General features: G+C 50.1%; 1 protein-coding gene and 1 pseudogene across 2 annotated transcripts; both read right to left on the bottom strand.

Annotated features, from left to right (window-relative positions):
- Nucleotides 1–40,662: 40,662 nt before the first annotated feature.
- On the bottom strand, nucleotides 40,663–42,198 carry LOC146756045 (hydroxysteroid dehydrogenase-like protein 2 pseudogene; annotated as a pseudogene). The gene is made up of 3 exons (XR_014937675.1): nucleotides 42,036–42,198; nucleotides 41,350–41,478; nucleotides 40,663–40,973 (listed from the first exon to the last, which is right to left on the bottom strand). The product of XR_014937675.1 is annotated as a hydroxysteroid dehydrogenase-like protein 2 pseudogene (transcript).
- A 1,319-nt stretch (nucleotides 42,199–43,517) lies between these two features.
- On the bottom strand, nucleotides 43,518–47,875 carry LOC146756044 (hydroxysteroid dehydrogenase-like protein 2). Its single transcript, XM_085524990.1, has 4 exons — nucleotides 47,785–47,875; nucleotides 46,174–46,292; nucleotides 45,512–45,610; nucleotides 43,518–43,836 (listed from the first exon to the last, which is right to left on the bottom strand). Exons 1-4 carry the CDS (start codon nucleotides 47,799–47,801, stop codon nucleotides 43,625–43,627), a joined length of 447 nt encoding a protein of 148 aa, XP_085381116.1. The 5' UTR covers nucleotides 47,802–47,875; the 3' UTR covers nucleotides 43,518–43,624.
- Nucleotides 47,876–72,089: the final 24,214 nt, after the last annotated feature.

Raw genomic sequence — 72,089 nt, 5'->3', positions numbered from 1 at the left:
GGAGCTGCTCTGGTGCACATGTGAGTCAGATCTATGGGGCATGAGCAGCTGTGGGGCAGATGTGAGTCAGATCTATGGGGCAGGAGTTGCTGTGGAGCTGCTGTGGGTAAGATATATGGGGTAGGAGCTGCTGTAGGGCTGATTGGGGTCAGATCTATTGTGCAGGACCAGCTCTGGGGTATATGTGTGTCAGATCTATGGGGCAGGAGCTGCTGTGGGGCACATGTGGGTCAGATCTATGGGGCCAGAGTTGCTGTGGGGTAGATGTGGGTCAGATCTATGGGGCAGGAGCTGCTGTGGGGCACATGTGGGTCAGATCTATGGGGCCAGAGTTGCTGTGGGGCACATATGGGTCAGATCTATGGGGCAGGAAATGCTGTGGGGCTGATTGCAGTAAGATCTATAGGGCAGGAGCTGCTGTGAGGCAGATGTGGGTCAGATATATTGGGAAGGATCTGCTGTGGGGTAGAGTTGGGACTGATCTATTGGGCAGGAGCTGCTGTGGGGCTGATGAGGGTCAGATCTATGGAGCAGGAGCAGCTGTGGGGCACATGTGGGTCAGGTCTATGGGACAGGTTCTGCTGTGGGGCTAATTGGGGTATGATCTATTGAGGCAGGAGCTGCTGTGGGTCAGATCTACGGGGCAGGAGCTGCTGTGGGGTTGCTGTGGGTCAGATCTATGGGGCAGGAGCTGCTATGGGGCACATGTGTATCAGATCTATGGGGCAGGAGCTGTTGTGGGGCACATGTGGGTCAGATCGATGAGGCAGGAGCTGCTGTGGTGCACATGTGGGTCAGATCTATGGGGCAGGAGCTGCTGTGGGGCAGATATGGTTCATATCTATGGGGCGGGAGCTGCTGTGGCTCAGATCTATGTGGCAGGAGCTGCTGTGGGGCTGATGTGGATCAGATCTGTGGGGCAGGAGCTGCTGTGGGGCAGATCTATGGGACAGGAGATGCTCTGGGGCACATGTGGGTCAGATTAATGGGGAGACGCTGCTGTGGGGATGATGATGCTCAGATCTATGGGGCAGGAGCTGCTCTGGGTCAGATGTGGGTCAGATATATGGGGCAGGAGCTGCTGTGGGGCTCATGTATGGGACAGGAGCTGCTCTGGGGCACATGTGGGACAGATCTGTAGGGCAGGAGCTGCTGTGAAGCAGATGTGGGTCTGATCTATAGGGCAGGAGCTGCAGTTGGGCAGATGTGGTTCAGATCTATGGGGCAGGAGCTGCTGTAGGGCTGAATGGGTTCAGATCTATTGGGCAGAAGGTGCTCTGGGGATGATGTGGTTCAGATCTATGGGGCAGGATCTGCTATGGGGCAGATGTTGGTCATATATAAGGGGCAGGAGATGCTGTGTGTCTGATGAGGGTCATATCAATGGGGCAGGAGATGCTGTGGGTTAGATCTTTGGGTCAGGATCAGCTGTAAGGCTGTGGGGGGTCAGATCTATGGGGCAGTAGCTTCTCTGGGGCTGATGTGGGTCAGATCTAAGAGGCAAATCAGCTGTGGGGCAGGCGTGAGTCAGATCTATGGGGCAGGAGCTTCTTTGGGGCTCTTGTGGGTCAGATCTATGGGGCAGGAGTTGCTGTGGGGCAGATGTGGGTCTGATCTATGGGGCAGGAGCTGCTGTGGGTCAGATCTATGGGGCAGGAGTTGCTGTGGGGCACATGTGGGTCAGATCTATGGGGCATAACCTGCTGAGGGGTATATGTGGGTCATATCTATTGGGCTGGAGCAGCTGTGGGTCTGATGAGGGTCATATCAATGGGGAAGGAGATGCTGTGGGTTAGATCTATGGGGAAGAAGCTGCTGTCGGGCATATGTGAGTCAGATCTATGGGGCAGGAGCTGCTGTGGGTCAGATGTGGTTCAGATCTATGGGGCAGGAGCTGCTGTGGGGCTGATGTTGGTCAGATCTATGGGGCAGGAGCTGCTGTGAGGCTGATGAGGGTCACATCTATGGGCCAGGTATTGCTATACATCTGACTCACATATGCCCAAAAGGAGCTTCTGCCCCATAGATCTAACCCACAGCAACAGCTACCCCATTGATATGACCCACATCTGCCCCACAGCAGCTCCTTCCCAATAGATATGAACCACATGTGCCCCACAGCAGCTCCTGCCCCATAGATCTGACCCACAGCTTCTCCTGCCCCATATATCTGACACACAGCAGCTCCTGCCCCATAGATCAGACCCACATCTGCCCCACAGCAGCTCCTGCCCCATAGATCTGACCCACATCAGCCCGACAGCAGTTCCTGCCCCATAGATCTTACCCACGTCTACCCCACAGCAGCTCCTGCCCTACAGATCTGACCCACATCAGCCCCACAGCAGCTCCTGCCCCATAGATCTGACCCTCATCTGCAACACAACAGCTTCTGCCCGATAGATCTGACCCACATCAGCTCCTGACACATAGATCTGACCCAGATCAGCTCCAGCCTTAGAGGTCTGACCCTCATCAGTCCCACAAGAGCTCCTGCCCCATAGATCTGTCCTACATCTGCCCCACAGCAGCTCCTGCCCCATAGATCTGACCCACATCTACCCCACAGCAGCTGCTGCCCCATAGATCTTACCCAGATGTGCCCCAGAGCAGAGCCTGTCCCATAGATCTGCCCCACAGCAGCTCCTGCCCCATAGATCTGACCCAAATCAGCCCCACACCAGCTCCTGCCCCATAGATCTGACCCACATCAGCCCCACACCAGCTCCTGCCCCATTGATCTGAACCATATCAGCCACACAGCAGCTCCTGCCCCATAGATCTGACCCACATGAGCCCCACAGCTACACCTACCCATAAATCTGAACCACATGTGTCCCACAGCAGCTCCTGCCCCATAGATCTGACCCACAGCAGCTCGTGACCCATAGATCTGACCCACCTCTGCCTCACAGCAGCTCCTGCCCCATAGTTCTGACCGACAGCAGCTCCTGCTCAATTGATCTAAACACCATCAGTCCCACAGCTGCTCCCTCCCCATAGATCTGACCCACATGTGCCACAGAGAAGCTCCTGACAAATAGATCTGACCCACATCAGTCCCACAGCAGCTCCTGCCCCATAGATCTTACACCAATGAGACCAACAGCACCACCTGCCCCATAGATCTGACCCTCATCAGCCTCAAAGCAGCACCTTTCCCAAAAAACTGACCCAAATCAGCCCCAGAGCAGCTTCTGCCCCATAGATCTGACCCACAACATCTCCTGCCCCATAGATCAGACCCACATCTGCCCCACAGCAGCTCCTGCCCCATATATCTGACACACATCTACCCCACAGCAGATCCTTCCCAATAGATCTGACCCACAACTGCCCCACTGCATCTCCTGCCCCATATATCTGACCCACAGCAGCTCCTACCGAAATGATCTAATCCTCATAAGCCCCAAAGCAGCTCCTGCCCCATAGATCTGACCCACATCTACCCCACAGCAGCTCCTGCCCCATAGATGTGACCCACATCAGCCCCAGAGACTCTCCTGTCCCATAGATCTGTCCCACAGCAACTCCTTCCCCATAGATCTGACACACAGCAGCACCTGCCCCATAGATCTGACCCACATCAGCCACACAGCAGCTCCTGTCCCATAGATCTGCCCCGCAGCAGCTCCTGTCCCATAGATCTGACTCATATTTGCCTGACAGCAGCATCTGCCCCATAGATCTTACCCACATAATCTCCACAGTAGCTCCTGCCCCATTGTTCAGACCCACATCTGCCCCACATCAGCTACTGCCCCATATATCTGACCCACGTCAGCCCCACAGCATCTCCTGCCCCATAGATCTGACCCACATCAGCCCCACAGCATCTCCTGCCCCATAGATCTGACCCACATCAGACCCACAGCAGCTCCTGCCACATAGATCTGAATCACATCTGCCCCACAGCAGCTCCTGCCCAATAGATCTTACCCACATCAGCCCCACAGCAGCTCCTGCCCCATAGATCTGATCCACAGCATCTCCTGCCCCAAATATCTGACCCACATCATCTCCACAGCATCTCCTGCCCCATAGATTTGAACCACAGCAACTCCTGCCCCATAGATCTGACCCACATCATCTCCACAGCAGATCCTTCCCCATTGATCAGACCCACATCTTCCCCTCAGCAACTCCTGCCCCAGAGATCTGACTCACATGTGCCCCACAGCAGCTCCTGCCCATAGATCTGACCCACATTGTCTCACATAATCTCCTACCACATAGTTATGACCCACATCATATCCACAGTAGCTCCTGCCCCATAGATCTGACCCACAGCAGCTACTGCCCCATAGATCAGACCCACATCTGGCCCACATCAGCTCCTGCCCCATAGACCTGAACCACATCAGCCACACAGCAGCTCCTGCTCCATAGATCAGATCCACATGAGCCGCACTGCATCTCTTGCCCCATAGATCTGAGCCACAGCAGCTCCTGCTCCATAGATCTTACCCACATCAACTTCACAGCACCTCCTGACCCATAGATCTGACCCACATGTGCCCCACAACAGCTTCTGCCCCATAGATCTGATACATATGTGCCCCATAGCAGCACATGGCCCATAGATCCGACCCACATCAGCCCCACAGCAGTACCTGCCCCATAGACCCGACCCACATGTGCCTCACAGCAGCTCCTGCTCCATAGATGTGACCCACATCAGCCCCACAGCAGCACATTCCCTATAGATCTGACCCACATTAGCCCCACAGCAGCTCCTGCCCAATAGATCAGTCCCACCTCTGACCCACCTCAGCTCCTGCCCCAAAGATGTGACCCACATCTGACCCACAGCAGCTCCTGCCCGATACATCTGGCTCACATATGCCCGACAGCAGCTTCTGCCCCATAGACCTACACACACAGCATCTCCTGCCCCATAGATCCGACCCCCCTCAGCCCCACAGCAGCTCCTTCCCCATAATTCTGACCCTCATCTGCCCCACAGCTACTCCTGCCCCATAGATCAGACCCACATCTTTCCAAAAGCAGCTCCTGCCTTATAGATCTGACCCACATCAGCCCCACAGCAGCTCAACCCCCATAGATCTGACCCAGATGTGCCCCACAGCAGCTCCTGCCCCATAGATCTGAACAACATGAGACCCACTGCAGCTCCTGCCCAATAGATCTGCCCCATGGCAGCTCCTGCCCCATATATCTGACCCATATCAGACACACAGCAGTGCCTGCCCCATAGATCTGATCCACATCTACCCCACTGCATATCCTGCCCCATAGATCTGACCCACAGCAGCTCCTGCCCTAAAGATACGACCCACATCAGCCCCACAGCAGCTCCTGCCGCATAGTTGAGACCCCCATCAGCCCGAAACCATCTTCTCCCACATAGATGTGACGAAAATCTGCCCCACAGAAGATCCTGCCCCATTGTTCTGACCCACATCTGCCCCACAGCAGCTCCTGCCCCATAGATCTGACCCACATATGCCCCAGAGCAGCTCCTGCCACATAGATCTGACCAACATCAGCCCCACAGCAGCTCCTGTCCCATAGATCTGACCCACATCAGCCCCACAGCAGCTCCTGCCCTATACATCGTACCCACATGTGCCCCACAGCAGCTCCTGCCCCATAGATCTGACCCACAGCATCACCTGCCCCATAGATCTGACCCACAGCATCTCGAGCCCCATAGATCTGACCCACATCTGCCCCGCAGCAGCTACTGCCCCATAGATCTGACCCACATCTGCACCACAGCAGCTCCTGGCCCATCAAGATGACCCATATCTGCCCCACAGCAGCTCCTGCCCCATAGATCTGACCAACATCAGCCCCACAGCAGCTACTGCCCCATAGATCTGACCCAAATCATCAGCCACACAGCAGCTCCTGCCCCATAGATTTGACCCTCATCAGCCACACAGCAGCTCCTGCCCCATAGAACTGACCCACATTAGCCCCACAGCAACTCCTGCCCCATTGTTCAGACCCACATCTGCCCCACAGCAGCTCCTGCCCCATAGATCTGACCCACATCTGCCCCATAGCAGCTCCTGCCCCATAGATCTGACCCAAATCATCCCCACAGCAGCTCCTGCCCCATATATCTGACCCACATGTGATCCAGAGCAGCTCCTGCCCCATAGATCAGACCCACATCTTCCCCACAGCAGCTACTGCCCATAGATCTGACCCACATGTGCCCCACAGCAGCTCCTGCCCCATTGACCTGACACACATGTGCCCCATAGCAGCACCTGCACCATAGATCTGACCCACCTCTACCCCACAGCAGCTCCTGCCCGTTAAATCTGACCCACTTCTGCCCCACAGCAGCGCCTGCCCCATAGATCTGACCCACCTCTACCCCACAGCAGATCCTTCCCAATAGATCTGACCCACATCTGCCTCACAGCAGCTCCTGCCCTATAGATCTTACCGCAATCAGCCCCACAGCAGCTCCTGCCCCATATACCTGACCCAAATCTGCCCCATAGCAGCAACTACCCCATACATCTGAGCCACATCTGCCCCACAGCAGCTCCTGCCCCATAGATCTGACCAACATATACCCCACAGCAGCGCCTCCCCCTTGGATCTGACCCACATGTGCCCCACAGCAACTCCTGCCCCATAGATCTGACACAAATGTGCCCCACATCATCTCCTGCCCCATAGATCTGACCCCAATCAGCCCTACAGCAGCTCCTGCCCCATAGATCTGAGCCACATCATCCCCACAGCAGCTCCTGCCCCATAGATCTGACCCACATATACCCCACAGCAGCGCCTCCCCCTTGGATCTGACCCACATGTGCCCCACAGCAACTCCTGCCCCATAGATCTGACACAAATGTGCCCCACATCATCTCCTGCCCCATAGATCTGACCCCAATCAGCCCTACAGCAGCTCCTGCCCAATAGATCTGACCCACATCAGCTCCACAGCAGCTTCTGCCCCATAGATCTGACCCACATCAGCTCCACAGCAGCTCCTGCCACATAGATCTGACCCACATCAGCCCCACAGCAGCTCCTGCCACATAGATCTGACCCACCTCTACCCCACAGCAGATCCTTCCCAATACATCTGACCCACATCTGCCTCACAGCAGCTCCTGCCCTATAGATCTTACCGCAATCAGCCCCACAGCAGCTCCTGCCCCATATACCTGACCCAAATCTGCCCCATAGCAGCAACTACCCCATACATCTGAGCCACATCTGCCCCACAGCAGCTCCTGCCCCATAGATCTGAGCCACATCATCCCCACAGCAGCGCCTACCCCTTGGATCTGACCCACATGTGCCCCACAGCAACTCCTGCCCCATAGATCTGACACAAATCCCACAGCAGCTCCTGCCCCATAGATCTGACCCACATATACCCCACAGCAGCGCCTCCCCCTTGGATCTGACCCACATGTGCCCCACAGCAACTCCTGCCCCATAGATCTGACACAAATGTGCCCCACATCATCTCCTGCCCCATAGATCTGAACCCAATCAGCCCTACAGCAGCTCCTGCCCCATAGATCTGACCGACATCAGCTCCACAGCAGCTCCTGCCCCATAGATCTGACCCACATGTGCACCACAACAGCTCCTGCCCCATAAATCTGACCAACATCAGCCCCAAAGCAGCTCCTCCTCCGTAGATCTGACCCACAAGAGCTCCTGCCCCATAGATCTTACCCCAATTAGCCCCACAGCAGCAACTGCCCCATAGATCTGACCCACATTGTCCCACATCATCTCCTACCACATAGTTCTGACCCTCATCATCTCCACAGCTGCTCCTGCTCCATAGATCTGACCCATATCATCCCCACTGCATCTCCTGCCCCATAGATCTGATGCACATCTGCCCCACAATAGCTCCGGCCCCATAGATCTGACAGGTCTCCCTGGCCATTACACACATGCAAAACACGTATGGCGTGTAGTATTCAGTAAAAGTTCATGTTTGTCTCTGATAGATGGACGTGATGATCTTAGTGGTGATTTAACACGTCATGGACTTTGAGTGTCCTCTGTTTTCACGCACGTCAAGTTCTTTTGTGATTAGTAATTTCTGTCTTTTGTCGCATCCATTTCATTTGTCAAAAGAGTTATTAATCCCATCGGTTCTTCCAGTGGTTATCTTTGATGTCTATGGCGCTCCTTGTGTCATTAGCCCCGTTCTCTCATGAAATTCTTTCATTCCTACGAGCCAACTTCTAATGTCTTGCATGCCATCTGACACTCCAGTTCTTCAGGCATTGTTGCCTGTAGGTAATATGAGAAGTAGTGGTTGATGGTTGTTGAATTGTTTCATTTTTGAATGAATTCTGATGGCAAACAAGCAGCGTTCCCTTTGATGAGACTGTACACTAGGCTGTGACAGCTTGTGCTGTGATGTGAGGTGGAATTAGATGGAAGAACATTAGCAGGGGGAAGATTGAGTGAGGGACTGAGTGAGTGTTGGAGCTCAGGATGCTTCATAGGGAGCATGGGAATGACGGTGGAGTTCTTTGTTCCGTAGTGAGGCTGGAGAACTTTCTGTTCACCAGATGTGCAGTAAACCAAGGGTACGTACTACCGTGTTTAAGAACCAGCTGTGTTGTCTTAGGAACGTGGTGTGGATAGGCACGGAAAGATTTTTGTCTGGTTTTGTCTTCTGTAGAGACATTTCAAATGCCTGCAAAGAAGGAAGTGTATAGGTCCCTACTTAAGAGCGGTTGTACAGGGATGGGCTGCGGATCTGGAGTGGTAGAAGCGAACGGTCCACTCGTAATGGGAAGAAGTGTGTTGTTATCCCCTGTGCTGGGTAGCCCAGCTGCGGTCCCAGCGCTCCAGCTGTGACCTCCTCAGGGCTGAGCAGAGGGCGGGATAACCGCCCTTCACCCACGGGTGGCACCTGGCCTCACGCAGCCCAGGACAGCGTTCGGCAAGGCAGCCCGGGTGGGTTCCTTGCAGGTTCAGCCTGGTGTCCAGCAGGACTGGTGGTTCTGCTCCAGCTGGCTGACCCCAGCTGTAGCACGGCCTGTGGATGTTGGTCCCCAGGAGCAGAGATTTGCCATTGCCCTCTCTGAAGCCCGTGGGGTTCGTGTCTGGAATGCAACAGTGGCAGCAGTTGCACGGCAGTAGGAAAAAGGGGAGAGAGCGTCAAGGATGGGGAAGCGTCAACAGCTGTGCTGTTATCAATACCAACACTCAATACCAACACTTTGTTTTTCAGTTTTTTTCAATGTTAATTTATTGTTTGCAGTCTTTCTGTTTTCTATTTGAGGTTGAATTGGACGGTGATGACAAGGGTCCGTTGGGGCCAGTGTGTGTCCCAGGTGCTGCCTGGCCCCAGCCTCCTCAGCTGCCCCATGGGCTCTTCTATTGCTGCCGGCGGGGTGGCCTCTTCTTTGATGGTGCTGAGGCCTGTGAGTCGCCGGCCTTCCTCTTCAGGGCTCGCCGGGTCCCCTCAGGTGGGCTGGTGCCAGAGGGCCCTGCCACAGGCTCTCCTGGCTCCTCCTGAGGCGCTGCCTGCTCTGTGGTGACAGTTGCAGGGTTGCCGTGTGGGCGGCTGGGATGCCCACGAACCTCTTGTGTTGCCCTGCCCAGCATTTCGTCCCTGTTGGAGCTGGCAGGGCTGCTGGAGGGTGCTGAGCCAGGGACAGGTGGCTCCTCTGGTGTGGCAGCTCTGGGCTCTGCTGCTGTGGCCTCCTGTGCCCCAGGAGCAGGGGGGATGTTGAGGCCCAGGAAGCGGCCTGCCACCCGGCTGCACCTCCGCACCGCAAAGGCGATGAAGTGCCTCACAAAGGTCACCGTGTGGCCGTGCAGGTCAGGATCCAGCATTTCTATCAGGATCCCCTCTGCCAAGCCTACGAGGAGCAGGGCCCAGATGACACTGTCAAGCAGGATATTTGCCTGTGGCCCCTCGGTGCCCAGGATGCGGTGCAGGTTCTGGCGCAGCCAGGACCGCAGGGGCCGCAGCAGGGCCGGCTGCTCCCTGAAGAGGGAAGCCCAGGTGGCAGGGGAGAGGCCGCCCAGAGGATGCGTGGGCACTGCAGGCCATGGCCGGGCTGCGTGGTGGAGTGCGGGTCTCCGTGTAGCAACGGATGCCTGTGCAGCTGGTCTGACCTCCACCTCCTTGTAGTTGTCGTCCGCTTGCACGGAGTGAATGATGGTCTTCACATCCCGTTTGCACAGCGGACACTGGGGCCTGGTGCTTGTCCACCGCTGGATGCAGCGGAAGCAGAACTGGTGGCAGCAAGGCATGGCGTATGCTGCGCTGTCCCAGTTCTCCAGGCACACGGGGCAGCAGGTCTCAAACTCTGCCTCCATCCTTCCACCAGTTGCGGTGGGCCAGTGGGAGCGGGAGATGGTAACGTGCTCCCCAGCACTAACGCTGCAGCAGCAGCAGCAGGTGACACGCTGGAAGAGGACAAGAGACATTAGTCAGACTCCGGCCTGGGAAGGGTCCCTCAAGTTGTGCCCCCCCGCTGCCAGTCTCTGTGCCGCCTACGTGTGCTGCTGCACACGCTTTTTTCTCTAGGATGTCCCGTCTGCCTGCTCCCGGCAGGCTCGGGGAAAGAACAAATGGCTCTGAGAAGGCCGCTGGGAGCTGTGCTAACAGCACCCAGAGCACTTTCCAGCACCAAAGCTCGCCCTGTCCACACTCCAGTCCTCGCACACACGCTCGGTCGGAGGCCAGGCACGAACTGCTGGGCTGAGCTGCTGCGCCCGCGTCAAAGCCAGCGTGGCCTATGGGGTCACAATCCGTTGCCTGGTGATGTCTCCAACCATGGCTTGGCCAAACTGCTGGGCGTCACCTTCGCTTGACCTTCGCTTGGGTACATCACTGCCTGTCTCACAGCGATGCCGCAGTCCACTGCTGGCTCATCACAGTGAGCCGTCCTCACCCGCAGCACGTGCTCCAGCCCCAGCTCAAGTTTCTGGGCTTTTCCCAGTGCCGCTGCCCTCTCCCTTCCCCACATCTCATGTGCTTGGCATGGGTGTTTCCTACGAGAGTGGGGCCTCAGCCATGTGATCCCATGATCCCCCTCAGGTCTCCCTGGCCATTACACACATGCAAAACACGTATGGCGTGTAGTATTCAATAAAAGTTCATGTTTGTCTCTGATAGATGGACGTGATGATCTTAGTGGCGATTTAACACGTCATGGACTTCGAGTGTCCTCTGTTTTCACGCACGTAATGTTCTTGTGTGATCAGTACTTTCTGTCTTTTGTCGCATCCATTTCATTTGTCAAAAGAGTTATTAATCCCTCTGAGCAATCTAAGTGATGCATGGATATGCTATTTGAATTTTTTGGGTGCAATCATTATATTCCTTGTAGAAGGACCATGTATTGAAAAAATTTAACTTGAAAGCCGTTTTTACAATTACTTTTAATATACACTGTACCAAGTTCTGATTAGATTTAAATGGAACCAATAGTATATGTGGATATTATTTATGAATACTTTAGATATCACATCAATTGACGCTGTGAAGTAGAGCTCATGTATTTGTTGCCCAAGGCATGCATTTGCTGGGTAGTGTTAATATCCATCTTGTACTCCTGAAGAGCTCACTGTTTACAAATGGCACCTGTTCTACTGCTCTTCTGATGGTCTAGAAATGGAATTCAGCTAACTGTAAAGACTGCAAGTACTGCAGTGTTGCAAGGATCGAGTTGCAATGCTTTAATGTAGTAGGTGCCTTCTCTCTGACAGCCTTAAAGTATTTTCTTGTATGTATGTGTCATCTTCTTTCCTGAGAGTTTAAGCTCTAGGGTACAATGTTTTGGAGGTCTTGATGCTCTTTGATACAGATTTGAGAGGGTTTTTGACATTTATTGTTTCTGAAATGGTTTGATCTTGTCTTAGAGAGTCGAATGCCACAAATAGGTAAATACTATCTCCTGTTGCTGAATCAGTGCAACATTTATGGCATCCTGCTGGTTTTTTATTTGTTTTTTAATTTCCTGATTGATCTATACATTATTGCTGCATATGAGCTCGCAGATGAGTTAACAGGTGATGAGAACTCTAATGCCGGGCAGGGCATGACTGCTCTTCATCTTGTGTAACAAAACAGGGGCTGCTACTGTGACCTGATTTTTAAAGGATATGTTGAGTGAATAAAAAGATGCCTGAAGTTGAACCCAATAATTGTGAGGAAATAGAATGTATTTTTTTTGTTAATCATCTCTTCCTCTTTTTATGAAGGGTATTGGTTTGCCAGATATTTTCAGATTCATTTCAGATAAATGATTTTGTGCTTCTGTCATTTGGTGGGTTGATCGCACAATTTGTTTTGGGGCAGTGCCTTTGCTGAGGGATGGTGAGAGAAAGCACCTCTGGTACTATGTGTTCGTGCCACCTGGTGGCTTTGCTGGGCAGCCTGGGCTTCAGATACACAGTTAAAAACACAGGTGTAAAGTGTCTGTAAAATCCTCTACATTCCAGTACTGTAGTTTTTTTCTACTAACCCAGTGAGAGTTAAACTTTTAGTATATGCAGATCGACTTAAGCTGGTTGTTATCTTTGTTAGCAGTTTTTAGCTTGTGGTTCTTTTGATCTGATATCAATGACATAAGTCAGAGCATTTGTAAATACAGATTCTGAGTGGAATGCACAGATGGTTTGTCTCCAGAACAAAACAAGCCTTCAGTAAAAGGATTTTGTAGGTATTTATAGATAACTATTATCCTGTTGCTAATTACATACTGTGAATTTAAAGTGGAAAATATTCTTTCTTGTCTCACTGAGAATACAAAGAGGTGCCTAATGTTGTGCTGTTTCCCAGCTTCATTAATTGACTTTTTTTTTTTTTTTTTCCCCAGGCGTCAGTATAGGGGTAGGTTCTGTTTAATATCTTTATTGATGATCTGGATGGGGGGATTGAGTGTATCCTCAGTGAGTTTGCAGATGACTCCTCGCTGGAAGGAAGTGTTGATTTGCCTGAGAGTAGGAAGGCCTTACAGAGGGATCTGAATTGGCTGGATCAATGGGCTGAAGGCAATTGTATAAGCTTCAACAAAGTCAAGTGCCAGCTACTGCACTTTGATCACAATATCATGCCACTCCATTTTGCAGGCTTGTGGCTAGAATCTAGATTCTGGTGGTGTTCGTTGACAGCCAGATGAATGTGAGCCAGCAGTGTGCCTGGTAGCCTAGAAGGCCTGGCTTGTATCAGAAATAGTGTTGCCAGCAGGACCAGGGAGGTGATAATCTCTCAGTACTTGGCACTGGTGAAGCTGTGACTTGAGTACTGTGTTCATTTTTGGGCCCCCTCACTACAAGAAAGACCCTGGCACATGTTCATAGAATGCTAATGTGGCTGATGTGGGGTCTGGAGCATAAGTCTTGTGAGGAGCAGCTGAGAAAGATGGGGGTATTTAGTCCGGCGAAGAGGAGGCTTGGGGGGAGACCTCATTGCTCTCTACAACTTCCTGAAGGGGGGTTGTGGTGAGGTGAGGTTCAACCTCTTTTTGTGTGTAACTAGTGACAGGACAAGAGGGAGTGGCTTAGAGTTGTGCCAGGAGAGGTTCTACTGGATGTTCGGAGAAACAACTTCTCAAAAATAGTCATTAGGTATTGGAAAGGTTTGCCCAGGGTGATGGTGGAATCACCATCCCTGCAGACGTCCAAGAAACGTGTAGATGTGGCTCTGAGGGACATAGTGGGCATGCTGGGAGTGGGTTGATGGTTGAACTAGATGACCTTCAGTGGTCTTTTCCAACCTTAAGTCACAGAATCATAGAACCATAGAGTCATTCGTTCTTCTAAGAACCAGCTACACTCTGAAATGCTATACAGCTTGGTTGGTCCTTCTGATCCTTCTCATTTATGGCTCTGTATTATCTTATCCTCAGTGATCCTGCCGTCCTTCAAGAAAGGTGCTTTAGATATACTTCTGTTATACTTCAGCTTGATTGCTTTAAGTGTATCTCTCAATACCACAGTCCAAGGAAATGTGTGTGTACATTCTTCCGGCTAGATAAATAAATAAAAACACAAAGCATCTCTGAAGCTCGGACTCACTGTGTTTATTAAATGTTTTATTAACTTCATAATGACTCACAAAGAAACATTTTAATTTTGATTGTGTGTTTCTGTCTATGCTCTGATTTCTGTTAAAATCAGCTTTTGGATATGTAGAGGGAGAATTTTTTCGGTGAATAACTGTGTGTTTAGGGCAGGAATGGATGATCCTTGATTTCACATGGTAGATGTTCTTTACCTGCTCTGTACTCATTTTACAAATCATTTCATGCTGTAACAGTAAACAAATGGTGAATTCTTCATCAGATACGTCTGCTACTGTAAGGTCTTTGTCTGATTTCAAAGTTAAAGTCAGGAGTCAAACTAAAAGAAGAAAAAACTAGTTTGATAAGGACGTATAGAAATTCTGCCTTTCTGTAACACAGCTTTGTTGGAAGTAACCGCGGGAGACAAGTCTCATGCTATCATGGTCAACAAGTCTCGTTTATTAGGTGTTACAGCATCTCATTTATACAATCAGTAATAAGTTCATGCATATTGCAAAAGTAAAGCTCAGGATTGGTGGGTTACACATTACTTCATCTGAGCTTTGTGGTTAGTCTTATGGATACTTTTTCTTTGCAGCTCTGTCTACACCTTGCTACACATCTTGCTTTTCCCTCAGGCCGTCCTTGCCTCTAGATACATATTTCGTCTTTAGCTACATACCCTGTCTTTTCACATCCTGATTTCTTCTCAGCTGCCTAGCCCGTGATAGGCCCTAGGATAGACCGTCGTTGTCTTCAGTCACGTTCATCCTTTTACAATTTAACTAGTGGAATCTCTTCATGTCCTTTCTCATGAAGCCATTCTGCATAATCATTCTCCACACATAGAGACCCATAGGGAGACACAGGGACCCATTGGGGGACATTGGGACACATAGGGACCCCATGGATTACAGTGAAGGACAGTGAGACCCATAGAGACACATAGGGACCCTGCTGAGACGCATAAGAGACCCCATAGAGGCACATAGGGACCACATTGAAACCCATAGATAACCATAGGAAGAAATTTGGGCCCAGAGATACCCATAAGAGACCCAATAGAGACCCCATAGAGGCACATAGCAACCCACAGGGGGGACATTGGGACACTTAAGGACACATAGTGACCCATCAGGGAGACACAGGGAATAATAAGGGGACACTGGGACACATAGGGTCCACATCGATTACAGTTAGGGACATTGAGACCCATAGAGACACATAGGGACCCCACTGAGACCCATAAGAGACCCCATAGTGGCACATAGGGACCACATTGTAACCCATAGATTCCCATAGGAAGACATTTGGGCCCAGAGATACCCATAAGAGACCACATAGAGACTCCATAGAGGCACTTAGCAACCCATAGGTGGGACATTGGGACACATAGGGAAAAATAGTGACCCATAGGGAGATACTGGGACCCAAAGGGGGACATTGGGACACATAGGGACTGCATGGATTAGAGTGGGGGACAGTGAGACTTATGGAGACACATACGGACCACGATGAGCCCCAAAAGAGAACCAATAGAAACACATGGGGACCACATTGGAACCCATAGATACCCATAGGAAGACATTTGGGCCCATAGATACCAATAAGAGACCCCATAGAAACCCCACAGAGGCACATAGCAACCCGTAGGAAAGACTTCGTGACACATAGGGACACATAGTGACCCATAGGGAGATATTGGGACCCATAGGGGGACATTGGGACACTTAAGGACCCCATGGATTAAAGTGGGGGACAGTGAGACCCATAGAGACACATACGGATGGACCCCACTGAGACCCATAAGTGACCACATAGAAGGACATAGCAACCCACAGGGTGGACATTGGGACATATATGGACACATAGTGACCCATAGGGAGACACTGGGACACATAGGGGGACATTGGGACACATAGGGACACAAAGTGACCAATAGGGAGACACTGGGACCCATAGGGGGACATAGAGATCCATAGGGGGGCAGTGGGACACGTTGAGACCCCATAGAGAGACATAGAGACACATAGGGACCAACTGGGAGGCATATAAAACCCCACTGAGTCCTATAGGGACACCCAGAGACCCATAGGGAAGCATTGGGACCCATAGGGTCTGTGTGGGAGATTGGTAATCACATCCTGAACCTCTGATTAATCAGCTGAGGCAAGTGTGGGGTCAGCTGCGGGAGCACAGGTGAGAGTAATGGAGCTGTGCTCCCGGGAGGGCTGGAGCTCGACTCCACCTCCTCTGAGACCTCATTTAAGGGCTGACCCTCACTCGAGCCGCTTTCCATTATCTTTCCAAGCTCCCTGTTACCGGGTGAGGTCCCAGAAGACTGGAGGCTTGCCAACGTGACTCCCATTTCCAAGCAAGGTTGTCAGGAGGATCCGGGCAACTCCAGGCCTGTTAGCCTGACCTCGGTGCCAGGGAAGGGAATGGAACGAATTGTCTTGAGGGAGATGACAGATGCGGCAGGTGTGGGATGAGCAGGAGATCAGACCTAGCCAGCATGGGTTCGTGAACGGCAGCTCCTGCTTGACCAATCTGATCTCCTTCTACGATCCTGTGACCCATCTGATGGATGAAGGAAAGAAAGAAAGGCTGTTGATGTGCTCTACTTGGACTTCAGCAAAGCCTTCACAACTGTCTCCCATGCTATTCTCCTACAAAAGCTGGCAGCCCTTTTCCAACCTTGAGAATTCTGTGATTCTGTGAGGCAGCATCTCTTGGACATCGCTCTGCAGTGAAGACCGCCCCAGCTTCCTCAGCGAAGGCATCACCACTGGTGAGTTTCTCTCTCGCTTAGAACCTCTGTACATTTGTTACCATCTTTGTTACCATCTGTATAGTTACCACCTAGACAGGGGGACATAGAGAGACACTGGGACCCATAGGGACCCCTAGAGATCCAGAGGAAGACATTGGGACCCATAGAGAGACACTGGGACCCATAGGGACACATAGAGACCAATAGACAGTCATTGGGAGCAAAAGGATAAATTGAGACACGTAGAGACCCCATTGAGACCCATAGTGCCTCAAAGAAACCCATAGCGACCCCATAGTCACCCATAGCGCCCCATAGGAACACAAAGATACCCCATAGAGCCCCATAGACACCCCATAGTGACCCATAGGGGCCCAAAGAGACCCCATAGCACCCCATAGCTACTCCATAGTGCCCCATAGCAGCCCATGGAGCCTCATAGACACTCCATTGTGCCCCACGGCACCCCATTGCACCCCATAGGGACCCATAGACACAGCATACTGCTCCATAGAGCCCCATAGACACCCCATAGTTCCCCACAGCACCCCATAGCAGCCCACAGTGCCCCATAGACACCACATAAGGCCCTACAGCCACACCATAGAGCCCAATTGAACCACATAGACACCCCATATCGCCCCATAGTGCCTGTAGACACCCCATAGAGCCCCATAGAGACCCACTGAACCCCATACAGACCCCAAGCAGACCACATAGAGCCCCAAAGACACCCCATAGACTCCCCATAGAGCCCCATAGGGACCTCATAGCGCCCCATAGAGACCCCATTCTTCCGCATAGAGCCCCATAGCAAACCATAGCGCCCCATAGTCACCCATAGCGCCCCATAGGAACCCAAGTATACCCCAAAGCACCCCATAGCCACCCTACAGCACCGCATAGCCACCCCATAGAGCCCCATAGACACCACATAGTGACCCATAGCGCCCCATAGGGGCACAAAGAGACCCCAAATCATCCCATAGCTACTCCACAGTGCCCCATAGCAGCCCTTGGAGCCTCATAGACACTCCCTTGTGCCCCACAGCGCCCCATTGCACCCCATAGGGACCCATAGACACCCTATACTGCTCCATAGAGCCCCATAGCACCCCATAGTGCCTCACAGCACCCCATAGCACAACATAGTGCCACATAGACACCACATAAGGACATATAGCCGCGCCATAGAGCCCCATAGACATCCCATAGAGCCCCGTAGGCAACCCATTGTGCCCCATAGAGCTCCCATAGCCACCCATAGAAACACATTTTGCCACATAGACACAACATAGCGTTCCATAGACACCCCATAGAAACCTCAGAACGCTCCATAGAACACCATAGAGCTCCATAGGCACCCCATAGAGCCCCATAGAGAACCCATAGAGGCACATAGCAACCCATAGGGGGGATATTGGGACACATAGGGACACATAGTGACCCATAGGGAGACACTGGTAACCATAGGGGGACATTGGGACACATAGAGACCCCATGGATTAAGGTGGGGGACAGTGAGACCCATAGAGGCACATAGGGACCACATTGAAACCCATAGATACCCTTAGGAAGACATTTGAGCCCAGAGATACCCATAAGAGACCACATAGAGAACCCATAGAGGTACATAGGAACCCATAGTGTGGACATTGGGACACAGAGGGACCCCATGGATTACAGTGGGGAACAGTGAGACCCGTAGAGACACATAGGGGCTCCACTGATACCCATAAGAGACCCCATAGAGGCACATAGGGACCTCATTGAAACCCATAGATACCCATAGGAAGACATTTGGGCCCAGAGATACCAATAAGAGTCCCCATAGAAACCCCAAAGGGGGCCATTGGGACACATAGCGGGGACATTCGGCACTTAGGAACACATAGTGACCCATAGGGAGACACTGGGACCCATAGGGGTATATTGGGACACATAGGGACCCCATGGAACATAGTGGGGGACAGTGAGACCCATAGAGACACATAGGGACTCCGCTGTAACCCTTAAGAAACCCCATAGAGGCACATAGGGACCTAATGTAACCTATGGATAAAAATTGGTAGATATTTTGGCCCAGAGATCCTCATAAGAGACCCCATGGAGACACTTAGCAACACATAGGAGAGACACTGGGACATATAGGGACACATTGTGACCCATAGGCTGACACTGGGACCAATAGGGGGACATTGGGACACATAGGGACCCCATGGATTACCGTGGGGGACAGTGAGACCCATAGAGACACATAGGGACCTCGCTGAGACCCATAAGAGACCCCATAGAGGCACTTAGGGACTGCATTGAAACCCATAGATACCCATAGGAAGACATTTGGGCCCAGAGATATCCATGAGACCCCATAGAGACCCCATAGTGGCACATAGCAACCCATAGGGGGGACATTGGGACACATAGGGATCCCATGGATTACAGTGGGGGACAGTGAGACCCATAGAGACACATAGGGACACTGCTGAGACCCATAAGAGACCCCATAGAGGCACCTAGGGACCACATTGAAACCCATAGGTACCCATAGGAATACATTTGGGTCCAGAGATACCCATAAGAGACCCCACAGAGGCACATAGCAACCCATAGGGGAGACGTTGGGACACATAGTGACTCATTAGTGACCCAAAGGGAGTCACTGGGACCCATATGGATACATAGAGATCCATAGGGGGACATTGGGACACATAGGGACCCCATAGAGAGACATAGAGACACATAGGGACCCATTTAGAGGCATAATAACCCCATAGACACCTATAGGGACAGCTAGAGACCCATAGGGGCTGTGTGGGAGATTGGTAATCACATCCTGAACCTCTGATTAATCAGCTGAGGCAAGTGTGGGGTCAGCTGCGGGAGCACAGGTGAGAGTAATGGAGCTGTGCTCCCGGGAGGGCTGGAGCTCGACTCCACCTCCTCTGAGACCTCATTTAAGGGCTGACCCTCACTCGAGCCGCTTTCCATTATCTTTCCGAGCTCCCTGTTACCGGGTGAGGTCCCAGGAGACTGGAGGCTTGCCAACGTGACTCCCATTTCCAAGCAAGGTTGTCAGGAGGATCCGGGCAACTCCAGGCCTGTTAGCCTGACCTCGGTGCCAGGGAAGGGAATGGAACGAATTGTCTTGAGGGAGATGACAGATGCGGCAGGTGTGGGATGAGCAGGAGATCAGACCTAGCCAGCATGGGTTCGTGAAGGGCAGCTCCTGCTTGACCAATCTGATCTCCTTCTACGATCCTGTGACCCATCTGATGGATGAAGGAAAGAAAGAAAGGCTGTTGATGTGCTCTACTTGGACTTCAGCAAAGCCTTCACAACTGTCTCCCATGCTATTCTCCTACAAAAGCTGGCAGCCCTTTTCCAACCTTGAGAATTCTGTGATTCTGTGAGGCAGCATCTCTTGGACATCGCTCTGCAGTGAAGACCGCCCCAGCTTCCTCAGCGAAGGCATCACCACTGGTGAGTTTCTCTCTCGCTTAGAACCTCTGTACATTTGTTACCATCTTTGTTACCATCTGTATAGTTACCACCTAGACAGGGGGACATAGAGAGACACTGGGACCCATAGGGACCCCTAGAGATCCAGAGGAAGACATTGGGACCCGTAGAGAGACACTGGGACCCATAGGGACACATAGAGAGACACTGGGACCCATAGGGACACATAGAGACCCATAGACAGTCATTGGGAGCCATAAGGATAAATTGAGACCCATAGAGACCCCATTGAGACCCATAGTGCCTCAAAGAAACCCATAGCGACCCCATAGTCACCCATAGCACCCCATAGGAACACAAAGATACCCCATAGAGCCCCATAGACGCCCCATAGTGACCCATAGGGGCCCAAAGAGACCCCATAGCACCCCACAGCTACTCCATAGTGCCCCATAGCAGCCCATGGAGCCTCATAGACACTCCATTGTGCCCCACAGCACCCCATTGCACCCCATAGGGACCCATAGACACAGCATACTGCTCCATAGAGCCCCATAGACACCCCATAGTTCCCCACAGTACCCCATAGCAGCCCACAGTGCCCCATAGACACCACATAAGGCCCTACAGCCACACCATAGAGCCCAATTGAACCACATAGACACCCCATATCGCCCCATAGTGCCTGTAGACACCCCATAGAGCCCCATAGAGACCCACTGAACCCCATACAGACCCCATGCAGACCCCATAGAGCCCCACAGACAACCCATAGATCCCCAAAGACACCCCATCGACTCCCCATAGAGCCCCATAGGGACCTCATAGCGCCCCATAGAGACCCCATTCTTCCGCATAGTGCCCCATAGCAAACCATAGCACCCCATAGTCACCCATAGCGCCCCATAGGAACCCAAGGATACCCCAAAGCACCCCATAGCCACCCTACAGCACTGCATAGCCGCCCCATAGACACCACATAGTGACCCATAGCGCCCCATAGGGGCACAAAGAGACCCCAAATCATCCCATAGCTACTCCACAGTGCCCCATAGCAGCCCTTGGAGCCTCATAGACACTCCCTTGTGCCCCACAGCGCCCCATTGCACCCCATAGGGACCCATAGACACCCTATACTGCTCCATAGAGCCCCATAGCACCCCATAGTGCCTCACAGCACCCCATAGCACAACATAGTGCCACATAGACACCACATAAGGACATATAGCCGCGCCATAGAGCCCCATAGACATCCCATAGAGCCCCGTAGGCAACCCATTGTGCCCCATAGAGCTCCCATAGCCACCCATAGAAACTCATTTTGCCACATAGACACACCATAGCGTTCCATAGACACCCCATAGAAACCTCAGAACGCTCCATAGAACCCCATAGAGCTCCATAGGCACCCCATAGAGGCACATAGCAACCCATAGGGGGGACACTGGGACACATAGTGACCCATAGGGAGACACTGGGACCCATAGGGTGACATTGGGACACATAGGGACTCCATGGATTACAGTGGGGGACAGTGATACCCGTAGAGACACATAGAGACTCTGCTGAGACCCATAAGAGACCCCATAGAGGCACATAGGGACCACACTGAAACCCATAGATACCCATAGGAGGACATTTAAGCCCATAGATACAAATAAGAGACCCCATAGAGGCACATAGTTACCCATAGGGGGGATATTGGGACACATAGGGACACATAGTGACCCATAGGGGGACATTGGGACACATAGGGATCCCATGGATTACAGTGGGGGACAGTGAGACCCATAGTGACACATAGGGACCCCGCTGAGACCCATGAAAGACCCCATAGAGGCACCTAGGGACCACATTGAAACCCATAGGTACCCATAGGAATACATTTGGGTCCAGAGATACCCATAAGAGACCCCACAGAGGCACATAGCAACCCATAGGGGAGACGTTGGGACACATAGTGACTCATTAGTGACCCAAAGGGAGTCACTGGGACCCATATGGATACATAGAGATCCATAGGGGGACATTGGGACACATAGGGACCCCATAGAGAGACACAGAGACACATAGGGACCCATTTAGAGGCATAGTAACCCCATAGAGACCTATAGGGACAGCTAGAGACCCATAGGGAAACACTGGGACCCATAGGGGCTGTATGGGAGATTGGTAATCACAGCCTGAACCTCTGATTAATCAGCTGAGGCAAGTGTGGGGTCAGCTGCGGGAGCACAGGTGAGAGTAATGGAGCTGTGCTCCCGGGAAAGCTGGAGCTCTTCTGGAGGTGAACAGCTCTGGAGGAAGGTGCTTTCAAATGTCCACAAAGTGATGTTGATTGTCACACAGTAGCACCCATCACTTGCCTCCTCCATAAATCAGTTACAGTCTTGTTGGTGAACCTGAAGACAAAAGGTCAGCGCGCTGGGACAAGCAGCCACACACCAGTATCACAGAGTCACAGAATGACCCAGGTTGGAAGGGACCTCATGGATCATGAAGAACAAACCCCCCTGCCTGGCAGGGCCACCAAACATACACCTTTACTAGATCAGGTTGCCCAGGGCCCTGTCCAACCTGGCCCTGAACACCCCCAAGGACGGGGCATCCACAACCTCCCTGGGCAGCCCGTTCCAGGGCCTAACCACTCTCCTAGTAAACAACTTTCCCCCTAACATCCAACCTAAATCTTCCCTCTTTCAACTTAAATCAGTTTCCCCTTGTCCTGCTATTACCAGCCCCCTCCTCATCCTATGTGGAACAGCAGTGCGGCCGCCATTTTAGAACCCTTTCCACGTCACCTTGGTCACCGCTGCCGCGCGCAACGCACTCGCCTCTGACAGCTGTGGCAGTTAGCAGCCATGTCGGCAGCTAAGAGGGCTAGGGTAGAAGTTTTCCCTGTTTCAGGCGGGAGGATGGAGCTGGGGGCCCTAGGAGTGAGAAGGAGGAGGGGGCCCGCCATGACCACCAGGCAGAGGATGGGTAAGAGAGCCATATTCCATCATGCCTGGACCAGCCCCGTGACCACCACCCATGTGGAGCCTATGGAGGTGGATCCACCTCCAGATGAGCGAATGGAGGTGGATCCACCTGCAGAGGAGCCCATGGAGGTGGATCCACCTGCAGAGGAGCCCATGGAGGTGGATCCGCCCGCGGCATAGCTGGCCTGGCACCACACCACCGTGCCAGGCCCCGCGCTGGCATGGTCACAGCTCCACCTGTGGCTGGTCCAGGCGCTGAGCTCCTTACCCGCTGCACGGCCCCCGCCCCCTGCATTAGCTGGGTGGCATTTTTGTAACATCTGTTCCTCCTTTGGGCCTATTCTGCAGCCACATTCTGTGGGCCCCCAGTCCCATCTTTACCCTGTTTGTTCCAGTCCCTGTTTCTATAGTTGGTTTTTGGGTTTAGTTTAGTTTTAGAGTTAGGTGTAGGTTGTTGTTAGTGTTTTTGAGTTAGGCATAGGTTATTGTTTGTGTTTTCGAGTTAGGCATTGCTTATTGTTCATTTTTTAGTGTTAGGAGTAGGTTTAGTGTTAGTAGTTGGTGTTTTCCTGTTAGGAGTTTGTTCCTCTTCATTCTTTAGTGTTAGGAGTAGATTGTTGTTCCCATAGTAGAGTTAGGCATAGGTTACTGTTGGTACTGTAGGGTTGGGCGTGGGTTCCTACCAGCAGCTGGCAGCAAACAGCGCTCGCTCGGTAAGCACACGTCTGCTTTCTCCCCCGGAGCCGTGAGTGCGACTGCCATGAGAGCGGAGGTCTGATACCATCTGCGAGGGATGGGATTTGCATCCGGTGGCTTTTCCGTTGCAGAATGTCCAGCAGCAGAGCGTGAGAGGCCGTGAAATGAAGCTGGGCCTCAGGAGAGCAGTCTGGAGCTGCGTCACGAGCTTCCTGCATGGCCAGCGCAAGGTAGGTGTGCCTTACTGTAAGTGTGCGCTGAAGCAGTGTTGGTTAAGCACGGCTCACTCCTCTGTCTGCAACAGATGGGCTTTCTGCACGCTTTATTGCTGTGGCCGGCGTTGAACAGCACAGCAGCAGCGAGGCCTCGAACATGTCCACAACCAGGTACGTGAATGTGAGTAAATTTAGCTGTGTGAATGATGTTATTGTTCATATTAGTAAGGCAGTATTCACATGTGTGTGATGGAGCTCAGGGATAGGTTTATTCTTGCCTGGTAAATTTTCCCTTCTTTGACACCCACCCGTCCTCTTGCTTCTCTTCCCCTCACCTGTAAGTGCAGCAATACTGAAGGCTGAGGGCTCTTCTCCGAGGCAGGCGCTAAAGGGCAATTGAAATGCAAGTTTGTTGTCCCTCTTTGTTCTTGGGTCGGTAGCCCAAGGTGACCAAGCTTCAGAGCACTTCTCTAAGTCAGCCTGGAAATGTTTCTAGCAGGAAGTAACTCCATCACAGTGCCTGAGAGTAATAATAGTAATAGTAATAGTAATAGTCTCGTGCGGGTTGGAAGGGACCTTAGAGATCATCGAGTCGAACCCCCGGGATTCCAGCCTCTGTGCTACAGGGTGGCACTTCTACCACTTGCACCACAGGGGGATTCGAACACCCGGGCCCCGGTGTTGCAATGCAGCATTCCTACCACCTGCGCCACGGGGGCACACAAAAAGATGCCTCTTTTTCCCCCCTCACAGCAGGCAGCCTCCGTGAGAGCAGTAGAGCAGCAGGCTGTCTGTGCTATGGCTGCTGAACTGCATTTCTGGCCACCTGAGATCCCTGAGCCCATGCTAATGAAGAACATGCTGCGCCACAGACTCTTCTACGGAGCCGTTTTGCAGCTTCTCTGTGCTGGCCATCATGCTGCCAGTTTCCAAGTTCCCAAAGGCAGTAAGTGGTGCTCTCATGGGATAGGAGAAAGGCACGGGCAACTGGGTGGGAGGGAACCATCTGTAACTGTTGCCAGCAGCCTGGAGGTGCCAGCTCAGTCTTATCCTGTGGCTACTGCTGCTCCCTATGAGCTGCCAGGCACAGGGTCCTCCCGCCCGTGCAGGGACCGCCTTGCAGGAAAGGGCTTTAGGCTCTGGTTTGTGTGGGATTTGGGGAACGAGACAGGGGTGGAGTTTCTTGTGTGCCCGACTGTCAGGAAGGCGGTTCCCAGTTCTGGCAGCCCAACGTGCCCAGCAGGGTGACTTGAGCTCCCAAAGCGAGCCGCCAACCAGTTGTTAGCTGAGAAGGTTCCCTGAGCGTTTCCGAATTGATTCTTGTAGGACTCGGAGAGTTTGGGGACTGAGACTTGGGAGAGAGTGAAGAAAGCTGAGGCAAGGCAAGCGCTGCTCAGCTGAGGAAGAAAGCCGAGAAGGAAAGCAGAAAGCAACGATGATGGCCTGAGCAAGAAGCTACAAAGGACAGCAGAACCACCTGCAGCGCTTTCTCGGAGGTGGCACCAAAAGCTGCTGACTCAACGGTCCAGTTTACCGGCACAGCCGTGCTTTCCCTGTCATGGACGGTGGAGATGATGGAAGTGAACTGGACAGGAAGGACTTGTGCTGCGTTAGAAGCAAAGAGGGCTTCACCTGTGCAGGACTTGGTGTATGGCAAGAGCTGGAGACGCTGCGTTCCTTCAGGGTGTGTCTCTTGAGGTCCAGGCCTAGTGTAGGGTTAGGTTGAAATAGGGCTGGCTGGGACTGGAGAGGGAGGAGGTGACGTAGCCCTGGGGTTTGGCTTCTCCTTGGGTCTGACTGGAGGCTGAGTGACTGATTGCTAAGCGGCAATCCTGGGCACTGGGGTTTCATTTTGGGGTGTGGGCTGGGTAATAAATAGAAGCCAAATCTTCTTGTACGCAATAAAATTGAAGCGAACTTTCTAAACCTGGTGCTGCCTCTTTCAGTAGCTGGTCAGAACGTCCCTCGCTCGGGCTGGCAATCACAGGGCGATGAAGCGGTCGGCTTCACGTCTCTCCCTTGACATGGTGCAGGTTTTCCCCCGTTTCCTTGTTGGTCTTCCCAACCTGTGGCCTTTCAGCCAACCCGTAAGTGCTGGTGACAGGCTGTGAGCATCTCCTTGCTCTCTGAGGACTGACAGAAAGAAACCAGAGGAGGGGAAGCAGCCCGGCAGGAAGAAGGGTGTCCCGTGCTCAGCCCCTTGAGTTGGCCTCTCTTCCCTGAGGGCTCCTTCAGCTTCTGATGCACCGTGTGCTGCTGTTTGCCCTGGGAAGCCCAGCTGCACGCTGGCAGCCGTGGCCTGTGCATCAGCCTCCCCTTGAGGCCCAAGGAGTTGTTTGTTTTTATGTATTCAGTATTGGTGTGGCATTTTGTTGTTTTGTTCAGCTTTGAGATCAAGGGGTAATTTAACACCGTTGGAAGTAATTGGGGTTCAGGAGTAGCACATGCAGAATTTTGATCACGCAGCAAGTTGTGATTTCTACTGTGTTGAAGAACTGGCACACACATATACGCCTGCAGCCGGAGCTTGATTGACTCTCGTCAATACGGCCTTCCAAAGCCCGGCCCTGGGGAGCTGTCCAAAAATTTTCCAACATTTTGTATTACCTAAGTTTATTTTAAACAGCCAAGGAGGAGTAATCTCTTAAAGGCTTTTTTAAAGGCATTGGACTAGGTTTTGATTATCACGTCTCAGGAAGCTTCTGCATTCCACCTAGTGCTAATGGGATAAATCAAGAGCAGATTACACAAGAGATTCAGGCCTTGCTGCCAGTCTTTTATGAATCAGAACTTTGTTTCATGTTGCCAGATATTCTGGTTTCCTTTTCAGGAGATTCCTTTGCTGTATATTAAGAAGGCCAAGGGCATCCTGGCCTGCATCAGAAACAGTGTTGCCAGCAGGAGCAGAGAGGTGATTGTCCCCCTGTTCTCAGCACTGATGAGGCTGCAGCTCGAGTGCTGTGTTCAGTTTTGGGCCCCTCAGTGCAAGGAAGACATGGAGGCCCCGGAACGCGTTCAGAGGAGGGCAACAAAGCTGGTGAGGGGTCTGGAGCACAGGCCGTATGAGTTGAGGCTGAGGGAGCTGGGATTGTTCAGCCTGGAGAAGAGGAGGCTCAGGGGAGACCTCATTGCTCTCTCTAACTTCCTGAAGGGAGGCTGTAGTGAGATCCGGATGTAGTGTGTAGGTCAGATCTATGAGGCAGGAGCTGCTGTGGGGCAGATGTGGGTCAGATCTATGGGGCAGGAGCTGTTGTGGGGATGATGAGGGTCAGATCTATGAGGCAAGAGCTGCTGTGGGACAGATCTAAGGGGCAGGAGCTGCTGTGGGGCACATGTGGGTCAGATCTATAAGGCAGGAGCTGCTGTGGGGCACATGTGGGTCAGATCTATGAGGCAGGAGTTGCTGTGGGGCAGATGTGGGTCTGATCTATGGGGCAGGAGCTGCTGAGGGTCAGATCTATGGGGCAGGAGTTGCTGTGGAGCACATATGGGTCAGATCTATGGGACATAAGCTGCTGTGGGGCTGCTGTGGGTCATATCTATGGGGCAGGAGCTGCTGTGGGGATGATGTGGCTCAGATCTATGAGGCAGGAGCTGCTATGGGGCAGATGTGGGTGAGACATATTGAACAGGAGCTGCCGTGGGGCTTATGTGGATCAGATCTATAGGGCAGGAGCTTCTGTGGGGCAGATGTGGGTCAGATCTATGAAGCAGCAGCTGCTGTGGGGCACATGTATGTCAGATCTATGGGGCAGGAGCTGCTGTGGAGATGATTTGGGTGAGATCTCTGGGGCAGGAGCTGCAGAGGGGCTTATGTGGGTCAGATCTATGGGGCAGGAGCTGCTGTGAGGCTGATGAGGGTCACATCGATGGGCCAGGAATTGCTGTGGGGTAGATATGGCTCATATCAATGGAGCTGGAGATGCTGTGGGGCAGATCTATGGGGCAGAAGCTGCTGTCGGGTATATTTGAGTCAGATGTATGGGGCAGGAGCTGCTATGGGGAGATGTGAATTTGATCTATGGGGCAGGAGCTGCTTTGGGACAGATCTATGAGACAGGAGCTGATGTGGGGCTGATGAGGCTCAGATCTATGGGGAAGGAGCTGCTGTGGGGCAGATGTGGGTCAGATCTATGGGGCAGGAGCTGCTGTGGGGCTGAAGTGGGTCAGATCTATGGGGCAGGAGCTACTGTGGGGTAGATGTGGGTCTGATCTATGGGGCAGGAGCTGCTGTGTGGCTGATGTGGGTCAGATCTATGGGGCAGGAGCTGCTGTGGCGCTGATGTGTGTCAGATCTATGGTTCAGGAGCTGCTGTGGGGCAGATGTGGGTCAGATCTATGGGTCAGGAGCTGCTGTGGGGCAGATGTGGTTCAGATCTATGGGGCAGGAGCTGCTGTGGAGATGATTTACTTCAGAACTATGGGTCAGGAACTGCTATGTGACAGATGTGGGTGAGAGATTTTGAGCAGGAGCTGCTGTGGGGCTTCAGTGGGTCAGATCTATAGGGCAGGAGCTCATGTGGGGCAGATGTGGGTCAGATCTATGGAAAAGAGCTACTGTGGGTCTGATGAGGGTCAGATCTATGGGGCAGGAGCTGCTGTGGTGCTGATGTGGTTAAGATCTATGAGACAAGAGCTGCTGTGGGGCAGATGTGGGTCAGATCTATTGGGCAGGAGCGGCTGTGGGGCACATGGGTATCAGATCTTTGGGGCAGGAGCTGTTGTGGGGCTAATGTGGGTCAGATCTATGGGGTAGGTGCTGCTGTGGAGCTGATGTTGGTCAGATCTATGGGTCAGGAGCTGCTGTGGGTCAGATCTATGGGGCAGGAGCTGCTGTGGGTCATATGTGGGTCAGATCTATGAGTTAGGAGCTGCTGTGGGTCAGATCTATGGGGCAGGTGCTGCTAAGGGGCACATGTGGGTCAGATCTCTGAGGCAGGGGCTGAGGTGGGTCATATCTATGGGGCAGGAGCGGCTGTGGGGCTGATGTGGGTCAGATCTACGGAACAGGTGCTGCTGTGGGGCTTATGTGGGTCAGATCTATAGGGAAGGAGCTGCTGAGGTGCAGGTGTGTGTCATATCTATGGGGCAGGAGTTGCTGTGGGGCTGGTGTGGGTCAGATCAATGGGGCAGGTGCTGGTGTGGGGCTGATGTGGGTCAGATCTATGGGGCAGGAGCTGGTGTGGGGCTGATTTGGGTCAGATCTATGGGGCAGGAGCTGCTGTGGGGTAGTTGTGGGTCTGATCTATGGGGCAGGATCTGCTCTGGGGCACATGTAAGTGAGATCTATGGGGCAGGAGCTGCTGTGGGGTAGTTGTGGGTCATACCTATGGGGCAGGAGCTGCTGTGGGGTAGTTGTGGGTCAGATCTATGGGGCAGGATCTGCTCTGGGGCACATGTGAGTGAGATCTATGGGGCAGGAGCTGCTGTGGGGTAGATGTTGGTCAGATCTATGGGGCAGGAGTAGCTGTGGGGCATATGTGAGTCAGATGTATGCGGCAGGAGCTACTGTAGTGCAGATGTGGGTCAGATCTATGGGGCAGGAGCTGCTGTGGTGTAGTTGTGGGTCAGATCTATCGGGCAGTATCTGCTCTGGGGCACATGTTGGTCAGATCTATCGGGCAGTATCTGCTCTGGGGCACATGTTGGTCAGATCTATGGGGCAGGAGCTGCTGTGGGTCAGATCTACTGGGCAGGAGCTGCTGTGGGGCTGATGTGGGTCAGATCTATGGGGCAGGAGCTCCTGTGGGGCACATGTATATCAGATCTTTGGGGCAGGAGCAGTTGTGGGGATGATGTGTGTCAGATCTACGGAACAGGTGCTGCTGTGGGTCTTATGTGGGTCAGATCTATAGGGAAGGAGCTGCTGTGGAGCTGATGTTGGTCAGATCTGTGGGACAGGAGCTGCTGTGGGGCTGATGAGGGTCAGATCTATGGAGCAGGAGCTGCTGTGGGGGTGATGTGTGTCAGATCTATGGGGCAGGAGCTGCTGTGGGGCTGACGTGGGTCTGATCTATGGGGCAGGAGATGATGTGGGGCACATTTGTGTCAGATCTATGGGGCAGGAGTTGCTGTGGGGCTGATGTGGGTCTGATCTATGGGGCAGGAGCTGTTGTGGGTCCGATGTGGGTCAGATCTATGGGGCGGGAGCTGTTCTGGGGCAGATGTGGGTCAGATCTATGTGGCAGGAGCAGCTGTCGGTCAGATCTATGGGGTTGGAGCTCCTAAGGGGCAGATGTGGGTCGGATCTATAGGGCAGGAGATGCTGTGGGGCTGATGTGGGTCAGATCTATGGGGCAGGAGCTGTTCTGTGGCTGATGAGGGTCAGATCTATTGGGCAGGAGCTGCTGTGGGGCTGATGTGGTTAAGATCTATGAGACAGGAGCTGCTGTGGGGCAGATGTGGGTCAGATCTATGGGGCAGTTGCTGCTGTGGGGCAGTCGTTGGTCAGATCTATGGGAGAGGTGCTGCTGTCGTGCTGATGTGGGTCAGATCAATTTGGCAGGAGCTGCTGTGTGTCAGATGTGGGTCAGATCTATGGGGCAGGAACAGCTGTGGTGCTGATATGGGTCAGATCTATGGGGCTGGAGCTGCTGTGGGGCAGATCTGTGGGACAGGAGCTGCTCTGGGGTAGATGTGGGTCGGATCTATGGGGCTGGAGCTGCTGTGGTGCTGATATGGGTCAGATCTATGGGGCTGGAGCTGCTGTGTGGCTGATGGGGATTAGATCACAGAATCACAGAATCGCAGAATCACAGAATGACCCAGGTTGGAAGGGACCTCATGGATCATGAAGAACAAACCCCCCTGCCTGGCAGGGCCACCAAACATACACCTTTACTAGATCAGGTTGCCCAGGGCCCTGTCCAACCTGGCCCTGAACACCCCCAAGGATGGGGCATCCACAACCTCCCTGGGCAGCCCGTTCCAGGGCCTAACCACTCTCCTAGTAAACAACTTTCCCCCTAACATCCAACCTAAATCTTCCCTCTTTCAACTTAAATCAGTTTCCCCTTGTCCTGCTATTACCAGCCCTTTCCAAGAGTTTACTCCCCTCCTGGCAGTAAGTTCCCTTCAGGTACTGAAAGGCTGCAATGAGGTCACCCCGCAACCTTCTCTTCTCCAGGCTGAACAAACCCAACTCCCTCAGCCTGTCCTCATAGGGGAGGTGCTCCAGCCCCCTGATCATCTTCGTGACCCTCCTCTGGGCCCCTTCCAACAGCTCCATGTCTTTTTTGTACTGAGGGCTCCACACCTGGACACGGTACAACAGATGGGGCCTCACAAGAGCAGAGTAGAGAGGGACGATCACCTCCCTATCCCTGCTGACCACCCCTCTCCTGATGGAGCCCAGGATCCCATTTGCTTTCCGGGCTGCCAGAGCGCACTGCTGGCTCATGTTAAGTTTCTCATCCATCAGGACCCCCAGGTCCTTCTCTGCCGAGCTGCTCTCAAGGACCACTCCTCCCAGCCTGTACAGGTGCCTGGGGTTCTTCCAACCTAAGTGCAAAACCTTGCACTTTGCCGTGTTGAACCTCATTAGGTTCACTCAGGCCCACCTTTCAAGCCTGTCAAGGTCCCTCTGAATGGCATTCCTTCAACTGCACCACTCAGCTTAGTGTCATCATGCACACACACCCATGTGGACAAATTCTGTATAATCATCTCCTCACTCTGGTGATCAAATCTCCCCGAAGAAGGATCCTGCAGCTCCACCATGGCACCTTCTAACTGAGGAAGAGGACCTTTGGTGAAGAAAAGAGCACTTGGGCAGTATGAGTCTCCAAGCACATGTGCTTCGTGTCTCCAGGCTGCTGCTGAGACCCAAAGGTGCTGTAAATCCATATAACTACCTTCACTTTTGCAGTATGACTGAATTAGGCACAGAAATATGGATAAAAGAGGCATTAAAATCAGAGCAGTTGGCCTTCAAGGCACACAGCTTTCAAAATGGCTCGGAGAGCAGAGCAAACTCTTTGCAAGTAACTATTACCACACAGTTCCATTTGGCTAAGTCAAAACATGTGCATTCTATTCGAGTATGATGATCTTTACATGCAGTTTATAACTGTAAAAAGGTATGTTTCAACTTGGGGAGAGGGGAGCTGTGGTGAGAGCCATGGTTTGGAATCCTTCAGGGCCAGCATGCTTATCTGTGAGTCTGAGGGAGACGCCTCCAGGCCAAAACAGGTGCTACAGAGAGAAAGGTTTGACACAAATGGTTTTATTTGACTGCTAGAGACAAATGAGTAGGAAGAAGCTATGATTTCTTTGCTGACTGCTGGTAAATCAGAACTGCAGACTGTAGGAGAGCTTAAAGGAGCAGTAGTAGGAGTGTGAATGAATGCTCTCTGTTCTGCACTAGGATGGATGTGTGACCAGCATGACATACCAATCTTCCACTCCCAAATCATGCTTTCCTGGAGGGCCTTCAAAACACTCTCACTGAGCCAAAAAAGACACTTTCTGGGCAGGGAAGGTCCCCAGAATGCCCATAGCCCCACCTGAGCACCTGACACTGGCACTCTGTGCCTGCCTCACTGAGCCTCTTTGTATTTTCACCTCTGCCCAGCATCATGTAGAAGGGCTGCCAAGGGCTGTGTGCCTGCGTGCTCCCCTTGTGACAGCATTGTGTTGTAGGTGCCAACAAAGGGAAAGCACGGACAGTGCAAAGTAGCTGATAATTGCATTAAATGGGACTGTTTAGGCAGCACTTTGATTGTGTGCTGAACATACTTACATGGATCTTCATTAATTTAGGGGCTGAAGAGAGGCTGCAGCTCATTGCACAACATTCAGAGGTTCCCTCCCACATGCAAACGCATCTTTTGAAAAGCCAAGCCTTGATCTCGTTTGAGGTACCTTAGAAAATGTAACTGCAGTGGATCTGCTGAAGCTGAATTACTTGTGGAGAGAACATATTACATGTCTTCCCTTAGATCTAGTCACTAGTTATCTCACATGTGCTGTTGTATTAGACAGAAAAAGCACAAAATGGTGTACTTCCTCTTGTTCCAAAGGAAGTGACAGTCGTTATTCTTTCCAGCAAATGTAATTGCATCAATTGTTTCTCACACAATACTCACAATTAAGGTTTCCAAAAGAACAGCTAAACTACAAAGCAGAGGGGAGCTGTTATTCACAGGTGTTGGATTAGATCTAATTTATGAGTGTAGCAGAAGCTACTTAGATGCGGGTGCTTAAAGCACATTCCTTCCTCCTATATTCTGAAAGAATACTTAGACCACTCAAGGATATTTCAATACCCTGAGCTTTTCCTGGAAATGCTTGAATATGGCGTAGGCAAACGAGAGATAAAGGAGAATCTTATAGCACAGGCAGATGACTAATGATGGTGCAAGCCATAAAAAAACACAGGACTGCTAACAAGGGAATGGAGATCAGCTGAGTAACCAAAAGAACAGGGTTTCAAATATTCATTTTTACACAAATGCAATTGTGATAGAGTAGGTGCATTATTCCGAGGGAAGGCAGAAAGTGAGATAGAGTAAAAGCTCTGCACTGTGCTGGTCACAGCACATTCAGCATTTTGCAAGCAGCTCCCAGCTGCATAGAATTGAGCAACACACCCATGAGCAGCCCACAGCACTGGAGGTGCTGCTGCCCTGCTGTCACCTACAGGTTGTGCTTAACAGTACTACTATATGTGAATACTTATGCTGCAGCTCTCTCCAGCTCCTCCAGATCTGAGCAAGACTGGATCAAAGAAGGGTAAGGTGCCCTGTTTTTTGAGGCAGCAAGGTTTTTTATTCACAGGGGAAAAGAGGTGTGTAGAGAGTGTTTTTTACAGCTAGCTGAGAAGGGTTGTAAACACGGTGCAGTTAATCAAGCAGCCATGCCACCTGCAAGGACAGTGAGATCAACAGGATGCCCTGGGATGGTGAGAAACTAACCATGGTTTTGTGAACTCGGCACGGGAGTAACTTTCAGGATGATAACAACAAGCTGCAAAGATACTCGGGGATGGTATGTAATTGGGAACCAATGATGAGCTCCACTTTTGCAATATGTATGAGCTAATTATCCGTATTATAAAGGTACACGCAGCCAAGGAATAAACGAGAATAGCTGATCATATGTCAATGACAGGTGTGGTCGTCTGCTTTTCTCCCGCCGTTCTGCAACAATTGGTGACCCCGACATGGCCTACCAGGAAGGATCGCAGCGGCGAAGGTGTTCGGATCCTTAAGCAGTGGGGATAGCATGCGCCATGAAAAGAAGGTGCAGGTGCTCTACGTGACCTTACAGAAAGGCCTAGCCGATACGGGCCGACGACGTCCTTTAAGGCTGCAACAGCGTGCTGACAAATAGGTATGGGAAAGCAAGCGGTTTATGAATTATTTTCTTGCTTTTTTAAGAAAAGGTGTCAGGTATTTTCTTGCTTTTTGAAAAGAAAGTGTCAGGTTAAGGGGACAGACTTGCAAAAGGAACTCCCTGAGTTATTAGCGTATGGGTATGCTAAAGGGTTATTTCAGAATCCGCATTTAGTGTATGATCTTGCTGAGTGGCGTAAATTTGGAGATGCAATTTTTCAGGGAATATTAGATGGGGATAAAACAGCTAAAAAATGCGGGAAATGGTGGCGTATGGTTTATAATGATTTGTTGCTACATCAGGCAGAAAAGGAAGCGGCAGAACAAGCTAGTGCTGTGCAGGGGAGGAATAAGAATTATAATGAATGGTCAGATTGCCCGGTGCCCCCTGCTTTGTCCACCGTAAAGTTGCCGCCGGCCGCCGAGCCTGCGTTGCCGGTGGCTGCGGAGCCGAGTGCCCCGTCTCTGTCTCCCGGCACGTCTGTATCAGACGAGCCGCCTGCATCGACCATGGCGCTACAGCCGGCCCCCTCGACCCCCCTTTGCAATGAGCCGCTCCCTGGGGCACAGAGTGACCTGGCGGAGGCCGTCGCGCGGGAGCGGGGGGGGGCTTGGGCAGCGCTGGCGCGGGCTTGTTTAGAGGCGGGAGACAGTGAGGCGTTGGAAGCGGTGAGACAGGTGGTGCTGCCGGGGCGGTATTCGCCTAATGCTGCAGGTGGGACACAGGCTGCTATCAGTGCTTTAGATTGGAAGTTGTTGTCACAATTGCGGTCTACGGTCAGTCAGTTTGGAGTAAAAAGTGAGCCAGCGAGACAGATACTGGATTATATCTGGAGTACTCAGGTTTTGTTGCCATCTGATTGTCGGGCTATAGCTAGGTTGATTTTTTCGCAGCACGAACAATTGCTATTTAATGCTTATTGGGAAGAGATGTGCCAACAGAGCGTTGCGATAGTTAGGCAGCCCGGAGATCCCTTGTATAATGTCACTGTTGATGAACTTTTAGGGGTGGGTCCTTTCATCCGGACGGAGGCCCAGGCTTTATTAGGACCAGCTAAATGTAGGGAGTCAATGTATCTGGCCAGGCAGGCTATGGATAAGATCAAGGTGCCAGGTGGGCTGCCGTCTTATATGAGAATCCAGCAGGGAAGAAATGAGGATTTTGGAGCGTTTCTAGATAAGGTAGCTGGAGCCATAGAGAAGGCTGGAGTACCAGAGTACATGAGAGAAATAATGCTAAAACATTGTGCACTTCAGAATTGTAATGCTACAGCTCGTGGCATTCTAAGTACTTTGAGGAGTAACTGGACAATAGAGGAGGCGTTAGACAGATTATCGAGCGTGCCCACAGGGGCTCAGGCTTTCATAGTTGAGGCTATTAAAGAGCTAGGGGCAGGATTAAAGGCACAGGCTGAGGCTTCCCAGAATCAAGTGTTAGCAGCTCTTGCACCCTTACAAGCGTCTGCGGTAACCAGTGCAGGCCCAAGCACCTCTTTTAAATGTTTCCGGTGCGGCGTTAAAGGACATTTGCGACGGAATTGCCAAGCTGTCGGTGTGTGGTGCCAGAACTGCCGCTCGGACAACCACAACACCGTCACCTGCCGTCGCCGGTCAAGAAACCTCCAGCCCAGCGCAAGAAAGAACAGCGGCCGCGCTCCGATACAAGCTGCCGTTCCCAGCCAGCGGCCGCCTGCCCCCCCGCACAAGTCTCTCGCCGCGTTGTCGGCCTCTACGGCCCCCCCGCCCTCTGCTTCGCCCACGTCGTTCTCTGCGCCTCGCCGTGCCGCTCCCCCCTCGTCGTGCGCGGCTGCGTCTGTGCAGCCCGTGTATAACGTGGTTAAAGACGCGGATGGACCGAAACCAGAGGATCGTTGTGACCCCGGTCCTGTAGATCCAGAAAGCGAATCGGACGCATTTTCTCTTGATACTTTGTTTGGAGCAGGAATGACAAATTTCCCTACAGCGTACTGTGATGTCTTAGAGCAATGCAGAAAAGAAACAATATTAAGGGGTGATGCTGACACGTTGCAAACCTTTCCTAATCAGGTCCCCCATTTGGAATCTCTGCCTTGTGAGGCAGTGAAGGAGCTAAGGGAGTCAGTGAGAACATACGGAGTTCAGTCAGCCTTTACATACAATCTTTTGGTTGCAAACAGTGACAGTTGCGCTATGACCCCTCACAATTGGAAAACTGTGTTAAGAATGATCCTCTCTGCTATGCAATACGCTGTGTTTATGATTGAATACCGGCTACATAATTTGACTGATACCTCTTTGCCTCAAACTGGGACAAATCCATGTGGCACAGCACCTCTTCAACTGTGTCAGACAAATGTCACTCACGTTCCTGAATTTGGCTGTCTAAAATATGCACATGTAACAATAGATACTCATTCTTCTTATGTATTTGCCACAGCACATACAGGTGAACACAGTCATGACACCCGTAAACACTGGTTATCTGCTTATGCTGCTATGGGAATCCCACATGCTACAAAAACAGATAATGGGCCTGCATATACCTCTAAGGCCACTCAAACTTTCCTCCAAGGGTGTGTTAAACATACTACAGCCATTGCTCATTCTCCCACTGGACAAGCTATCACTGATCACATTTATCAAACATTGAAATCCATTCTTATTATTAAACAAAAAAACAAGAAATATTATGCAAGGTTTTGCTTGTTTTGCTTGTGCTGAATTTTTTGAAAATATTATGTAAGATTTTGCTTGTTTTGCTTGTGCTGAAGTTTTTGAATCGTGTTCATACAGATACAGCTTATGTGGATTGTCATTTTGAGGCTTCCCCAGTGCAAAAGGAACAGCCTATGGTTAATGTTTGGAATATGGCCACAGGACTTTGGGACTGTTCCCTACCACTGACAACTTGGGGTCGTGAATATGCTCGTATTTCCACAGGGACTGGCCCTATGTGGGTTCCAGCATGATATCTTCGGTCTCATCTGAAGGCAGAAAACAACATCCAGCCTTTATAGTAATTGTAATTGTGTGTTTCTTACTTAGTGGCATTGCTTTGTAACTTGCTGTGTTATAGATAATATTAGTAATAGTTTGACATAGTGTGTGATAGTGATAGAACTAGAGGGAATGGTTTTAAGCTGCATCAGGGGAGATTCAGGCCGGACATTAGGAAGTATTACTTTTCGGAAAGAGTAGTCAGGCATTGGAATGCACTGTCCAGGGAGGTAGTGGAGTCACCGACCATGGGAGTGTTCAAGAAACGCTTGGATGTGGCACTGAGGAATATGATTTAGCCAGGAAGTATTGGTAATGGTTGGACTAGATGATCTTCTAGGTCTTTTCCAACCTTGATAATTCTGTGATTCTGTGATTTTCTGTTTTACCAATGCAGTCTCAAGATTTAGAGTTTAAAGCATTAGCTAGGATGTTGTGTGCTTCTTCTATTTTAGTAATAGATCAGATGTGTATTAAACAGGATTTGATCTAATCAGTGCTAGAATCTACAGGAATAGCTCTTTTAATGTTTTAGTACTGTTTGGTTATGATGTTATTAGCCTATTAGTTAGCTTTTCTTAATTTGCAAAGACAAAACCTGGAAAGGAATCCCAGGCAAAGAGATGACCCTGTATCATAGAACGGATACCTCTTTTACATCCAATTAATTGGGATCTGAAAATATAACCATGCATCATTTTAGACAAAAGTGCACGCTAATAGAACTAAATTTGATAGTTTATTCTGTTTTCCAAGCAGGTGTTCCACTTGGGCTCTATATCACGCACTGGCCATGCGGATATGGTGTACAACTGGAAGAAATCCTTCAGACCCTGAATGCAGGAGAGAATCTGTGATGGGTGAGAGAGGAAAGGTGCACCTTGAAGCAGGGGACGCCCTGCTGGCACTACCTGTCACATCCACCACCAACATGGCTTGCTGTTTCTCAAGGGTCAATAAGTATTAATGCCCCTAGTGATACTCTAGTATATTTGTCCTCTAAAATTGGTTCTATTTGACATGCTATTCCATTAAATTGTGCGATCATTAATCAATTATTAGCCCGGATAACTCAGTTGGTAGAGCATGGTTATGAGCATCCTAAAAGCATTTATTGCACAAATTTTAGTGGTCATTAAAATCAATATATTAGAGTATATGAAAATTGAAGACTTTTCCTGATCAGTTACAGATTAACACAATGGGACCCTCACGGATTTATGTTCAGGTTGCAGAAACTTAGGTTGCAGTACAAACATGTTTGTTCTTTTTAGTGGATTTAATAGTAATGTTGTTATGTTGTATTTGACTTGTCCCTTTTTCATTTTTAGAGTATTGTCAATCGAGGCCTTGATTGAGTTATAATAGTTATGTTATTAATTTAAGTAGTGTTGCTATTCTATAGGCAGTATTGTAAGAAGAATTCTACAGAGCGTCAGTCATGGATCCAGATGAGAAGTTCACAGAACAGCAGCTATGAAGCAGGATAAAACTACATGAGAACTGACTGAACAAATGAACTGAACTGCTTGTTAAATATGATTAATCGGTCGTTAAATCAAACCCTTTTTTATCCTAAAAGAAAACGGGGGAAATGTAGAGAGTGTTTTTTACAGCTAGCTGAGAAGGGTTGTAAACACGGTGCAGTTAATCAAGCAGCCATGCCACCTGCAAGGACAGTGAGATCAACAGGATGCCCTGGGATGGTGAGAAACTAACCATGGTTTTGTGAACTCGGCAAGGGAGTAACTTTCAGGATGATAACAACAAGCTGCAAAGATACTCGGGGATGGTATGTAATTGGGAACCAATGATGAGCTCCACTTTTGCAATATGTATGAGCTAATTATCCGTATTATAAAGGTACACGCAGCCAAGGAATAAACGAGAATAGCTGATCATATGTCAATGACAGGTGTGGTCGTCTGCTTTTCTCCCGCCGTTCTGCAACAGAGGTGTAGTCCAACATGAACATGTGCCTCTAAAATCTTTGTCAGTCTTCAAGGGAGGGAGCTGGAATTTCATCTGATTAATTTTTCCCCACTCTCAGTTCTCAGGAGGGTCACCGGCTGAGGAACTGGCAGAACTCTTTTCCCATTTTGTTTTCAACCTTTACCTTTTGTCAGCTCACTCTGCATCTTCTAGATCCCAGCCACCCCCAGTTTCTAAACACACCACCTTCTCACCCATCCTCTGCTCATACATGAGGTACCGCCAGCTGATGTTTATTCAGCTCAGAGAACAGCAGCGTATCTAACGGTCTTTAGTTATTAACACAAAAATCTTACCATGTGCTCACACCAAGACAATCTGGTACCATCACCCTTTCAGGTCATGCAGCAAAGCACTTGTTTGACTGCTTTTGAAAGATTCTTTTTCTTGCACTATCCCCTCAATACTCTTCATGTTATCTAGATGAGAACAAGCCACATCTGCTTACATCTCCTTCCAGATGTAACAGCCCTGGCAATCCTAAGGCATACTTCCTGATTGCACTGCTGCAACCAGCATTACACATACAGTATTGCATAATGTAGCCAAGTGTGGGAACAACCACACAGCCACAGGCAAGCTGTCACCTCAAAAGGAAAGTTCGTTCATGTTTTTCATGGCGCTGGGACTGCAGAGTGCATAAGTGAATTCAACATTCTCTGTATTATTACCAGAATTCAACAGGGATGGAACCTTTACAGCACAAATAATTTTGTTTGAGCACAGGCTTTGAAGACTATAAACTATTTGACCATTGCACGAGTTAGAAAATAAATTCTAAGTCTTGAAATATTCTCTACATACTTAGGAGTAAAATGCCCTACATTTTGAGCAGTTCTGTTGGCAACACTGTGAGGTTGCTACCTCTGGCTTTGCACGTGCTCTTGAACCAGGAGGAGGATCTGTGCTCTTGTCCCCTTAGAGAGCATTTGTGCTTTTTCTCATGAGTTTCCATTCTTTCCATGCTAAAGAGGGAAGGTGATGTGCCTGTAAACATGTTGTAGTTTAAACCTTCTGGTGCTGCACGCAGGTGCTGTGGGAGGGATTACCTTGTTTGTGGCAGTCTGGGCTGGGGGTGTGTTTGTGTGAAGATCTGCAAGGTGATATTTGCTCCTCCCAGACTTCTTATGGGACATGCACGCATGCAAGCAAATATGTAAAAGAAAACCCACTTCAGGTGTGTTGCATTGCTCCAAAGGAGTGTAAGAAAGGAAAACACCAGTTACATAATAGAAGTATTCTCAAGAAGGAATTGTTTAATCACAAACACCTTTCAGTCTTAATAAAACTAAATTAGATCTTCTCTAACAGATCAGCATTTTATCCACAGTTGTTATACACACAAAAAAAGAGAAAAAAGTAGATTATCGTTTTAAAATGTAGCATTGCTATTATAAAAGAAAGGCTGGATGTTCTGCTGGTACAGCTTCTCCCTCACAGTTTAGCATTAAACTGTGTCAGCATCTTCTCTAGCTTCAATGCTAGTGCCATGTTACCTTTAATCCTTAATTTTCCTGACATGAAGGCCATGGTTGGCTTTAGTTTACCTAAAAAGAAGACACAGAATCATCAGGAAAAGGAAAGGAACTGGAGATTGCGATATCATATAGTAGTTACTTTGCTACCAAGTTCTACTGTAAAAGCATCAGAAAAGAGGTTCAACAGATTGACTGGATACTTTCTGAAGCTACGCTCTGAGAAGTTCAATAGCTACTGAACAAAGCAGTAGATATTTTTATTATAAAATCATGGACTCACAGAGTGACTTATGTTGGAAGGGAATTTAAAGGCCATGCACTTCCAGCTACAGCTCATCCAATTCCAAGACCACAAAGAGAGGTGAGCCTGTCAGCTCATCCATCAGCAAGATGTTTCCTGCCACCAGTAGCTGCCTCAGTTCTGCCAAACCCGTTTGTTACTCACCAGTGAACATCTTCACAAAGTCGCCACTCGACATGCTCATCACAACATCAGCTGCTGCAGGAGGCTTCCCAAACCCAGCACTCCCACTGCTGGTTTTCAGGTCAAGGTACCAAGTGCCTCCTTCATCACCTGAGTGGAACAGGGAGAACCTGTGGCAGCACCACAAGGACTGATGTGCCCTGCCCTTTGCTACCCCCGCCTGCTTTTCTCTCCCATCTTCGTGCTAGACGTGCTGGAGGTGCTGTGCCAGAAGCTGCCCCGCGCTCTCTGTGCAGACAAGGTCAGCCCCAGCAGATGCCCCACAGTGCCACAGTGTCAGGGGACAAGGCAGTGGCTGCTGGTGGAGCTGGAGGCAGCAGGGGTTTGGAACAGAACTACCATGCTGACCCTGTGCAGCACGGCCAGCAGGGTGACACAGCAGAAATGAAACACCAGGAAAACACACCACAGTCCCCAAAAGAGCAGCACATGCTGCTGATGCAGAAAGCATCTCCCTGTGACAACAGCAGCAGGGTAAATCCCACGTGTGCTGAAGTTGGCTCTGAAAGGCAGCATCTTATAGAGCACACCCAAAGATGTCCCTGTTCCTAGGCCAGTTATAAAAGACAAGTATTTACATGTGAAAATACAGACTGACTCTTGCTAGAAAAGTGAGCATTTGAGAATTTTACAAGTGATGGTCTTACCTGACAATTCAAACTGAAAGACGCCCTGCGTGGATTTCACTATTTCTTTATTGAGTTCTCCCTGAATAACTCTGAATGTTTCTGCAACAGGCCCCGCTGAAGCTGATTCTTTATTAAGCTTGGCTCCACCTGATGCCTGTGAAGCACCTAAAAGAAACAGATGGATTCTCTGTAAAATGCTGGAATGCTCTATCTCACTTATCTTTCTAAGAATATATATGTTTTCAGCAGTTCTTCTGCAAAAGCTTCTAAGGTGTGAATCAATTCACTACTTTAATCAGCAACTTTCTACATTGCAGTGAATGTGCTCATTTAACATTAAGAAAGAGCATTTGCAATTTATAAGGCATGTAATGCTTAGCAGCCCCTAAAAGCCATGCAGAAGGTCAGTGTATCAGGAAATAATTATTCTACTCAGTGAATTGCTACTGTGTTGGAGATCTGGGCAGTTGGCAGTATCAGTTCCTGGCAGAAAAGTCTAAGTGCGCACTCACAAATAGTATTTTCAAGGGAACTGGGCTCTTTTCAAACTTAGCCTCTTTCTTTCCTATATTTGTTTTGGCACTCCTATAAAACATATCCAGTATTCCTATTTGCCCTCCAATAGAAACATCACTATTCTGAAAAAGTGAACCTGATGCTTTTGTAAAAAAACAACTTCTCTATTTCATCTTGTAGACATTCACATCATGTACGACTGTGAGAACTTCATGTAGGAATAGAAGCTTCTCAAGTTCTCACACTGCAAGAAAGATGTAACACTCCTGCAAAATATGCTGATTGCTTGTGATTTTTTTACAGCAATATTTACTCATAATCTTCATACCACTTAACTCTGGTGGTAAAAAGCAAAAAGGTTGTTCAAAACAAGGTGCTGATTATGAACTGTGAAAGTTGCAGACACTAAAGTCACTTCCATAAACCAAACAGCCCAAATACAAGAGATTTTGCCACATAGCTTGAATGTAGTCCAAAAGTAACTTGAAATAGAGGAGGCATTCATTATCATCACAAATAATCGACATGTACATGCAGAGGTTGCCCTTCCACGGCCTTCTGATTATGTGGCTGTCATGTCAGTTTCAGCATCCAAGAAGAAGTCAGGCATCAGGGGGTGACCTAAAGGGGAGTTGAACAATAACAGTAAGCCCAAGTAAGGGTGAACAGCACAAACAGGAATCCATTCTGAAGGCAACAGCACCTCAATTTACCAGTAAATGAACTACAGGTTGAAAGAAGACGAGGTGACATGTTTAGGTTCTGGTACATTTAAAATCAGACCCAGAAGCCTCTTACAAATTCAGTCAGAAACATCTGAAGATGAAGAAACACTATCTCACTATTTGGTAAATAGTAATACATGCACTTGTGGTGCAGGTCTATTTTCTTTTTGCTAATGGGTTTAAAATATATATATATATATATATATATATATTTATATAGGCATTGATTATTAGAGCCTCAGTGGACTATTATGTGCTTTCCCAGAATCCACATTCTCAAACGTGAGGCAAAGCATCTTTTGACTGAGTCAAAGGAATATATCCATATTCCCCATATGGCCTTCCTTCCTTCGCAAGCTTCTCATTTTAAAGATCTCTTTTGCCTGGTGCAATTGCATAGACATCAAAATCCTTAACGCCTTCTTCTCTCAGTAGAACTTCATCAATAATGAAGTTTCCAGTGAAAGTTTTCGGCTTTGTTAAAATGCAATATGCAGCATCTGCAATTATGTCAGTTTTTCTGCACTGCTTCTCTATTCCGGATCCTCCCAGCATATCCATAGCAGCTGTATGTATGGCTGGAAAATTCAGAGGACAGGAAATTACAAGTTTAACACTAATGACATCACATACTCATCTCTTTGGCAAATGCATAAACTTTATTCTCCTCTCACATGAAAGTAAATCATGAGAAGACTAAACTGTGAAATACCATCAACCAGCGAAGAATGGTCAACCAGCAAACAATCCTCAAAGTGTAAAGATTCCCTTACTTGAAAAGTATTAAAGGAACCAAAAGAGGAATAAAGGGAAGAACTCCTTGTAATATTCATATTATTCAATGCTTCTATCAATACTTTCCACACAAAGACTTCCTCTGGCTTTATTCAGGACATGAAAAACTAACAGGACAACTATCTTTCTCAAAGTGAATGTGCATCAGCAATTAACATTTTCTGCAGCCATTACCATACTGAAAATCTCAATTTTAGCCCCACAATAACTTGTGAGATAACAAAGTGACTCTAAGTTAAAGATGAGAAACCCAATAGCACAAACTCAAACTTTTCCTGGCTTATGCTCCTCTACTTTCACATTACAGCCAATTATTATTGTTCTAAATATAGCAAAACTATGGGCAAAGACTGATATGAAAAACCATCTACTGTCCTGCAATCTGCACATCCTTCCATCTATTTCATACAAAGTGCTGCTGGTTTTCCATTAATTCATACATTCAGCATCTTCCACTTTGACCCTGCAGTACCTCTACTACTCATTCACACTCTTACATCCTTTTGGCAGGCTACCTCTTTCACTTTTAGTTAAATCGAGAGCTCATAACATCTCACTATCAGCATATTTTCTTGTTTCAAGGAGCTGGATGAACCAATAGAACCATACTAGCACAGTGTTAATCTCCAGCATTGAAGCTGATCACATATATATGATGTTCTTTAAATTAAAAACTTTGTAATTGTAATGTAGATACTACAGAAGTCACCTCTCTCACTCTCTAAAGTAGTTAACTTTTGTTTTGGCAGATAAACCTTTCAAAACAACATTTTTCTTCCTAGACTGAACATTACAAACTTTTATACTTCAGAACATGAACAGTTTTCATCAAGGAAACACCGATACATACAAATTTTGAAAGCTCACTTGCTGCTTCTAATGCTTTCAAGACACTGGTCTCTTTGTTCAGCAGCTACCAAACCTTCAACAGCAGCCCTGGTCCTCACTGACCCATGGACAATAAACTGGAGCTAGTATAAGATGGGCACACCAAGTTATTTTTCTGCTATGCGGCCCTTCAGTGTGCTGTGACTTGCAAGAAGTGTTGGATGGTTGTGTGAAAAAGCAATTGATTTCCCACTCAGCCAAAACTTTTTTTTTTTTTACATCTACAGAGGTACATATCTTGTCAGCTTCATCTACTTCCTGGCAATCTAACTAGCTGGGGATTCTAAATATTGACATAAATGTCCAATACTACTCAGGGATGGTGTGCAAACCAAAGTTCGAGTCATGTTGAAAGGAGCAGTGACAAGACAGGAGAAAAAGCAGAATGTGCTCAGGCTGAAGGCAAGTTTAAGTGAAAACAGGAAGGCAACAGTGAGAACTAGGAAAGAAAGCCAATACCCACACAACATCTTTGATCACAAAAAAATACACAGAAGTGCTCGGTGTTCTGAATCAGTCCTAAATAAGACCACCTGTATAGGACAAAACACAACAATTCAAAATAATCACCTGTTTTAGGCCATAAAGCATTGACAGCAACTTCTCCTTTAAATTCTTCTGCCATTCCCAAGACACACATGGACATGCCATATTTACAAATTGTGTAGGCTACAAAAAGCACACAAAAATCCCAGTTTTAGTAGGATACATATTTAGTCTACACATAGAATTTTACTTTTGAAGGATGTAAGTCACGGAAAAATCAACTTTCTGGGGTCAAAGCATCATCTTCCTAGAGTACAGAAACTCTCCCAGCTCCTACCACCCCCTTCAGATACAAACTGACCCTTTTACATGAGTATTGAATTGGGGAGGGAAAAAAAAAAGGAAAAAAGCACGTTGTAAATCCTTTTTGTATACTCTGAGAAGGGGGTGTTGCAGAGAAGGAACATGGACCTGCAAGAGGAGTTTAACCATGTTCCAAGTGTTGAAGTTTAAAAGATAATCCACAGGTTTAAGATGAGCAACATATGTTCTAGCCCAAAGACGCAATTGGGGCCTCCTTCACTCCTCAAAGATAATTTCTATTTAAAAAGACAGCAATGAGCTTTATCGCTACCAAATCAAATGTGGAAGCATAGAGAAAAAAAGATTTTGCCTTCCTATCTCTATTGGGAATAGAAAACATGGTGTAGTATTAAGAAATCCTATGAAAAACTCTTAACTCTTACCTGCAGAACCTTCTTGGAAATATAAGCCTTTCACCACCACTGAAGACTTTTTGTACAATAATCCAAGGCTGCCCACAACAGAACTGCTGCATTCTCCAAAAGCAGAAAAGGAGTGACTTCTAAAAACAACAAAACCAACCAAATCTAACGTTTTGATACTCAGTGCAGCTCTCTGTAATTTAATTCTTTTGGCCCTCTGAACACAGAGGACCAGTAGCTCAACACGCTGTAAAGGCAAAGTCCAGGATCACAATCCCAATGCAGGGTGCCAAAGACAAGAGCCAAAAATCAGATTTTCAAAAATGACCATGATTTTCCTTAAGGCTTTCACAGTAAAACTCAGTTTGCAAGTAACTGCATTTAACCCAATAAATCCCCACAAGTCTGTCCAACCAACCAGCAGGCTGACACAGCTGTGCAAACGACTTGTGACTGAGCCCCTGTGTACAAAGGTGTCACACAGAGTGGAAGCACCAGTGAGATAAAAAGGAACTGGGAATATTGCATGAGCATATCAGCACAGTGTGAAGAGAACCAAAGTTCACCTGCAGCTGAGACTTGCAAGGGAAGCCAGTGGCAACTTGTTTATCTGCTATAATGTGGGTAGGAAGAGAATGAACAAGGGAAAGGCGTTGCTGAGTGGCATGGGTGATTCAGTGAGAGCAGACACTGGTAGTGCCTTGCTTAGGAACATGGTTTACCAGGACATGAGAAACTAGCCATAGATGAGAGGTAATCTTAGAACTTGGAAGGTTGGAAAAGACAATGTAGTCCAACCTTCAACCCATCCCCACTATGGCCACTAAACCATGTCCTTCAGTGCCACATCTAAACCCTTCCTGAACATCACCAGGGATGGTGACTTCACCACTTCCCTGGGCAGCATGTTCCAATGCATCATCAATCTCAGTAGGTAAAATCAAGCCTGGTGAACCTGATTGACTTCTGTGATAGAATGAAAGGATTTGAGGCCAAAGTGATAACAGCTGACACCATTCACATTAGCAAGGCTTTCATTACCATCTCTCAAAATACTTTTGTATCCAAGTAAATACATAATAGTCTGGATGGTTGAACAGCCTAAGGGGTAAGAGAAATGTTAACTGGACAGGTTCAGGGAGTTAGAATCATGCAGGTGGGCTCCTTTTGCAGCAGGCACGGCCGCAACCAGGGCAGCCCACAGGCTGCACCGTGGGCGCTTTCTGCACTCGTACAGGATCTCATGACTACTGCTTGCAACACACAGGAACGAATAAGGTCAACGTATGTCCCCGTTCATTAGCAGCGCAGAAATAACGCCGCAGCAGTCACTCAATTCAGATTCCACAGCACACCCACAGCCGCACTTTGCCCTCCGGACGTGCACACAGCTCGGCCCGTGAGCAAACAGCACCGAGCGGGACTCCGGGTCCGACCCAGCCGCTCCGGGGCCACCGTGCCCGGCCGCGGCCTCCACCCCGCGTCCCATCGCCCTCAAGGGGCTGCGGAGCACGCGTCTGTCCCTCCGCCCGGCCCCGGCCCCGGCCCCGGCCCCAGCTCTGCCCCGGCAGCTCCTGTGGCTCGGAGCTCACGGCCCCGCCGAAGGAAGGAGGAAAGCCCAGGTCGCCTTACCCAGTGTTGGGCAGCATGGCGGCACGGCCATGGGGCGGCTGTCGGCTCGGCACGGGACGCGCTCCCCGCTCACACCGCCCTCCGCGCAGCCGCGGCCCGGGGAGCCGGGCGGAGCCAGGGCCGAGCGGGGCGGGATGAGGGGCGGGTGATGGAAGTATCGGGATGAGTTCCCTGCGGGAGTACACCTCGTTCAACCAAGCCAAAGCCTTGCACGTTTTCACTGACAAAATTAAAATCGCATCTGAGATCTCGCCCTCAAGGAAAGGACTGAATGACCAAACTGAAGTGACAACTGAAACGATTTATTATTGAAACAACCTGTCCTTATAACTATCGGTCTATCCACTACCACCTCGGGCCACTATGCGGGCGCCGACATGACCCCACTGCAGGGCGCTCACTCGTCATCTTCATCACTGTCATCTTCATCGGTGCGCAGCCAGCAGCCTTCCTCTACCCAGACAGAGCTGGTGAAAGGTGGGCGCTGCGGGTCCTCCCAAGGCTCCCACTCCTCTGGCATCACCGTGACTTCATGCTGTATGTTCACCGTGAGCGATAAGGAGTGGAAAAGCAGGCCGGCCTCAGGAGCACGCTGCTCTTGCTCTCTTGGGCGCCAGGGAAGTTCCTGCAGTGCTGGGTTGCGTGGCAAGCTGTCTCCCATGTAAGATGAAGCGGTGAACGACAAGGAAGTAGAACTGTCTCCAGGGCTCCAGCCGCTGTTTGGTGGCAGCAGGGACGGGTCCAGAGGCTGGTTCATTCCCCAAGCTGCTGCAGCACGCATTGGCCGGCTGTGAGAGGCTCGAGCTCGGCGTCGGCTGCGGTTTCTCCTTTGGCGCTTGGGAGGCCGGGGTCCCCTGGCTGCAGCCGCCTGGGTGCCGGCTGCCGGACCCGCTGCCTGCAGGCAGCCCCTGCGGGAGCAGGAGCAGCAGCAGCAGCAGGAGCAGCAGCAGGGGCCCGTCTCGGCTCTCCTTCTCCGGGCAGATCTCGGCCTGCGCTGCTCGAGGAGCCGAGAGCTCTCTCCTCCGAAGTCTGGGTTCCAGTTGACGAGAGGCTGCAAAAGGCAAAGGAGAAGAGTCAGTTGTTATCACCTTGCGCTTGAAAGACAGCAAGGTACAGGAGATTTTCAATTGCTAAAGACGGACATGGGAGTGAGCAGCATCACGAGCCGATCCTTGACCACCTCTTGCAGGGTGGGAGCGTCTTTGCTCAGTCCAATTGAAGTTTGTCCTTGCAGACATTTCTGCAACAAAGCGGTTTTCGCTGTGCCACTCGGCAAGTGAAATCCTTCTGAACACCCTGGGGGTTCTGATGGGGTGTCATTGTGATGGCACGTGTTTGTGATGGGGGCTTCGGCCACTCCCAACATGGAGTCACAATGATCACCCCAAGGTGATGCCCAGCCCTTTTCACCAGAGCTGTGCTCTGTCCTTTCATCCCCATCTTGTCTCAATGCAGTGCTGCTTATAAATCAGATTATAAATCAGATATAATTCCATGGGCTTTTCTGAACTCTCATGATCTGCAAACAAGAAGAGAGCAAGAGTTTCTACTGCTTTGTCCAGTATTTAATGAAATGTTCATCTCTGATCTGTGGTTTCATCTCAGTTGAAAGCTGGTTCTTTTTTTGCCTGTTTAAATGTACAAAGTATTTGTTGAGCGAGGGTCAAATCGCAGCTTTTACAATGTTGAGTTCTGGCCATGTTTTGGATCTGTGATATCCACATTTACTGCCATTCAAATCATTCCTCAGTTCCCTTCAGCAAAACTTTGGAACAGAGCAATTAAACATGAGGCAAAGTGACAAAAAGCAAAACATAAAACACATACATAAAAATGTTATTCAACAAGTAAAGTAACTGTCATGGGTTACCCCTCAGCTGTACCTTCAGAAATGGCCTGGAAAAGCACATTCTTTTTCAGTCAGTCAGCCTCCTTGATGATGATTCTCTTTCTTCTTATTTAGAGACTTAAAGCCATCCCTGTCTTTCCTCACATGGCTTCCTAACATTGCATCTGTGTTAGGAAAGCTGGGATTTAAATGTGATGCAGTATTTGAAATGAGGCTGGAAAAGGTGCTGCCTTCAAACCTTGGGAGGAAAGCATTACTAACAGAATATTGGCCTCTCATACCACGCATCTACAAAATGCCCGTCCTCATTTTGACTTGACATGGTGTAAGCATGAATAAGATGTGGATCTCTAAGAGAAGACGTAACTAAATCCTGCTGCAATGCCCAGCAAGGAGAACATTTTTTCTGTAATGACTGTGTATAATGACTCAAAGAGAAGACATATAACAGTATTTCTTTATGTTTTGTGGATAATACTTCTTTTGGTTTTCACCTTTTCTGCAGATAGCAAACTGCCCTCTGTTACTGTGAGATGTATGCCACCTAACTGAACGTGATTTTGCTGGAGATGCATCCAGAGCAGAACAAAGCTGTCTCTGGCTGCCCCCTGTGTTTTCCCCTCTCCATTAAAGCAGTAGTTCATCCTGTGGGATGAAAGCTTACTGTGCTGCCCTGGGGGATAGTGATTGTGAATGGCAACTGTGTCAGGGCTGTGTCTGGCTGCTTGTGTGGTTGTACACATGTTTAGAGGGGAGAGAGGACAGGACTGTCATATCCATATATAAGCCATTATGGATTCGAGCCCAATGGAACAAGAAATTCTGTAGCAATAGACAAGGAAAAACAGAAAGATGGAATCTTTGTTTTCTGATGATGTGTTTATGCTATACTGCTTATCCAGGGATGAGCATGTGTCCTAGAGGCAGCATCATGGGAACATAGACAGGTATCCCACCACCTTCCACTCAGGTCCTCAGTGCTGTGCTGTGGGATATTGTGGGAGCTGATGGTGCTGACTATGAGGGGTACTTGATCCTTGCATTACAAATTTTCATGTGGTGCCATTCTTGGACTTTATGCTCTAAACAGACAAGGCTGAACAATGTGCCAGTCTGCTCTGCACTGGAAGGACAAACCCCACAGTGGGTGCTAAAATTCTTCTGGACATTTGCATTCCACAGGATTTTTACATGAGTGTAGAAATGCTCTGCTTATAAATCCGTTCCTCAGGTCACAGCTTTTGTAAAAAAGAAGTGACTAAACAAACTTGTTGCCCTGTTATCAGAAACTGAAGAAAAACTTCAGATTCTTTTACTGGCCGTTCCAGTTAATAAGAAAACCAGCTCTAAGGCCTGTGTAAAATACAGGCGCTATCTGCATGGTGCTGAAGGTAATGAACGACGCTGATCGCTAACTGTACCAAGAAGAAAAGGTAAGCTCAGCCTTCAAGTCCCCACGGGCTCTGTTTCGATGACCTCTTTCATTTCATCAGCTCCACTGGCACGTTTTTTTCCCAGCCTGAGTAGGGAAAAATCCAGCTATGTGTGTGTGCCAGCAGAGGGAGCGCTCAGCACACGAGATTGAATCACGGAATATCCCGATTTGGAAGGGGCTCTCAAGGATCATAGAACCACAGAATAGTTGGGTTGGAAGGGACCTCAGGGCCCACCCAACCCCTGCCATGGGAGCGCTGCTACCCAGCAGGTCAGGTTAGAACAGGGCCATCCAACCTGGCTGACCCCTTTACTTTAACCCTTTGAGGCTGAGCTGTCAGCCCATGGTTCACCCATATTTTGCCTGGATTTTATTTATTGTGGTGGTGGCCCAAATGTGGTTTGACTCCCCACCCCCAGTTTCTTTTAAGGCTAGGGCCCCTACTTGTTCTTAGGCTCGTGGCTGGATTCTCTGACACACGCTGAGAATCATTTACTACATATTTCCTACATTTAAAGTCAATGATTGACGGGATTAACAGACTACAAGCTGTGAAAGCTGAAAGGAATGAGGGTTTATTTAAAGCAATCAGTAGATAAAGCTTATCTTTGTTATAGGTAACATTCCTTTTCCATCAGTAACTCAGTGGTGCAAATGTAAGCTGAAAAGTAGAGAAACAAAATCTGTCCCTCTCAAAGAACTAGCATAGATTTCTCACAACTTATAAGCCAATATGATAAACTGAAAAGGCTAGATTTTTTATTTCTCTACTCATTGGTGTTTCTGCACATCTCATTATTTAAAGGGACTCTTCCTTGCTCAAGTATGATGGTCTTCTGAGTTCCCAACCTGAAGTCATGGCTGTGTGGTACCCTCCTGCACCAGCTCTGCTTTGGGGTCTGGCAGTTCCTTCTGTAACTGCCTCCTGCCATTCCCACCTGGAGATTATGCTAAAGAATGGAGAGGGAACTTTGCAAATGAGTGAGGACAGTAGCACAGCACCTCCTGAGAAAGGCTTACTTCCACAGACTTTTATTGGTGGGCTGCACACATCAGCTTGATGTTACCTTAAGGAAATGAGAAAGTGAAGAGAAGGGACAACTGCACAGTAGACAGCCAAGAAACAAAGCCATGTAGTCCCCAGAGGATTTTCTTCTCCAGTGTCAGCAAGTAGTAAGGATGAGGAAGGTGACAATAACTCTTCTTGTCAGACTTTTCCCTCTGTTAGCAAGGGAAAATGAGGAAGAAAAGTGTATGCATTTCCTCCATAGCAGAATAAAGCTTAAGCAAGGCAACCTCTGTGCAGGAAAACAAAAAAATCTTCTCTTGTATTTCCTTAATGTGAACAGTACCTTCTAGCTTTCCCCCTTACTTTCTCCCACTGATACGAACCACATGGCATGAGCACTAGGTTGTGGAACACACCTTTTTCATCAATGGATGAAGTTTTATCAGGGTGGAGGATAACTGCCACATCATTATTTCCAGTTGTAATCTTTGTCCTAAGGGTGTGTTAGCATGTGTGGGATGTGGTACTGGGAGACTACAGAGCACAAAGTTCTGGATCTTTTTTCCCTATAAATATGAACTGTACTCCATAAAAACGCTTTGTCCAGAAGGTTGTTGTCAGCTATTTCTTCATAAGCTGAGAGCTTGCTTTTTTATTATTATTAATTTTTGTTTTTATTTATTTATTTATTTATTGGGAGTGGGGAGGGGAAAGAAAGCATTAATGTGATATGGGGGAATGCAGAGATTCAGACTTTGGAGTAAAAGGAGAATACTGAAGGCCACATCTATTCACCAAAAACCACATCTCTCAGAACTCCAAGTTTACCAGGCCCAAAATGGAGGGAATAAAAGATTAATGCTGTTGCCTCATTCAAAACTGGGAAGAGACAAGCCCAGATGGCTCGTTTTCTTATTTTCTTTGCCTGAGGAATAAGTGTTACACTGCTGTTGACTGTTAAACACATCCTAACTAAGCAATGTCCTATGTTTGTGTTTATCATTTTGATTGCTGTCATTTTCCTTTCTTTGTAGAAAGGGAGAGACCCAAACAGAGTGAGGTTTTCTCCATAGGAAATGAACCCTGCTCCAAGAATTCTGCAGCCTGAACAGATGTGACGCACAAGACAAGTTTGTCAGCCTATTACAAATGGGCAGTTGCCTGAAGGACTGCAAATGGCCCCGGGATTTCTGTGACAGAACTGAAAATCAGCCCCTCAGCAGCCCAGCTTTGTCACCACAGACTTTCAGCCCTTCCCTCTGCCTTTCTGTGGGTGCAGCAACTGGCTAAGCCTGAGCTCTCTAAAGCATCTTATAGAACAGTACATCTGCGCTCACAGGTCAGCAGTAGGAGGGCAGAAGTGGAAGGACTGTGGGTCTGCCATAGCATCTGTGCATCACTCATTGATAGCTAATCCAATTCTGAACAGAGGATCTCACACTTAGCAACGCAAGAGGGCTAAGAGAATGATCCAGTTCCACATTCTTAGTGTTGTGAAGCACACTAGGGAATAACTTGGGGAGACAGCCTGGAGACCCAAGTGTCAGGGTTTCTTAAACATAGAAAACAGCCTATTGTACTTATCTGACACATAAAAATTACACATTGCACATTCTTACTGACGTCAGCCAAATATCCATTCTATAATTAGCATATATTCACACTGCCAGATCCCCTGCTTTCTTTCAAGTGGTTTTCTTGTTGAGCTGTTATTACACAGTTTTTAATCATATTCATTGTACAGGCTCTCGTTTAATTTACCCTGCATTACCTGTGTATGTCTGCCTTGTGACAGCTGACACATACCTGCTGTGACCACAGATATTTCATGCCCCACCAAAACCCAGGGGTCTCTCCCATCATTATTTACCTTCCCAGCACAAAGAGGGAGCTGCCATCAAACTAAGAAGGGAATGATGAACCATACTCCTGCCCTTGTTACCCATTCCTGTAGGGTAATAAAGAAGATGGTTACCCTAAGGAAACTCTGCCATACTCTTCATGTGCAGCTCATCAGGAACTTTTCTGACTCCTATTTCATATTTTCCAGATTAGTATTTTTTGCCTGTAAGACATTCATGTTATTCATCTAAAGCAGAAGTCATTTTCAGTCCTGAAAGGGGCTCGTTCTTCACACTTTAGAAGATTTTTCTATGAGCTTTGTCTTCCAGACAAATACTGAAGAAATCAGAAATATTTTCTGCATAGCAGCAGTTTATATTCTGACTTATGGTGCACTGTCAATCTCCTTTGTCCTTCCACAAGAGAAAGCAACTGGAACAGGTTACTTTGTGTGGTAAAAGCGTAAGGAGAGCTGAAAATGAGACTTCTTGGACTTTAAGGAGCCACAAGAAGAGCCTAGAAAGTGAATGACACTCATGTCTCTGAACATTTAGGTGGACACCAGGGGAGCAAAATCCTTCCTACTGTAAGAGATGAGCAAGTCCAAGACCTCCTCATAAGACTGGATATGTCCAAGTCCATGGGGCAGGATGACGTGCTTCCCAGAGTCATGAGGGAGCTGGTTGATACGCTCACCCAGCCATTCTCCACCGTATTTGAAAAGTCATGGCTGTCAGAAGAAGGCAGGAGAAGTCCCTGGGGTCTGGAAAAGGGAAACATCACTCCCAGTTTTTAGAAAGGCAGGAAGGAAATCACATGGGAAACTACAGGCCAGTGAGCCTTACCTCTGTGCCTGGGAAGATCATGGAGCTGTTCCTCATGGAAGAAATGTGGAGAACGATTTGGAGGTTCTGGTGGACAAAAAGATGGACATGAACCAGCAGTGTGTGCTTGCAGTCTGGAAGACCAACTGTATCCACAGAGAAGTGGCAGCATGGAGAAGTAGGCTCTTGCTCCCCTTCACTCTGCCTTCATGAGTCCCCATCTGCAGTACTGTGTCCAGATCTGGAGCCCACAGCACAAGAAAAGTGCAGAGCTTCTGGATTAGCTCCAGAGGAAGGTCAGAATGATAATTAGAGGTCTAGAGCACATCTCCTGTGAATAAAGAGAGGAGAATTAGGCTACATGTTAGGTTAGATACTAGGGGGAAACTTTTTCAGACAGAGGGTGGTGAGGCAATGGCACAGGCTGCCCAGAGAGGCTGTAGATGTGAGTTACCAACAGTGGAGTCTGGGAAGGACAAGAATCTTCCATTAATCGGTGACTGCTGGAAGGCGACAAAAATAGTGCTCTGCATTACAGTAGTTGAATTCCTGTTCCTCAAATTGTCCCACACTGCCTTCTATTTAGGAAACAAGCTCAGGGCACTCCTTGCCTCATTGCTCCTTTTAATTCAGACCTGCTGCTTCCTACAGGACCAGAAAGACGTCTGCTTAAACACTTGCGTAAGCCTGCCCTGCCCCAGTCAGGCAGAGTAGTATTTGCAACGCCAAACCATAGCAACCTTAATGCAGATGGCTGCACCCTCAAGCTTCTCTGCCTGAATCTGGCTTCTTGTGGTCTTGTGTCCTCCATTGCTGTTCCAGCAGGGAAGATGCCTCAGACCCTTGGGGATCCCTTATACTTTCTGTGCCTTGGTTTCTGGCCTGTGTAGGAGGGATGTAGGACAGAGTGTTGAGCAGGAGACAATCAGATGCTGCAGCGATCGACTGGCAGAGAAGGACCAAAGTACTTCAAAGGTGGGTAGATGTGGATCAGATCTATGGGGCAGGAGCTGCTGTGGGGCTGAGGGGGGTCAGATCTATGGTGCTGGAGCTGCTGTGGGGCTGATGGGGGATAGATCAATTGGGCAGGATCTGCTGTGGGGCAGATGTCGGTCTGATCTATGGGACAGGATCTGTTGTGGGTCAGATGTATGGGGCAGGAGATGCAGTGGGGCACATGTGGATCAGATCTTTGGGGCAGGAGCTGCTCTGGTGCACATGTGAGTCAGATCTATGGGGCAGGAGCTTCTGTGGGGCAGATGTGGGTCTGATCTATGGGGCATGAGCAGCTGTGGGGCAGATGTGGGTCAGATCTATGGGGCATGAGCTGCTGTGGGGCACATGTGGATCAGATCTATGGGGCAGGAGTTGCTGTGGAGCTGCTGTGGGTAAGATATATGGGGTAGGAGCTGCTGTAGGGCTGACTGGGGTCAGATCTATTGTGCAGGACCAGATCTGGGGTATATGTGTGTCAGATCTATGGAGCAGGAGCAGCTGTGGGGCACATGTGGGTCAGATCTATGGGGCCAGAGTTGCTGTGGGGTAGATGTGGGTCAGATCTATGGGGCAGGAAATGCTGTGGGGCTGATTGCGGTAAGATCTATAGGGCAGGAGCTGCTGTGAGGCAGATGTAGGTCAGATCTATTGGGAAGGATCTGCTGTGGGGTAGAGGTGGGACTGATCTATTGGGCAGGAGCTGCTGTGGGGCTGATGAGGGTCAGATCTATGGAGCAGGAGCAGCTGTGGGGCACATGTGGGTCAGGTCTATGGGACAGGTTCTGCTGTGGGGCTAATTGGGGTATGATCTATTGAGGCAGGAGCTGCTGTGGGGCACATGTGGGTCAGATCTGTAGGGCAGGAGCTGCTGTGAAGCAGATGTGGGTCTGATCTATAGGGCAGGAGCTGCAGTTGGGCAGATGTGGTTCAGATCTATGGGGCAGGAGCTGCTGTAGGGCTGATTGGGGTCAGATCTATTGGGCAGAAGGTGCTCTGGGGATGATGTGGTTCAGATCTATGGGGCAGGATCTGCTATGGGGCAGATGTTGGTCATATATATGGGGCAGGAGATGCTGTGTGTCTGATGAGGGTCATATCAATGGGGCAGGAGATGCTGTGGGTTAGATCTTTGGGTCAGGATCAGCTGTAAGGCTGTGGGGGGTCAGATCTATGGGGCAGTAGCTTCTCTGGGGCTGATGTGGGTCAGATGTAAGAGGCAAATCAGCTGTGGGGCAGGCGTGAGTCAGATCTATGGGGCAGGAGCTTCTTTGGGGCTCTTGTGGGTCAGATCTATGGGGCAGGAGTTGCTGTGGGGCAGATGTGGGTCTGATCTATGGGGCAGGAGCTGCTGTGGGTCAGATCTATGGGGCAGGAGTTGCTGTGGGGCACATGTGGGTCAGATCTATGGGGCATAACCTGCTGAGGGGTATATGTGGGTCATATCTATTGGGCTGGAGCAGCTGTGGGTCTGATGAGGGTCATATCAATGGGGAAGGAGATGCTATGGGTTAGATCTATGGGGCAGAAGCTGCTGTCGGGCATATGTGAGTCAGATCTATGGGGCAGGAGCTGCTGTTGGTCAGATGTGGTTCAGATCTATGGGGCAGGAGCTGCTGTGGGGCTGATGTTGGTCAGATCTATGGGGCAGGAGCTGCTGTGAGGCTGATGAGGGTCACATCTATGGGCCAGGTATTGCTATACATCTGACTCACATATGCCCGAAAGGAGCTTCTGCCCCATAGATCTAACCCACAGCAACAGCTACCCCATTGATATGACCCACATCTGCCCCACAGCAGCTCCTTCCCAATAGATATGAACCACATGTGCCCCACAGCTTCTCCTGCCCCATAGATCTGACCCACAGCTTCTCCTGCCCCATATATCTGACACACAGCAGCTCCTGCCCCATAGATCAGACCCACATCTGCCCCACAGCAGCTCCTGCCCCATAGATCTCACCCACATCAGCCCGACAGCAGCTCCTGCCCCATAGATCTTACCCACGTCTACCCCACAGCAGCTCCTGCCCTACAGATCTGACCCACATCAGCCCCACAGCAGCTCCTGCCACATAGATCTGACCCTCATCTGCAACACAACAGCTTCTGCCCCATAGATCTGACCCACATCAGCTCCTGACACACAGATCTGACCCAGATCAGCTCCAGCCTTAGAGGTCTGACCCTCATCAGTCCCACAAGAGCTCCTGCCCCATAGATCTGACCTACATCTGCCCCACAGCAGCTCCTGCCCCATAGATCTGACCCACATCTACCCCACAGCAGCTCCTGCCCAATAGATCTTACCCAGATGTGCCCCAGAGCAGAGCCTGTCCCATAGATCTGCCCCACAGCAGCTCCTGCCCCATAGATCTGACCCAAATCAGCCCCACACCAGCTCCTGCCCCATAGATCTGACCCACATCAGCCCCACACCAGCTCCTGCCCCATTGATCTGAACCATATCAGCCACACAGCAGCTCCTGCCCTATAGATCTGACCCACATGAGCCCCACAGCTACACCTACCCATAAATCTGAACCACATGTGTCCCACAGCAGCTCCTGCCCCATAGATCTGACCCACAGCAGCTCGTGCCCCATAGATCTGACCCACCTCTGCCTCACAGCAGCTCCTGCCCCATAGTTCTGACTGGCAGCAGCTCCTGCTCAATTGATCTAAACCCCATCAGTCCCACAGCTGCTCCCTCCCCATAGATCTGACCCACATGTGCCACAGAGAAGCTCCTGACAAATAGATCTGACCCACATCAGTCCCACAGCAGCTCCTGCCCCATAGATCTTACACCAATGAGACCAACAGCACACCTGACCCATAGATCTGACCCACATCAGCCCCAAAGCAGCACCTTTCCCAAAAAACTGACCCAAATCAGCCCCAGAGCAGCTTCTGCCCCATAGATCTGACCCACAACATCTCCTGCCCCATAGATCTGACCCACTACTGCCCCACTGCATCTCCTGCCCCATATATCTGACCCTCAGCAGCTCCTACCGAAATGATCTAACCCCCATAAGCCCCAAAGCGGCTCCTGGCCCATAGATCTGACCCACATCTACCCCACAGCAGCTCCTGCCCCATAGATGTGACCCACATCAGCCCCAGAGACTCTCCTGTCCCATAGATCTGTCCCACAGCAACTCCTTCCCCATAGATCTGACACACAGCAGCACCTGCCCCATAGATCTGACCCACATCAGCCACACAGCAGCTCCTGCCCCATAGATCTGCCCCACAGCAGCTCCTGTCCCATAGATCTGACTCATATTTGCCTGACAGCAGCATCTGCCCCATAGATCTTACCCACATAATCTCCACAGTAGCTCCTGCCCCATTGTTCAGACCCACATCTGCCCCACATCAGCTACTGCCCCATATATCTGACCCACATCAGCCCCACAGCAGCTCCTGCCACATAGATCTGAATCACATCTGCCCCACAGCAGCTCCTGCCCCATAGATCTTACCCACATCAGCCCCACAGCAGCTCCTGCCCCATAGATCTGAACCACAGCATCTCCTGCCCCAAATATCTGACCCACATCATCTCCTCAGCATCTCCTGCCCCATAGATTTGAACCACAGCATCTCCTGCCCCAAATATCTGACCCACATCTGCCCCACAGCAGCTCCTGCCCCATAGATCTGACCTACATCAGCCCCACAGCAGCTCCTGCCCCATAGATCTGACCCACATCTGCCCCACAGCAGCTCCTGCCCCATAGATCTGACCCACATCATCTCCACAGCATCTCGTGCCCCATAGTTCTGACCCACATCTGACCCACAGCAGCTCCTGCCCCATAGATCTGACCCACATCATCCCCACAGCAGATCCTTCCCCATTGATCAGACCCACATCTTCCCCACAGCAACTCCTGCCCCAGAGATCTGACTCACATGTGCCCCACAGCAGCTCCTGCCCATAGATCTGACCCACATTGTCTCACATAATCTCCTACCACATAGTTATGACCCACATCATATCCACAGTAGCTCCTGCCCCATAGATCTGACCCACAGCAGCTACTGCCCCATAGATCAGACCCACATCTGCCCCACATCAGCTCCTGCCCCATAGACCTGGACCACATCAGATACACAGCAGCTGCTGCTCCATAGATCGGATCCACATGAGCCGCACTGCATCTCTTGCCCCATAGATCTGAGCAACAGCAGCTCCTGCCCCATAGATCTTACCCACATCAACTTCACAGCACCTCCTGACCCATAGATCTGACCCGTCATGGACTTTGAGTGTCCTCTGTTTTCACGCACGTCAAGTTCTTTTGTGATTAGTAATTTCTGTCTTTTGTCGCATCCATTTCATTTGTCAAAAGAGTTATTAATCCCTCTGAGCAATCTAAGTGTTGCATGGATATGCTATTTGAATTTTTTGGGTGCAATCATTATATTCCTTGTAGAAGGACCATGTATTGAAAAATTTAACTTGAAAGCCGTTTTTGCAATTACTGTTAATATACACTGTACCAAGTTCTGATTAGATTTAAATGGAACCAATAGTATATGTGGATATTATTTATGAATACTTTAGATATCACATCAATTGACACTGTGAAGTAGAGCTCATGTATTTGTTGCCCAAGGCATGCATTTGCTGGGTAGTGTTAATATCCATCTTGTACTCCTGAAGAGCTCGCTGTTTACAAATGGCACCTGTTCTACTGCTCTTCTGATGGTCTAGAAATGGAATTCAGCTAACTGTAAAGACTGCAAGTACTGCAGTGTTGCAAGGATCGAGTTGCAATGCTTTAATGTAGTAGGTGCCTTCTCTCTGACAGCCTTAAAGTATTTTCTTGTATGTATGTGTCATCTTCTTTCCTGAGAGTTTAAGCTCTAGGGTACAATGTTTTGGAGGTCTTGATGCTCTTTGATACAGATTTGAGAGGGTTTTTGACATTTATTGTTTCTGAAATGGTTTGATCTTGTCTTAGAGAGTCGAATGCCACAAATTGGTAAATACTATCTCCTGTTGCTGAATCAGTGCAAAATTTATGGCATCCTGCTGGTTTTTTATTTGTTTTTTAATTTCCTGATTGATCTATACATTATTGCTGCATATGAGCTCGCAGATGAGTTAACAGGTGATGAGAACTCTAATGCCGGGCAGGGCATGACTGCTCTTCATCTTGTGTAACAAAACAGGGGCTGCTACTGTGACCTGATTTTTAAAGGATATGTTGAGTGAATAAAAAGATGCCTGAAGTTGAACCCAATAATTGTGAGGAAATAGAATGTATTTTTTTTGTTAATCATCTCTTCCTCTTTTTATGAAGGGTATTGGTTTGCCAGATATTTTCAGATTCATTTCAGATAAATGATTTTGTGCTTCTGTCATTTGGTGGGTTGATCGCACAATTTGTTTTGGGGCAGTGCCTTTGCTGAGGGATGGTGAGAGAAAGCACCTCTGGTACTATGTGTTCGTGCCACCTGGTGGCTTTGCTGGGCAGCCTGGGCTTCAGATACACAGTTAAAAACACAGGTGTAAAGTGTCTGTAAAATCCTCTACATTCCAGTACTGTAGTTTTTTTCTACTAACCCAGTGAGAGTTAAACTTTTAGTATATGCAGATCGACTTAAGCTGGTTCTTATCTTTGTTAGCAGTTTTTAGCTTGTGGTTCTTTTGATCTGATATCAATGACATAAGTCAGAGCATTTGTAAATACAGATTCTGAGTGGAATGCACAGATGGTTTGTCTCCAGAACAAAACAAGCCTTCAGTAAAAGGATTTTGTAGGTATTTATAGATAACTATTATCCTGTTGCTAATTACATACTGTGAATTTAAAGTGGAAAATATTCTTTCTTGTCTCACTTAGAATACAAAGAGGTGCCTAATGTTGTGCTGTTTCCCAGCTTCATTAATTGACTTTTTTTTTTTTTTTTCCCCAGGCGTCAGTATAGGGGTAGGTCCTGTTTAATATCTTTATTGATGATCTGGATGGGGGGATTGAGTGTATCCTCAGTGAGTTTGCAGATGACTCCTCACTGGAAGGAAGTGTTGATTTGCCTGAGAGTAGGAAGGCCTTACAGAGGGATCTGAATTGGCTGGATCAATGGGCTGAAGGCAATTGTATAAGCTTCAACAAAGTCAAGTGCCAGCTACTGCACTTTGATCACAATATCATGCCACTCCATTTTGCAGGCTTGTGGCTAGAATCTAGATTCTGGTGGTGTTCGTTGACAGCCAGATGAATGTGAGCCAGCAGTGTGCCTGGTAGCCTAGAAGGCCTGGCTTGTATCAGAAATAGTGTTGCCAGCAGGACCAGGGAGGTGATAATCTCTCAGTACTTGGCACTGGTGAAGCTGTGACTTGAGCACTGTGTTCATTTTTGGGCCCCCTCACTACAAGAAAGACCCTGGCACATGTTCATAGAATGGTAATGAGGCTGGTGTGGGGTCTGGAGCATAAGTCTTGTGAGGAGCAGCTGAGGAAGCTGGGGGTATTTAGTCCGGCGAAGAGGAGGCTTGGGGGGAGACCTCATTGCTCTCTACAACTTCCTGAAGGGGGGTTGTGGTGAGGTGAGGTTCAACCTCTTTTTGTGTGTAACTAGTGACAGGACAAGAGGGAGTGGCTTAGAGTTGTGCCAGGAGAGGTTCTACTGGATGTTCGGAGAAACAACTTCTCAAAAATAGTCATTAGGTTTGCCCAGGGTGATGGTGGAATCACCATCCCTGCAGACGTCCAAGAAACGTGTAGATGTGGCTCTGAGGGACATAGTGGGCATGCTGGGAGTGGGTTGATGGTTGAACTAGATGACCTTCAGTGGTCTTTTCCAACCTTAAGTCACAGAATCATAGAACCATAGAGTCATTCGTTCTTCTAAGAACCAGCTACACTCTGAAATGCTATACAGCTTGGTTGGTCCTTCTGATCCTTCTCATTTATGGCTCTGTATTATCTTATCCTCAGTGATCCTGCCGTCCTTCAAGAAAGGTGCTTTAGATATACTTCTGTTATACTTCAGCTTGATTGCTTTAAGTGTATCTCTCAATACCACAGTCCAAGGAAATGTGTGTGTACATTCTTCCGGCTAGATAAATAAATAAAAACACAAAGCATCTCTGAAGCTCGGACTCACTGTGTTTATTAAATGTTTTATTAACTTCATAATGACTCACAAAGAAACATTTTAATTTTGATTGTGTGTTTCTGTCTATGCTCTGATTTCTGTTAAAATCAGCTTTTGGATATGTAGAGGGAGAATTTTTTCGGTGAATAACTGTGTGTTTAGGGCAGGAATGGATGATCCTTGATTTCACATGGTAGATGTTCTTTACCTGCTCTGTACTCATTTTACAAATCATTTCATGCTGTAACAGTAAACAAATGGTGAATTCTTCATCAGATATGTCTGCTACTGTAAGGTCTTTGTCTGATTTCAAAGTTAAAGTCAGGAGTCAAACTAAAAGAAGAAAAAACTAGTTTGATAAGGACGTATAGAAATTCTGCCTTTCTGTAACACAGCTTTGTTGGAAGTAACCGCGGGAGACAAGTCTCATGCTATCATGGTCAACAAGTCTCGTTTATTAGGTGTTACAGCATCTCATTTATACAATCAGTAATAAGTTCATGCATATTGCAAAAGTAAAGCTCAGGATTGGTGGGTTACACATTACTTCATCTGAGCTTTGTGGTTAGTCTTATGGATACTTTTTCTTTGCAGCTCTGTCTACACCTTGCTACACATCTTGCTTTTCCCTCAGGCCGTCCTTGCCTCTAGATACATATTTCGTCTTTAGCTACATACCCTGTCTTTTCACATCCTGATTTCTCCATAGCTGCTTAGCCCGTGATCGGCCCTAGGATAGACCGTCGTTGTCTTTAATCATGTTCATTCTTTTACAATTTAACTAGTGGAATCTCTTCATGTCCTTTCTCATGAAGCCATTCTTCATAAACATTCTCCACATAGATCTGACCCACATCAGACGCACAGCAGCTCCTGCCCCATACATCTGAACCACATGTGCCCCACAGCATCTCCTGCCCCATAGATCTGACCCGCATCAGCCACACAGCAGCTCCTGCCCCATACATCTGACCCACTTGCGCCCCACAGCAGCTCCTGCCTTATAGATCAGACCATCATCAGCCTCACAACAGCTCCTGCCCCAGAGATCTACCCCACAGCAGCTCCTGCCCCATAGATCTGACCTTCATCATCCCCACTGCAGCCCCTGCCCCATAGATCTGACCCACATCTGCCCCATAGCAGCTCCTGCCCCATATATCTGACGCATATCAGATCCACAGCAATGCCTGCCCCATAGATCTCAACCACATGAGCCCCACAGAAGCTCCTGTCCCACAGATCTGACCCACATAGGCCCCACAGCAGCTCCTGCCCCATAGATCTGACCCTCAGCAGCAACACAGCAGCTCCTGCCCCACAGATCTGACCAACACCAGCCCCACAGCAGCTCCTGCCCCATAGATCTGACCAACATCAGCTCCACAGCAGCACCTACCCCATAGATCTGACCCACATCTGCCCCACAGCAGCTCCTGCCACATAGATCTACTGACATGTGCCCCACAACAGCTCCTGCCCCAAAGATCTGATACCCATGTGCCCCACAACAGCTCCTGCCCCATAGATCTGACCCACATCGGACCCACAACAGCTCCTGCCCCATAGATCAGACCCACATCTACCCCACAGCAGCTCCTGCCCCATATATCTTACCAACATCAGCGCCATAGCATCTCCTGCCCCATAGATCTGACACACATCACCCCCACAGCAGCTCCTGCCCCATAGATCTAAACAACATCAGCACCACAGCAGCTTCTTCCCTATAGATCTGACCCACATAAGACCCACAGCAGCACCTGTTCCGTAGATCTGACACACATCATCCCCACAACTGCTCCTGCCCCAACGATCTGATATACATGTGCCCCACAGGAGCTCCTGCCCCATAGATCTGACCCACATCAGCCCCACAGCATCTCCAGCCCAGTAGATCTGACCCACAGCAGCTCCTGCCCCACTGATCTGACCCACATGCGCCCCACTGCAGCTCCTGCCTTACAGATCAGACCCTCATCAGCCTCACAACAGCTCCTGCCCCATAGATCTGACCTTCAGCAGCAACACAGCAGCACCTGCCCCACAGATATGACCCACATATACACCACAGCAGCTCCTGCCCCATAGATCTTACCAACATCAGCTCCACAGCAGCACCTACCCTATAGATCTGACCCACATCTGCACTACAGCAGCTCCAGCCCCATAGATCCCACTCACATGTGCCCCAGAGCAGATACTGCCCCATAGATCTGACCCACAACTACCCCATCACAGCTCCTGCCCCATAGATGTGACCCACATTTGCACTACAGCAGCTCCTGCCCCATAAATCTGACCAACATCTACCCCACAGCAGCTCCTGCCCCATAGATCTCACATGTGCCCCATAGCAGCTTCTGCCCCATAGATCTGACCCACAACTACCCCACAGCAGCTCCTGCCCCATAGATCTGATCCAAATCAGCCCCACACCAGCTCCTGCCCCATAGATCTGACCCACATCAGCCCCACACCAGCTACTGCCCCATTGATCTGACCCACACCAGCCCCACAGCAGCTCCTGCCCCATAGATCTGACACACACCTGCCCCACAGCAGCTCCTGCCCCATAGATATGACACACACCTGCCCCACAGCAGCTCCTTCCCTATCGATCTGACCCACATAAGCCCCACAGCAGCTCCTGCCCCATAGATATGACCCACCTCAGCCCCTGCCTCATAGATCTGACCCACATGTGCCCCTTAGCAGCTTTTGCCCCATAGATCTGACCCACAGCAGCTCCTAACTCATAGATCTGACCCTCATATGACCCACAGCAGATCCTGCCCCATAGATCTGACTCACAGCAGCTCCTGCCCCATAGATGAGACCCACATCAGCCCCACCGCAGATCCTGCCCCATAGATCTGACCCTCATCAGCCCCACAGCAGCTCCTGACCCATAGATCAGACCCACAGCAGCTCCTGCCTCATAGATCTGTCCCCCCTGAGCCCCACAGCAGCTCCTGTCCCGTAGATTTGAACCTCATCAGCCACACAGCAGCTCCTGCCCCATTGATCTGACCCACATAAACCCACAGCAGCACCTGTTCCATAGATCTGACACACATCATCCCCACAACTGCTCCGGCCCCAAAGATTTGATATACATGTGCCCCACAGGAGCTCCTGCCCCATAGATCTGACCCACAACAGCCCCACAGCAGCTCCTGCCCAGTAGATCTGACCCACAGCAGCACCTGCGCCATAGATCTGACCCACATCAGCCCCAAAGAAGCTCCTGCCCCATAGATCAGACCCACATCAGCCACACAGCAGCTCCTGACCCATAGATCTGATCCCAATCAGCCACACAGCAGCTCCTGCCCCATAGATCTGACCCTCATCAGCCCCACAGCAGCTCCTGCCCCATAGATCTGACCCACATCTGCCCCACAGCAGCTCCTGCCCGATAGATCAGACCCACATCTGCCCCACAGCAGCTCCTGCCCCATAGATCTGACCCACATCTGCCCCATACCAGATCCTGCCCTATCGATCTGACCCACATTATCCCCACAGCAGCTCCTGCCCCATAGATCTGACCCACATCAGCCCCAAAGAAGCTCCTGCCCCATAGATCAGACTCACGTCAGCCACACAGCAGCTCCCGCCCCATAGATCTGACCCACATCGGACCCACAACAGCTCCTGCCCCATAGATCAGACCCACATCTACCCCACAGCAGCTCCTGCCCCATATATCTTACCAACATCAACGCCATAGCATCTCCTGCCCCATAGATCTGACACACATCACCCCCACAGCAGCTCCTGTCCCACAGATCTGACCCACATAGGACCCACAGCAGCTCCTGCCCCACAGATCTGACCAACATCAGCTCCACAGCAGCTCCTTCCCTATAGATCTGACCCACATAAGACCCACAGCAGCACCTGTTCTGTAGATCTGACACACATCATCCCCACAACTGCTCCTGCCCCAAAGATCTGATATACATGTGCCCCACAGGAGCTCCTGCCCCATAGATCTGACCCACATCAGCCCCACAGCAGCTCCAGCCCAGTAGATCTGACCCACAGCAGCTCCTGCCCCATTGATCTGACCCACATGCGCCCCACTGCAGCTCCTGCCTTACAGATCACACCCTCATCAGCCTCAAAACAGCTCCTGCCCCATAGATCTACCCCACAGCATCTTCTACCCCATAGATCTGACCCTCAGCAGCAACACAGCAGCACCTTCCCCACAGATATGATCCACATATACCCCACAGCAGCTCCTGCCCCATAGATCTGACCCACATCGGACGCACAACAGCTCCCGCCCCATAGATCTGAGCCACATCAGCCACACAGCAGCTCCTGCCCCATACATCTGACCCACATGTGCCCCACAGCAGCTCCTGCCTTATATATCAGACCATCATCAGCCTCACAGCAGCTCCTGCCCCATAGATCTGACCCTCATCATCCCCACAGAAGCTCCTGCCCCATTGTTCTGACTCACATCTGCCCCATAGCAGCTCCTGCCCCATAGATCTGACCCACATCAGATCCACAGCAACGCCTGCCCCATAGATCTCAACCACATGAGCCCCACAGCAGCTCCTGTCCCACAGATCTGACCCACATAGGCCCCACAGCAGCTCCTGCCCCATAGATCAGACCCACATCTACCCCACTGCAGCTCCAGTCCCATATATCTTACCAACATCAGCGCCATAGCATCTCCTGCCCCATTGATCTGACACACATCACCCCCACAGCAGCTCCTGCCCCATAGATCTAGCCCCCATCAGACCCACAGTAGCTCCAGTCCCATAGATCTGACCCACATCTACCCCACAGCAGCTCCTGCCCCATAGATCTAAACCACATGAGCCACACAGCAGCTCCTTCCCTATAGATCTGACCCACATAAACCCACAGCAGCACCTGTTCCGTAGATCTGACCCACATCATCCCCACAACTGCTCCTGCCCCAAAGATATGATATACATGTGCCCCACAGGAGCTCCTGCCCCATAGATCTGACCCACATCAGCCCCACAGCAGCTCCTGCCCAGTAGATCTGACCCACAGCAGCTCCTGCCCCATAGATCTGACCAACATCTACCCCACCGCAGCTCCTGCCCCATAGATCTCACATGTGCCCCATAGCAGATTCTGCCCCATAGATCTGACCCACAACTACCCCACAGCAGCTCCTGCCCCATAGATCTGATCCAAATCAGCCCCACACCAGCTCCTGCCCCATAGATCTGACCCACATCAGCCCCACACCAGCTCTTGACCCATTGATCTGACCCACACCAGCCCCACAGCAGCTCCTGCCCCATAGATCTGACACACACCTGCCCCACAGCAGCTCCTGCCCCATAGATATTACACACACCTGCCCCACAGCAGCTCCTTCTTTATCGATCTGACCCACATAAGCCCCACAGCAGCACCTGTTCCGTAGATCTGACATACATCAGCCCCACAGCAGCTCCTGCCCCATAGATCTGACCCACATGTGCCCCTTAGCAGCTCCTGCCCCATAGATCTGACCCACAGCAGCTCCTAACTCATAGATCTGACCCTCATATGACCCACAGCTAATCCTGCCCTATAGATCTGACCCACAGCAGCTCCTGCCCCATAGATCAGACCCACATCAGCCCCACCGCAGATCCTGCCCCATATATCTGACCCTCATCAGCCCCACAGCAGCTCCTGACCCATAGATCAGACCCACAGCAGCTCCTGCCTCATAGATCTGTCCCCCCTGAGCCCCACAGCAGCTCCTGTCCCGTAGATTTGAACCTCATCAGCCACACAGCAGCTCCTTCCCTATAGATCTGACCCACATAAACCCACAGCAGCACCTGTTCCGTAGATCTGACACACATCATCCCCACAACTGCTCCTGCCCCAAAGATTTGATATACATGTGCCCCACAGGAGCTCCTGCCCCATAGATCTGACCCACATCTGCCCCACAGCAGCTCCTGCCCAGTAGATCTGACCCACAGCAGCACCTGCCCCATAGATCTGACCAACAGGTGCCCCAGAGCAGCTCCTGCCCCATACATCTGACCCACATGTGCCCCACAGCAGCTCCTGCCCCATAGATCTGACCCGCATCAGCCCCACAGCAGCTCCTGCCCCATACATCTGACCCACATGCGCCCCACAGCAGCTCCTGCCTTATAGATCAGACCATCATCAGCCTCACAACAGCTCCTGCCCCATAGATCTACCCCACAGCAGCTCCTGCCCCATAGATCTGACCCTCATCATCCCCACAGCAGCTCCTGCCCCATTGATCTGACTCACATCTGCCCCACAGCAGCTCCTGCCCCATAGATCAGACCCACATCTGCCCAACAGCAGCTTCTGCCCCATATATCTGACCCACATCAGCACCACAGCAGTTCCTGCCCCATATATCTGACCCACATCAGCACCACAGCAACGCCTGCCCCATAGATCTCAACCACATGAGCCCCACAGCAGCTCCTGTCCCATAGATCTGACCAACACCAGCCCCACAGCAGCTCCTGCCCCATAGATCTGACCAACATCAGCTCCACAGCAGCACCTACCCCATAGATCTGACCCACATCAGCCCCACAGCAGCTCCTGCCACATAGATCTACCGACATGTGCCCCACAACAGCTCCTGCCCCAAAGATCTGATACCCATGTGCCCCACAACAGCTCCTGCCAGATAGATCTGACCCACATCAGCCCCACAGCATCTCCTGCCCCATAGATCCGACCCACATCAGCCACACAGCAGCTCCTGCCGCATAGATCTGATCCCAATCAGCCCCACAGCAGCTCCTGCCCCATAGATCTCACCCTCATCAGCCCCACAGCAGCTCCTGCCCCATAGATCTGACCCACATCTGCCCCATACCAGATCCTGCCCAATCGATCTGACCCACATTATCCCCACAGCAGCTCCTGCCCCATAGATCTGACCCACATATACCCCACAGCAGCTCCTGCCCCATAGATCTTACCAACATCAGCTCCACAGCAGCACCTACCCCATAGATCTGACCCACATCTGCCCCAAAGCAGCTCCTGCCCCATAGATCTGACCCACATGTGCCCCGCAGCAGCTCCTGCCCCATAGATCTGACCCACATCAGCCACACAGCAGCTCCTGCCCCATACATCTGACCCACATGCTCCCCATAGCAGCTCCTGCCTTATAGATCAGACCATCATCAGCCTCACAACAGCTCCTGCCCCATAGATCTACCCCACAGCAGCTCCTGCCCCATAGATCTGACCCTCATCATCCCCACAGCAGCTCCTGCCCCATTGATCTGACTCACATCTGCCCCACTGCAGCTCCTGCCCCATAGATCTGACCCATATCAGATCCACAGCAACGCCTGCCCCAAAGATGTCAACCACATGAGCCCCACAGCAGCTCCTGTCCCACAGATCTGACCCACATAGGCCCCACAGCAGCTCCTGCCCCATAGATCTGACCCACATCAGCCACACAGCAGCTCCCGCCCCACAGATCTGACCAACACCAGCCCCACAGCTGCTCCTGCCACATAGATCTCACCCACATCTGCCCCAGAACAGCTCCCGCCCCATAGATCTGACCCACATCAGCCCCAAAGAAGCTCCTGCCCCATAGATCAGACCCACATCAGCCACACAGCAGCTCCCGCCCCATAGATCTGACCCACATCTGACCCACAACAGCTCCTGCCCCATAGATCAGACCCACATCTACCCCACAGCAGCTCCTGCCCCATAGATCTTACTAACATCAGCGCCATAGCATCTCCTGCCCCATAGATCTGACACACATCACCCCCACAGCAGCTCCTGCCCTATAGATCTAGCCCCCATCAGACCCACAGCAGCTCCAGTCCCATAGATCTGACCCACGTCTTCCCCACAGCAGCTCCTGCCCCATAGATCTGACCCACGTCTTCCCCACAGCAGCTCCTGCCCCATAGATCTCAACCACATGAGCCACACAGTAGCTCCTGTCCCACAGATCTGACCCACATAGGCCCCACAGCAGCTCCTGCCCCATAGATCTAACATACATCAGCTCCACAGCAGCTCCTTCCCTTTAGATCTGACCCACATAAGACCCACAGCAGCACCTGTTCTGTAGATCTGACACACATCATCCCCACAACTGCTCCTGCCCCAAAGATCTGATATACATGTGCCCCACAGGAGCTCCTGCCCCATAGATCTGACCCACATCAGCCCCACAGCAGCTCCAGCCCAGTAGATCTGACCCACAGCGGCTCCTGCCCCATAGATCTGACCAACATGTGCACCAGAGCAGCTCCTGCCCCATAGTCCTTACCCACATCAGCCGCACAGCAGCTCCTGGTCTATAGATCTGACCCACATGTGCACCACAGCAGCTCCTGTCCCATAGATCTGCCCCACAGCAGCTCCTGCCCCATAGATCTGACCCACATCTGCACTACAGCAGCTCCTGCCCCATAGATCCCACTCACATGTGCCCCAGAGCAGATACTGCCCCATAGATCTGACCCACAACTACCCCACAGCAGCTCCTGCCCCATAGATCTGACCCACATCTGCACTACAGCAGCTCCTGCCGCATACATCTGACTCACATATGCCCCACAGCTACTCCTGCCCCATAGATCTGACCCACAACTACCCCACAGCAGCTCCTGCCCCATAGATCTGATCCAAATCAGCCCCACAGCAGCTCCTGCCCCATAGATCTGACCCACATCAGCCCCACACCAGCTCCTGCCCCATTGATCTGACCCACACCAGCCCCACAGCAGCTCCTGCCCCATAGATATGACACACACCTGCACCACAGCAGCTCCTTCCCTATAGATCTGACCCACATAAGCCCCACATCAGCACCTGTTCCGTAGATGTGACACACATCAGCCCCACAGCAGCTCCTGCCCCATAGATATGACCCACCTCAGCCCCTGCCTCATAGATCTGACCCACATGTGCCCCTTTGCAGGGGGGCTCCTCTGCCTGGTGGTCATGGCGGGCCCCCTCCTCCTTCTCACTCCTAGGGCCCCCAGCTCCATCCTCCCGCCTGAAACAGGGAAAACTTCTACCCTAGCCCTCTTAGCTGCCGACATGGCTGCTAACTGCCACAGCTGTCAGAGGCGAGTGCGTTGCGCGCGGCAGCGGTGACCAAGGTGACGTGGAGAGGGTTCTAAAATGGCGGCCGCACTGCTGGCACTGGTGTTCCACATAGGATGAGGAGGGGGCTGGTA

Source organism: Coturnix japonica, chromosome 28, assembly GCF_054131305.1.
Source record: "Coturnix japonica strain WE chromosome 28, WE-NBRP24, whole genome shotgun sequence".
Taxonomy (NCBI): Eukaryota; Metazoa; Chordata; class Aves; order Galliformes; family Phasianidae; genus Coturnix; species Coturnix japonica.
This window is presented reverse-complemented; position numbering and strand designations above follow the sequence as displayed.

Bases quoted from the DNA above. Each gene is read 5' to 3' on its own strand.
- LOC146756044 (XM_085524990.1), bottom strand. The intron at 45,611-46,173 runs GTAAGAGTTAAG...TGCTTTTTGTAG, and splicing joins TTTCCAAGAAGGTTCTGCAG to CCTACACAATTTGTAAATAT. The intron at 43,837-45,511 runs GTGATTATTTTG...TGAATTTTCCAG, and splicing joins TGCTTTATGGCCTAAAACAG to CCATACATACAGCTGCTATG.